Source organism: Malus sylvestris, chromosome 10 (genome assembly GCF_916048215.2).
Source record: "Malus sylvestris chromosome 10, drMalSylv7.2, whole genome shotgun sequence".
NCBI lineage: Eukaryota > Viridiplantae > Streptophyta > Magnoliopsida > Rosales > Rosaceae > Malus > Malus sylvestris.
The window spans coordinates 32,292,188-32,353,727 of NC_062269.1; the positions used below are offsets into that span (position 1 = coordinate 32,292,188).

Genomic DNA, 61,540 nt, shown 5'->3' on the forward strand with positions numbered 1-61,540 from the left:
TGTGTTGTAGCATCAATTAGATTTATTCGATAGCGACTAACCACCATGTGAAACCTTTGATTCAATATTTTTAATCATTAGGATTATAAAATGGTATTATCTAGGGGATAATTGGGGTTGTCAAAGCCAAATTAATTACTTATTAATTTTTGTCAAAAGGGCACATCTCATGGCCATGATTCGTGAAGTGTTTTGCTTTTGGTTGAGTGCTGAAAATGCACATTGGACCAAAACCTTGATTTTTTAAACCAATATTTGTTTTAATTTAAAAAATGGTATATGGCTCGTATTCTACATAATACGTATTGGATTCGATTTCTAGAGCTGATGAAGTGCCTATGGAGAGTCTGAAATATTTCTGTGAGTCTTTTCGGCCCTAAAAAAGGTGAACTGTCATAGTGAAGCTACCAACTAATCACATTTAAAAAAAAAAAACAAAATTTGTAATGTAATGTATCAATTAGATTAGATTAATGGGTGTTACCTGTATTAGAAGGAAGTGCTCCACAATTTAATACAGATAATTTGATTACCCAAATGATCAACTAGGTGACTGGTAGGGCATATATATTTTATATATGACAAAGGACACATATTTCTCCTTCAAATGAAAAAGATTTGGGAAAAAAAATAAACCTAAACATTTGGTTGGTCCACAATTCCTATAGAATCACACATCAATTCCATGTGGGTCATGATCCATCCCATCCCTACCTTGTTCTTCTCCCCTCTATTATTCATTGATGTAAATGCGTACCTGATTGTTGCATACTTCTATTTGTGTAGGAATTGAAAATCAAATATGGAGGGCATGCTTAACCAAAACTCATGGTCACGTACACACTACCCACAAAGCCATCGAATATGCCGACGATGAGGACAATGACACTTGACCCAATGGAATTGAATTCTTTTCTGAGGACTTCAAATTTTGAAAAATCACAATCGCTCCCAGCGGGGGAAGGTAGGCTGTTGAAGCAAATCGACGACCGAGTTCTAAAGACTGATTCGACTCGCTTAATCCTTGATGACCTATGTCGTTTCACTTTTACCCCAAGAAAGAACTAAAAGTTCTTATGAGTTATGTGAGCAGTAGTTCTTAAGCTTATGAGAAAAAGTAAATTCGACAAAAGTAATTTTTATGCTTATATGCAGATGTAGTTCGGACATAAGTAGTTTCGGCAGAAGCACTGGCAAAGATCTAACAAGAATCTACTGGACCCATGTTTTGTGCTTGTTTTTTAAATCTTTTACGTTGTTAGGAGTGAGACTTGATGTAAAGGAGATGGAGATGTGTGTGTCTCACATAAGTTGCCCACTTTAGTGATATAAACTATATTCCAAGTTCAAGTTGATGAGGATTGAGGAGGGGTGGGGCTGCTGAGTAATGGACGGCATAGCATATGGATCCAATTAAGAGAGGGGGCATGGGGGCCATGATGCAACCCCAAAACTTTCGTCCCTCGTGAAAAGGGACACTCATCATGTATGTAAATTGTACCACACCACTCCATCATCTTGGAATTACGTTGCTTCGCTATTTCCTTTCTTCTGTTGTTTCATTCTAACATATATATTTTTGATATTAACTTGGCTTTTCAGTTGTTGATGAGGAATTCCTACTCAATTTCCTTCGTGATCGATTAATGAAACTTTAGGCTTACGATCAAAATAATTAATATTATAAATTACTTTGAAAAAATCAATAAAATAAGAGATCATTTAGTCATCAAACTGTAAAAAAATAAATTTATGAACGGTCTATTTATTTTCTACCATTGATTGATTAAACGACCTTAGTTTTAATTAACTTTTTTTAGAGATGATCTTTGCAAATTGATTTGTAATATAAACGATTCCGATTATAATGTCGAATACTAAGTAATTAAGAAGAAACTCCTCTTCAATCTTAAGGAGCCAACCTCCTCTCTATAGTTTTTTTTCAAGCTTAGGACAATTAGGGACCCCACAGGGTCACTCACATATCACAATCACTTAAGAAATTTGATAGGACCTTGGAGTCAAATTAGAATTTAAGGTGCATGGTCCCAATTTAGCATTTATTAATAAACATGGAACACAAGTCTAAAAGAGGAACCGAACCCTAATGAACCCCCCATCCCAAATACAAAAGTCTTCAGATTAAAGTGTACATTTAATTATTTACTCAAATGGGGGCAAGATTTGAAAACTGCAAAGGGACATTGGTAAAAAAAGAAGCATTTGCCTAAATGCGTGACTGGCTTGTTCTGAATTTTACCATGCAAAGAGTAATGGGTTAAACGTTATGTTTTGAAAGGTGGGGTGTTTAAAGAGAAAAGGCATGCATAAAACAGTGACCTAGAAATCATATATTTCTTTTTATGTGGGGAATATCATTGATCTGCCAACGGCATGGCCCATGAGTCTACTTTAATTTGCAAGGTTTGATGGATGGGTGGATGGATGGAGTAAATCTAAAGACAGAGACATTATTTATTGCATATTTGAATCCAGAAAAGAAAACCCCACTATGAAAAAAAACAAGTTAAAAAGCAAGAAAAAAGAGCAAATAGTTGCAAAAACTATTCTTTTCTTTTTCTTTTTGTTTACAGAGTTGGATTTTGACATGACAGAGAGGGTTGGTGCCTGTGTGCAATTGTAAACAAACATCAACTTCTTCCACTAGCTAGCATAACATGTATCCATGACAGACAGACTTACTTAGGACCCAGTCTTCTTTTCTCACCCCCGGCCCCATGGATGATATAATATATCTAGGTCATGGAGATTATGGTTGCAAACCAAACCCTAGCTCCCCAATCCCCATCTTCGGTTAAATCATTATGTCCTCTCTCTCTCTCTCTCTCTCTCTCTCAGAGTGTTAGTGTTGGTGTGTGCCCACTCAGTACTCACATCAAGCAAAATCATGGATCATTTTACTGGTGAGAACTTTTGCAGTGGTGCCCTAGTTTGGACAAGAAGGATTACATGCCTACTTTAGACAAAGTACCCACTAATGTATCATGGAGATTATGGTTGCAAACCAAACCCTAGCTCCCCAATCCCCATCTTCGGTTAAATCATTATGTCCTCTCTCTCTCTCTCTCTCAGAGTGTTAGTGTTGGTGTGTGCCCACTCAGTACTCACATCAAGCAAAATCATGGATCGTTTTACTGGTGAGAACTTTTGCAGTGGTGCCCTAGTTTGGACAAGAAGGATTACATGCCTACTTTAGACAAAGTACCCACTAATGTATAGAAAGAGAGAGAGAGAGAGAGAGAGAGAGAGAGAGAGAGAGAGAGAGAGAGATGAATTTTCAATGTGAAAGGACATAATGGAGGCAGGGGATATAATAGGTTGGTTTTGGAGTCTTCGGAGGACTAAATGTAGATAAAGTGATTCTACAGAAGTATGATCGCTATCATGAACCAAAAGAAAGATATCAATGTACTATGATTTTATCATCTTTCTTTTTTCATTCTCACTTTTTCCTATACATCAATCTCGTTCTCTTGAACTTTACAGTTTAATAAAATTGTGGTAACTCACCGTTTAATTTTAATATAATAATTATTGACTACTTATTTTTTGTAGTTGTATTTTCTCATTTACTACTGAATTAAAATTAAACGATGAATTATCATAATTTTTCTTTATCATGAGTTCTAACCAATATATATATTGATATATAGATAGATATACTTCCCCTCTCCTGCTTTATGAAAGTTGCAGAACTAACAGTATTGAAGTAAGCATGAAACTTGGAGTTGAAGGTGACAATTCGAGAAGAATACCAATAAGTGGACTGGAGAGGATAGAGAGAGGGAGAGAGATTTGGTATTATTGTCACCAATGTGGTAGTGCATGCACAGCAGAGCCATCGACTTGTCGACACCTTATGGGGTGCATGACATCCGGGGATAATATATTTGGGCCCATTCATCATGGAGCTGGCTAGCAGTAGCAGCCTAGCACAATAACATTGGTTTTTCAAGGGAATTCAAAGCTCTCCAATTGGATCATCACCATTTGTCCTTTTCCACCTAAATCACATTCTTTGGTTTATATTAGTATACAGTTAAAATGCACTAAAACTTGCCAAGTAATGTAGATCAATGTGAGTGTAAGCACTTTTCTGGCATATTATATGGTTCCCAAGAGCCTTAAGGAAAAAACGAAGCAATGGTGTATTGTTAATCGATTTCAAATTGTAAATATAAAAATGTTTTGACACTTGTTAATGAATATCATATTGACGGGAGAATGGACCTTAAGTGAGTTTATAAGTAAGTTGGGCTACTCCTTATATTGTCAATTAATTTTAAGGAAAACTAATGAAAAGAACTTGAAAACTTTGAGTTTTAACGATTAGGACAAAATAAAGGGTAAAGTGAATAGTACCAGGTTTGACTTTTTAGTGTAAAAATATGGTTTTTCGTTAAAGTGAACAGTACCACGTCTTTTTGTTAAAACTCTCTTGATTTTATGAAGGAATCTCAATATTTTTCTTGGCATTAAAGCAAGTTGTTCCATATGTGAATTCCAACGGCCACACGTGCTCCACGTCACTAAATTTGTGTTGTCCACATGTTTGGCTTGAAAAAATTTGCCAAACGTGAGAAAGCGTGTTGAGAATGACTACCACAATTATGAGAGAAGAAACATTCCATGAACTTATCAGTAAGTTGAGATACCCCCCACTACCAATTCATTTTATAGTAGAAGCTCAACTTTCTTCATTAAGGTTTCAAGTATTATGGTTCCAGGATACCGCCCGGGATTTAAATTTTGGAGTTGGGGAAATATCATTAGCATCAAGGAGTGCGTAGTTGCTTGTTAATCAAATATTTTATGGCGGCAAAAACATCATTAGCATCAAGGAGTGCGTAGTTTTACTTCAGTATTTTACTTTTCATTCTTTGCGATTTAACTCATGTAGTTTACTAATACGATGAACTTCTAAAAGTACACACATGACCTTGTAGGTCTATTTATTTTTCCTTTTCAAAAAGAAAGAAGCAAATAAATTATTCTCTTTAAATTAATACTATTAGTCTATCATAAGGGTAAATAGCGACAATTAAAATTACATAGACGTAGGTGAAAGGGATGTGCTTTAATTTTCTGTTAATTTATGTCCTTTGATTTTCTTTAATTCAGTCGATCCGATAATCGCAAATAAAAGGAGTGTGCGAGAAGTAAAAAAAAAATAGGCCTAATCGGATAAATGGTCTCCGTGGTCATAAGGTATTCGGATGATAGCCCCTGTGGTAAAAAAATTCGGATTTAAACCCTTGTGGTCTAAGTCTGTTAGGATTTATGCCCTTCTGTTAAATAATGCTGACGTGGCTGCCAAATGTCTGCCACGTGGCAAAAATAATAATTTTTAATTTTTTTAAAAAAAAAACCTGAATTTTTACAAAAAAAAAAAGAAAAACCCCGCCCTCCCATGATATATATATATATATATATATATATTTTTTTGGTAAAAATTCAGGTTTTTTTTTTAAAAAATAAAATAAAAAATATTATTTTTGCCATGTGGCAGGCATTTGGCAGCCACGTGGCATATATGTGGCAGCCACGTCAGCATTATTTAACAGAAGGGCATAAATCCTAACAGACTTAGACCACAGGGGTTTAAATCCTAACAGACTTAGACCACAGGGGTTTAAATCAGAATTTTTTTACCACAGGGGCTATCATCCGAATACCTTATGACCACGGGGACCATTTATCTAATTAGGCCAAAAAAATATGAAGATAGCACATCGCTAAGTGAAATTGAACCGAACTAGGGGACCAAAATCATTATTTCGACTCATTTCAAGTTACACGCAGTGCCAGTGCACCGTAAGTACCATAAATAACAATTGATTGTCAGCTACAAAACCTTTTTGGTGGGTTGGAACTGGAAGCTTTGCCTTATTTAACAAAACAAATATGGGCCCATAAGAAACAACAGATCCAGACTATGAGTTAAGATGTTGGGCCTATTGTTGGGCTCCACAATGAACCCTACCGCAAGCAATCAACAATCGAAAGAAAATGATTAAAAAAAAAAAAAAATCTGGCTTTCCACGTTTAAAATAAATGGAAAGTGACTTGACAGGAAATACAGGTCACACCACACGAATGATCTCTGCATAATGCATTTGACACTCTGGTGGTCGACACAGATATTTCAGTCGAGCATCATATATTATTAACAGCAAAATATACAAAATGTTGTAAACATTCCTAGTTTAAGTATGATTGTGTAAATCCTAGATAAGATTTGATTCTAGTTATCCTTTCCTATTACAACTTGTATTACTTGGAGAAGAAGGAATATCTTCTCTCCCTTTACTACTATAAATAAAGGCACAATGTAGGAGGGATAACAACACACACATTCCCCTACAATTCTACAAACACACATCTCTCTCCTCTCTCTCTCTGCCGCCGGCCCTAGTCCCTCTGTCAGATAAAATAGACCACAACACGTTATCAGCACGCTCCTACCGCTGCGCTTAGGAATCTGACGTTGGAGATATTTTTTTCTGCATCAAACCAGTTCATCCATATCATCACGCAATCAGGTTCTTTCCAAACAACGGCTTTTAACTCGATATTTTGCAAGCCCTGATAGCATGAACATTCACCATGATGCATGACCCAACTTTACGTTTTACGTATTTTAGATTCTACGTAAATTGTGTATGCTTCATAATCAAAATTGCTACAATTATGTGAATTTGATATTTGTCATGAATTGAATCCTACATATGTACATGCATTGAAACTATTATTTGCATATGCATCAACGTAAATATGTGATTCATTGAATTTTACATGCATATAATTATAATTGAATTGAAAAAAAAAAACAAAAACAAAAAACATTTTTTTGCGATTGGGATATGAGTTCTTTCGAACCCGTGACCACCATCCTGCAGATGGGGTATCACACGCAAATCAGAGAGCATTCAGCTCTCCTTGTTCCCAGAAACCCACGGAGCCAAGCCCCAAAAACCCAAAATCCCGACACCCTTCATGGTGTCCCCCGATCATGGAGTGGCCTACAACCACAACCACGAACCTATTGGTTCTTGCTATAAACGACCTGAAGTCGTCCCATGTCGGTAATTGAACCGAGATTCACCGGAATCTCGTCGGAATTTTTTTTTTTTTTTTTTTGAAAAATTCGATTTCAATTTTTTTTAGGGTTTTATAGTTGTTGAAACGTTGAGATTTTCTTATCTCCGTGATTGTCCACGACAACCATGACTCACCCTAAGTCCCAACAACCCCGACGCCGTCAAAATTTTCCGGCTTTCTTCTTCGGCATCGCACACCCAGCACGGCTGGGATTTCTTTTGGGTCTCTTTCCCGAACCCTACTCGGGCTCTGTCTCTCGGCCCGTGTAACAAAAGAAAAAAAAAACAATTTTTTTTTTTGCTGGGCTCACTTGCAGCGGCCCAGCCCACAAAGAAAACAATTTTTTTATTTTCTTGGGCTCGCCTGCAGCGGCCCATACCGAAAAAAAGAGAAATTTTTTTTTAGGGCTGCACACAGCAGCACATTCCCTTCTCACCCCGTGGGCCTGCAGCCTACACCCGAGGGTCCTCGGCCTATATTTTTAGGCCCCGAGATTTTATTATTTAATTTTTTTTTAAAATAATATGGGTTTTTATATTTTCACCCACACTTTAATTTGGCCCCGAAGACCAAAAATAAATTAATTCACTTATCATTATACAATATTTCTGCATATATTCTTTGCATATTTGTTTGCATATATATTTGTGTTTGCCTGCAGGAATATATGAACCTGAAGTTCATAATTACTTTGAAACCCGAAGTTTCTTATACACATGCCTTGTTTGAAAACCCGAAGTTTTCACTTAAATATATCACCCATGAAAACCCGAAGTTTTTCATGCAAAATTAAACTAATACATGTCTATTAGAACCTGTATGTTCTACTCCTATGTGAATGGATTGATTTTTCTCCATTACACTAACCACATCTTGTTCATCCATTTTGTGATAGGAACATGTCGAATTTGAACAAACTCGACTTCACCGCTTTGGAGGTTTCTGGAAGGAACTACCTCAAGTGGGTTCAAGATGTGAAGCTCCACCTCACTGCAAAGAACTTACGTCCTGCTATTGAAGAAGCAACAGATAAACCTGTTGGCGAGGCTGAAAAAGCCACTGCTATGATCTTCATTCGAAGACATATCCATGACGCTCTACAAACTGAGTACCTTGCTGAGGAGGATCCACGTGCATTATGGGTCGCTTTGGCTGATCGTTTCGATCACCAAAAGGACATATTCTTGCCTGAAGCAAGACACGACTGGCAGCACTTGCGCTTCCAAGACTTTAAGTCTGTGAATGAATATAATTCTGAAGTTTGTCGAATCCGATCACTTCTCAAGTTTTGCAATGAAACTTTGACTGAAGAGGATCTCCTGGAGAAGACCTACTCGACCTTCTCTGCTTCTAATATTGTCCTGCAGCAACAATATAGAGCTCAGAAGTTCACTAAGTTCTCGGATTTGATCTCTGTTTTACTTCTTGCTGAAAAGCAGAACTAGCTGTTGATGAAGAATCATCAAGCTCGACCTACTGGGGCTACTGCTGTGCCTGAAGCACATTATAGCACTAATCAGCACCCAAAACGCCAAAAGATGCGTGGTAAGGGCGGCCAGAAGCCATCCCACCAAGGTCAACAGAGCCAAGGCCCATCTAAGGGAGGAAACAAAGCCCAGAAGCGCCCAAACCTCGCTCCCAAGGCCCCGAACTTCAAGAATAAGGGCAAAGCACCTGCCACAATGAATGACGATATGTGCTATCGTTGTGGTTCCAAGAACCATTGGTCCCGTATTTGCCGTGCTCCCAAGAAGGTTGTGGATGCATATCATTCTCGTCGTACGAAGTTTGAATCAAACTTCCTACAAGTGGACGAACCGGAGACTACAAAGATGGAGGTTTCTGATTTTCAGGAGGATACCACTCCTATGGAAGATTAGAATCTTAGACATAGACTTATTTTTCAGTTAAAATAAGACAATTGGGGCCAAATTCCACCTTGTGGCCGAACCCCACCTTGTTTTTTGGTTGATTTTTGAACAATTTTCCTTTATGTTTTGGATTATTAGTTGGCGATTTATTTTGGATATTAAGTTTTTAATCCTTGAATAAATGAAATTATTTTGAATTGATACTTGTTTTTATAAACTTTTATGCATGTGACCGATTCAAATTAATTTTTCATTCTAGGTATGACTAGTGGGAAAGTTAGTTGTCTGGCAGATAGTGCAACCACGCATACTGTTTTGCGTGAACGCATCTATTTCACTAACTTCGTACCTAAGAATGCACCTCTGACAACCCTCTCAGGCCCATCCAACCTGATCGAAGGATACGGTAAGGCACGTATAATGTTGTCCAATGGTACAATTTTGACCATTGCTGAGGCACTCTATTCTCCACGTTCCGGAAGAACGTTACTAAGTTTCAAGGACATTAGCGATAACAATTACCACGCTGAAACCCACGTAGAAAACGGAGTTGAATTTCTGTGCGTAACTTCCTACGAATATGGCCAGAAGCGTATTCTAGAGAAGATGGAGCGTAACCCGAGTGGTCTGTATACTACGACCATACGCCCCATAGAATGCCACTATGTGGCCGGCCCTACCACAGGGACCGCGCACGAAATTACACTTTGGCATGATCGTTTGGGACATCCTGGACGAATAGCGATACGCCGTATCCTCAAAACTTCACACGGGCATCCACTAACCCGAAGCTTAGGTTCGATCCATGAAATTGCATGTCAAACATGTTCTATGGGAAAGCTTATTACTAAGCCTTCTTATGACAAGATTCGTTCGAATCCTCCCATTTTTCTACAACGGATTCAGGGGGACATTTGTGGACCGATTCAACCTCCCTGCGGACCATTTAGATATTTTATGGTTTTGGTTGACGCTTCTACACGTTGGTCACACGTGTGATTGTTGTCCACAAGGAACGCTGCATTCTCCAAACTGTTGGCTCAGGTTATCAAGCTCAGGGCTCACCACCCTGATTATCCGATCAAATCTATTCGATTGGATAATGCTGGAGAATTCACATCTAAAACTTTTGATAACTATTGCATGTCGGTTGGGGTTGAAGTTGAACATCCTGTACCCCATGTTCACACCCAGAACGGCCTGGCAGAGGCTTTCATTAAGCGTTTACAAATGATTGCTCGATCGTTGGTCATACGTACCAAGCTCCCGATCGCTGCTTGGGGCCATGCAATATTGCACGCAGCAAAGTTGGTCCGCCTGAGGCCTGTTGCGACACAACCATTTAGTGCCCTTCAGTTGGTCACCGGATGCGAACCCGACATATCGCATCTGCGCGTTTTTGGTTGTGCGGTCTATGTGCCGATCTCGCCGCCCTTACGTACAAAAATGGGGCCTCAGCGAAGGATGGGAATCTATGTCGGATATGATTCTCCTTCGATTTCCACGTACATTAGCGGCTAGCCAATCATCTGCCCCTACACAAAAGCGTGGCAGACCCCTTGGTTCAAAGGATTCACACCCCCGGAAGAGGAAAACCACGGCACAAGGTCCTGAAGAGCCTACCGTGAATCCGACTATCGCTTACTCATTTTACCCAACTCATGAGGAAATTCTAGATTATGGAAGCGTCCTTGAAGAGACGAATCCTCCTCCCGAGAATCGTGAGATTTCGGTCTATTATGCTAGCTTAGATGATGTGTGGCGTAGAAATGAGATGATTGTCGACGATGCATTAGCATTTGCAGTAGCTACTGAGATCATGTTGAGCGATGACATTGAACCGCGTTCCGTTGATGAATGTCAACGTAGAGCTGATTGGTCAAACTGGAAACAAGCAATCCAAGTCGAACTTGATTCACTTGCGAAACGTAAGGTGTTTGGACCTGTAGTTCCTACTCCTCCACATGTGAAGCCCGTTGGCTACAAGTGGGTTTTCGTTCGGAAGCGTAATGAGAAGAACGAAATTGTGCGTTACAAAGCTCGTCTTGTAGCACAAGGTTTCTCACAACGCCCCGGGATTGACTATGACGAAACTTACTCACCCGTTATGGATGTGATTACTTTTCGATACCTTATCAGTTTGGTAGTTTCCGAAAAACTGGATATGCAGCTGATGGACATAGTAACCGCGTATCTCTATGGGGATCTTGATACGGAAATTTATATGAAAGTTCCCGAAGGACTTACATTGACTGGTTCAAATATTTCCAAACCCCGGAACACGCTCTCAATTCGGCTGAGGCGTTCACTATACGGTTTGAAACAATCCGGAAGAATGTGGTATAACCATTTAAGTGAGTATTTGACTAGTCAGGGATATGTGAATAACGAACTATGCCCTTGTGTGTTCATTAAGAAGTCACATTCCGGATTTGCGATTGTTGCAGTATATGTCGATGACATGAATCTCATCGGAACTCCTGAAGAGCTCGCGAGAACTGCTTCGCACCTGAAGTCGGAATTTGAGATGAAAGATCTAGGTAAGACTCGATACTGTCTCGGTCTCGAGATAGAGCATTGTTCGGATGGAATCCTAGTACATCAATCGAACTACACCCAGAAGGTGTTGCGCCGTTTTAATGAGGATAAAGCGAAGCCTTCGAGTACTCCTATGGTCGTTCGTACGCTAGATGCAAAGCGAGATCCCTTCCGTCCGAAGGACGATGATGAAGAGATTTTGGAGCCTGAAGTTCCTTATCTAAGTGCGATAGGCGCTTTATTGTACTTAGCTCAATGCACTAGACCCGACATCTCCTTCGCTGTTAATCTTTTGGCAAGATACAGCAATGCACCAACACGCAGACATTGGACTGGCGTGAAAGACATCTTCCGTTACCTTAAGGGTACTACGGATTTGGGCTTATTCTATCCCTACGAATCCTCGAGTGATGCCGCACCCTATGCTCATCGGGTTGATTCTCGCCTTGTTGGTTATGCCGACGCTGGATACTTATCTGATCCGCACAAGGCGCGTTCTCAAACGGGTTATGTCTTTACCGTTGGAGGCACCGCAATATCTTGGAGGTCAACTAAACAGACCTTAGTTGCCACTTCGTCTAACCATGCTGAAATTCTCGCCTTACATGAAGCAACTCGGGAATGCGTTTGGTTGAGAGCAGTAGTGGGCCATATTTGAAGCTCCTATGATCTTCATCCCGCCGTTAATGCCCCGACGACGAGTTTTGAAGACAACGCAGCTTGCATCGAACAGCTCAAGAAGGGTTACATCAAAGGAGACAACACCAAGCATATTGCGCCGAAGTTCTTCTTTACACATCAACAACAAGAGCATCAGAAGATTGAAGTCACGCAAATCCGATCACAAGACAATCTGGCCGACCTCTTCACCAAATCACTACCGAAGGCGACGTTTCAGAAGCTTGTTCATGGAATTGGTATGCGTAAACTTTCTGAGTTGTAACTTTGCTATTTCTCTTTGGAATTATGTCAAACTCAGGGGGAGTATCTTCTAGATACTTGCTTGATCTTAATGTACTCTTTTTCCCTACGATTAGGAGCATTTTTCCCACTGGGTTTTTGCTACCTAACTAGGTTTTAACGAGGCACCCACCTTGGGCTGGTCATATCCCTGATGACGTCCTGTAGACGTTTCTTTTGACTTTGCATTTCTCACGCATTTTTCCTTAGACTATGGATTTTGTCCCTACTTGGGTTTTTGCCATAGCCTTAGGGTTTTTAGTGAGACTTACTACTTATGCAAGTTCCTACCTTATTGAGAATAAGCGTTGTTCCTTGGAATCAATGCCGACGAGTCGACTTCCTCAACTTCTGCATGATGCTGAATCTACCTTGAGTATTTACCCACTCAAGGGGGAGTGTTGTAAACATTCCTAGTTTAAGTATGATTGTGTAAATCCTAGATAAGATTTGATTCTAGTTATCCTTTCTTATTACAACTTGTATTACTTGGAGAAGAAGGAATATCTTCTCTCCCTTTACTACTATAAATAAAGGCACAATGTAGGAGGGATAACAACACACACATTCCCCTACAATTCTACAAACACACATCTCTCTCCTCTCTCTCTCTGCCGCCGGCCCTAGTCCCTCTGTCAGATAAAATAGACCACAACACAAAATACTTTTTGGTTTTTTTGTTTTTAACTTTTTAACATTTTACAATTGATGATGATGAACAGACACAAATGAGTAAACAGAAAAACAAAAACAAAAAGAAAAATTTAAATCAAGCTTCCCATGTGTCGGTACACTTTCTGTGTTATTGAATTTCAATTGAAGAATTTTCTACCAATGTCATTTTCATGATTTAGATCATGCGAAAGATACACAATTTGCTTGTAGGAACTAAAATCATATAATTATCGTTGCTAGTCATAAATTTGAAATTGTCAAGAACAAGATATGCTGACAATTTATATAGGTTTTTATAACTTAAATGAGATTTTGGAGGAAACTTAAACGTAAATTGAAAGAAGCTCGATGGTAATTAGTTTGAGAATATATAAGAGTTTGAAGAGTTCTTTTGATCCTCAAAACACCAACTTATACAAAATGCACTCGTTACACATGAAAACAAACTTACTTTGAAGATATATGACATCTCTGCAAACATCTAAACGGCATAAACAACATTAACATACTTTTAACAAAATGCAAACTGATTATTTCGGGCGTTTGAATAGAATTAGCACAGATCCATCAGTATCAATTATCAAAGTACCCAACACCAACATCAAAGAACGACCCAGCATGCTATATTGGTATACATGAATTCTTTTGTTCTGAAACAGAAAACAACTGGAAGGAAATACACTCACGTTTTTTAGGAAAAGATATATAACAAGTTTGCTTAGACAATCTAAGGATCACTACACAGATGATTAAATGTTGTCATCTGATTCGTCAGGTATCTTAAAAAGAAAAAAAAAATCATCAGCTGAAATCTATATCCTTGCGAGTTGATGGGACCATAGCCATCCTGAGCCTGGACATAACATTTGTGATGATTTTACTGAAATCTAATAGAGCAGAACTAATATTAGCTTATTAAAAATAGTCACAGCCACAGGCTAAAATTTCAGAGATAAGGAACTTGGTTGCTACTACTTTTTTCTAAGTTTTACTTCTATAGTTCAATCTTTAACATAACATATGTTAAATTTGCAGTATGAAGAAAACTTACGCAAAGTTTTGTACTCTGAGGGCCTTAGTTGTAGGGGTTTCAAAGATTCACATACACGAACTCTCATTTGAGATGTACTTATCCAATGTCTACTAGTTATGTCCATCATTCAAAACACAACCAACTAGAAAGGGTATTTGATATTTCAAAGCACTCTAATTTGTTCTATAGTGCAAACCAACTACTTAACCTGGAAGGACATTGTGAGGATCGAGAGGTGATATGATTAAAATGATTCTGGATCAACAAACTTTGTAGCTTGACTAGGACAAAATCCAAACAGTTTTGTAAGTAACAAGTAGGTGTCTAATGAATTCAGATTTTCAGTCATTGTAGAACCATGCTGTGAACTATACACTTCTGCAATAATTTCATTTTGTTGTTCTCTTAAATGTAGAGATACCGTGCATGAAATTTTCAGTCACATATATAACGTAAGAATCCAAATTTACATTTAAAAAATCAATCTATGAAGAATGCATAACGTTACATGGATTGGTCTCTCTCCTACCGCTAAGCGCGACGAATTTATCATAAAATGACAACAGGGGACATTTGTTTATCAAATTCAATCCATCATAAGCTTCTTTAAGAAAAACAGTGCTCCTTGCACCCTTATTAGTTATGTAAAAGATACCAGGATGCTTTATCAGACAAAGGAGCAATTTAGAGGGTAAGAAATACTCTGAATGAAATGCTTCCAGTTGAGCAGATGTCATCCTCTTCTGCATTGTCAAGCTGAGTAGCTCATGAAGCACCGCCACCACCCGCTTCCTCGATTTGGGATCAGCAATGTCAAATCTCCTGGCATTCAAATATGGAGAAGGGAATTCCATTTTCTGCCACCTTTCAAGTTGCTCAAGATAACTAGTGTTTGGCCTAAAACCAGCAGGAAAATTCATTTGAAACGCATGTGGACCTAGAAAATTACCATCTTTGGATATCCTAACCTTCTTCCCCAATCCATAAGCCGCAGAAATTCCTTCATTGGCTAAATTTTCCTCACGAGCCGTGACTGCTAGTGAAGAATCCCAATTCTCCAAATGCAGAAAATCTTTTTCATAGACATCCTTAACCGAAAAGAATTCAGGGTACTTCGGAATCAATGATTTCTTGAAATCATTCGGCAAACCCAATTCGGATTCGATGAATTCAATGTTTTCGAGTGGAACGCGGCAATCAACTGACAACATCAACAACTTCCTCAAGTTTTTAACCAACATGGGTTCCAGCAGATCCTTGGCTGAAGCTTCTTCACCAGCAACTTTCTCAGCTTTCTCAGTGAGTGCAACAAAAGGAGGCGTTCTGTTGCCGCCGCCGACATAGAATATTGCAGGGTATTTTTCTATGACGGCCATGAAGTTCCACTTCTGAACAAACCCAACTTCTTTCTCGAGGTCCCTGAGAAGGAGAGACTGGTGTTTCTGCGACTGAATAATTGATTTCAGCTGTAAAATCAAGGCGGGCTTTTTCTGCAAGTCCATGACTTTGTCGAGTTCGTGGACTCTGTGGTATACCTTCTTCTTGGGTCTTCTTCCTCCGCTGGATTTGTGCTTCACCGGGACCCACATAGAACCTAATCTCTGACATGGGATTGGAGAAGGGGATGCGTATGCGTCCGTTTCGCACAGATGAGAGGTTTTGGGAAGCTGGTGAAAGCGCGGTAACGTGGTTCTCCTATGCATTTTGCGGGAACCGGTGAGCGTCTTTGGCGCAAAACATCGAACAGTTGGCGTGCAATGGCTGCCCAACGGTCACTTAGAAGTGCTCTGGATTTGTAGGGGATGGAAAGAGTAACGAGGTCTGGTAGCAGGCCTGGCAATGAAATGGCCTTTTGAGATAAATTCACAGGACTAAGAAATTGGGCCATGAAAAATCAGCCCTTTCGGCCCACATCAATATGGTAGCCATCCAAATATGTAATTGAATAACCCAAATTGTATTTCTACGATTCGAAACCTTCCTTCAAAGATCGTCGCCTATCCAAAAAAACAACAAAAAAATCACCAAAATCGGAAAACAAATGACAGTTATATTTGTGGTCATTTTCGTGTATATTCGGAGCACCGTATTTGTTTATCTTCTTCACTTAAATTGAAATTTTTAATGGTTTTATATTTGTCAACTATTTACAAGGGTGTTTTATGAATGATGAGATTATATAAACAATTGGGATCGTTAATAAATGTTACGGAGTGGTAAGGTACCCTCAAAAAATTAGTTTAAGAAAAAAAAATACCAAGCTCAATTACGTATTCACAAACTCACAAACTTTATTGCAAGGTGGGCCAATTACTATTAATGAATATCATACTTTTTCTCCAAAAATAAAAAAATAAAAAAAAATGGTTCCTCAATTCAATCATAACTGTCCATTTCCTGTTAATATTAAGTAGTCCGGACTAATGAAGAAAATTTGCATAACAATAAAACAATGTACAATATTCGGACATAGAAACTGAACATGAGCATGGTTAGTACTTCATCGATTGCATGGGAAATTAACCTTATATAGCCGCTTGCAGACCACGTTCCAATCTGTGCAACTGCTAACTCATTTTCAAACTCATATTCCAGCCTAACCAAACACTTGTTTCTCTCACAAACACCGATAATTGTTAAAACTGTTCATTCTTAAACTAATGTTGAGCAGCTACCAACTAGCTCTTCAGTTTAGTGTTACTTCTCGTCCTACCCGGCTGCACACAAACACCAATCCCCTTAGCTAACCACCTCCAGCTTGCTCTACAGTGTTGTGCTTCTCATCCACCCTTCATCTTCCACAAGCTTTCTACATCGGTACTCTGTAATCTCATCCTAATTGGATAACAAATACCAATAGTAAACACTAACTTATTGTGGTTTATATACTAAATGCAGCAAGCAAGCAAGATTTACTTTTCGAGCAGCATGTTCAGGGGACATGTATCGTATTTTTCATGTAAAATCAAGACAAAATAAAACATGAATTTTCTATCACATTGAAGGACTTAAAAAGTAAATTAGGTAAGGCCAATACCAGCTAAACATACGTGCATGCATGCATAGGAACAATTGTATTCCCCTTTCAAGCCCTTGGTTCAGATAAACTTGGATGTTCCAAATATAACTGCACAGATAGAGGTTGGCTACTCATTGACTTAATAGGGGTTATTAACGGAGGTTGTTGCCACTGCTTTGTATCTGTTGGAATCCACGACTCTGCATCCTTACTTGTACAAGCCTGAGGGAGTGATCGAAAGTAAGCAGTTATCTCCCACCTGCAATCTGTTAAAGACGAAAAGCTTACGTAGCTAGCCGTGATCGATCACTAAAGGAAACGAGACGTTAAACCAAACCATAGTTCATGATCCCAGAAACAATGTAAGCATCTGGTCAATAATTAACCAATTAAACCAAATCATTTGATAGAAAGCTTAAGGACTTACTCTGGGGAAGAGCCTTGGTAAGGGGTTCTGAGATAGGAAGCTTGATAAAAAATGACCTTAGTGAGAACTCCAGGTCAGATTCTTCCACCCTCGAGCCATACGATTGATTCACATTGAGCTTAAACATAAATCTTTCCACAGGGATGTTGTCACCGTTAAAGAAAATAACAGCTACTCTCTCCACGAGACCCTAGTTTGTAAGATGTATTTCTCCATCTCAGTGAAAATGTTCTTTAGTGGAAAAACAAAAGAAAAACATACAGAAAAAGTGGCAGAACTTTGGTTCAATTAGAAACGCAATCTTCAAACTTTTCACCCAATTTGGTTACAAATCATTTCTAAGCAAAGATGATAAGCTCATGTATAGAAAAAGTTTTAAAAGAAATAAATAAGTAAAGGGGCAACCTTTTGGATAAAAGGAAGAAGTCCCGAGACAGCGGAATGGATGTAATCTCTGAGTTCAGGGTGACGAGCTCTATGAACCACCAAATTCATATATTTCCTTCTTTCAAAAGTACCTTTACCAAAACACACCAACTATCAGAGTCTATCAGTAAATATCAGTTCAAACTGTAAAAATAATACAATTATCCATTATTCCAATAAGCCTCGTATGCAACTTGTGTAAGGGTTTAGTTAAGAAAATGGGGTTTTGCTTTCTGGGTAGGGTAATAAAGAAAAACAGAACCCAATACCATGAATTTCTCAGCAACCAAACAAGAAATTGGGGGGTGGGTGGGATAGGATTGAATGGAGGATTAGAAGAACAAACCTGGAGGGTAAATTCCTTTGAGGAAAACGACTGAAGTGATTGCAACCTCCAGGAATTCTACCAGAATCCGAGCTATCTCACCTGCACGATTTCAATTCGAATCAAGGAAACTGATTTATCAAAACCGAAAATTGAAACCGTTTGACAAGTAAAGAGAGAAGAATGTAAACCTTGAGGAGACTGACTGTCTTTGCGCTCCATCTCGATTTACCGTGTCTGCAGGTGCAAGGGTAAGTGCGTTCACAAAACTCAAGGCTCCCGCCATTTGGTGGGCTTTTGCTTGACGGACTTGGGTAATTTAATTTCAACCCACCAATTACACTTATTTAAAAGGGGATTTTGCACAAATCCAACTGAACTTGTAAACATGATTACCAATACCACATGAATGTTCGATTCTTAGTTTTTACCATCTGAATTCTCTTAATGTTGAAATCTACCACTTATGTTACTTTCTTTCTATTTTATCGTTAAAACATGTCACGCACCCCTCACATGAAGGGATATCTTTGTCAATTCACTTTCTAGAGCTCGCTGGAATTATTACGTACGAAGGCAAAATGCATTTCTTTTTGCAGCGACATTGGAGTCAGGTCATGAAGAGAAACAGAGAAGTTGATTTCGAGTCTGATTTTGCCAAGATTTGTTGAAGAATTAAAGTGAAAATTATGCAAAACTATAGTCTTTCATTTACAATTCAAGATTTTTTTTAGGTCAGCAAGTGGGTGTCTAATTCATCTTAGTTTATTCAATTATTAATTTTTCAATCTCTTATGGAGGGAATTGTCAAACTGGGGTTGTACAAAACCTTAATTTTGGCGCCATATTGACTCATGCAGTATTATTTTGGAGCAAATTTGATTCTAGCTGGCTTCGAGAAGTAATTGACGAATATATCCCTACAAGTGATATGTTTTAACAGCAAAATTGATGGAAAGTAACTTAGATGGTAAATTCCAACGGTTAAGAGAGTCTAGACGGTAAAAAGTAAAAATTAAAGTTTAGATGATATGATCGCACGTGTTTACATGTTTAGGTGGTACTTGCGCAAAAAAAAAAAAAAAAATACATATTTAAAAAGTGATTTTCGATTTCCTTCGTGAACTTTTTTTCTCCTCTTTCTGAAAAATAGTATCGTAGCAAATTGAAAAATTTTAAACCAATATTACCCCTATTTTGGAGGCAATTTCAATTCCAACAATTAATAGAGCTCAGGTGCATGATTCCAAGAGAGTCCAGATGCAACATTGATCTCCCAAATTGTTATATTTCTCAAACCATGAGTAGAAAATAATATAAGACTAATAAAATTGTTGACGAAAGCAACATTGATCTCCCAAATGACATAATCAATACCAGAAAACCGAATACCAAACAATTAAAATAGCTTGAGACCAAAAAATATTGTTCCGCAATCTAGTCCGGTGATGCTATATCCATCCCTAATCGAGCAAATTGGCAAGACACCGAATATATAGTAAATTGTTTATAGCTTGTCCTCGAACTCAGAGAGCGGGGTCATCTGCTCCTTCAAACCCTTCCTCTTACGGATGTCGGTGACAAGTGTTGCAGCCTGGGATCCAGCTTCCAATGGATCAGACGACATCATCTCCCAATGATCAAACACGCATTGTGGGAAGGCCTGCCCGGAAGTTGCAGCCCTCAGTTGACCAGAGAATCCAAAGGACTCAACGACGGGGAGGTATGCCTTGATGTTGTAAAGTGGAGTTCCTGGCCTCTGCATCTCCTCAAACACGTGTCCACGTTTCTGATTCAGAACACTGTAGATACCGCCAAGTGCCCCCTCTGGAGCTTGAATTTCAACGAGATACACTGGTTCGAGAAGCCTTGGCTTGGCTGTGAGCTGAGAGGCATAGATGACCCTCCGAGCAGTTGGAATGACCTGACCTCCCCCTCTGTGGATAGCATCAGCGTGAAGAACCACATCACAAACTTCAAAGCAAATACCTCTCATGTTTTCTTCTGCCAATGCACCTTCCTTTGAGGCCCACTGGAACCCAGCAACAACGGAATCCTTGATTTCATTAAGGTACTGAACTCCCTTACACATGTCGACCACCATGTTGGGACCAGTGGTCTCGGGACCAAAACACCAGATTTTCTTAGCAAGATCCTTGTCCCAACCAAACTCCTCAGCCAAGATCTTGGAACGAATCTTGGGATCATCTCTTGGGCCAATGCGACCTTCATCAATAGCCTCGGGAAGACCTTCCTCAAGGGGCCTTGCTTCCATGTACAGACGGTTATGCTTGTTTGGAGACTTACTCATCACTGTACGGCAGGACTTATCAAGGACAGTCTCACGGAAGGACACAACGGGGTCAGACTTTATAATCTCAGCACCACCCATAAAATCATCTTGTAGATCCTTCAAACAGATCTCAAGATGCAGTTCACCAGCACCAGCAATGATGTGCTCTCCAGACTCCTCAATGGAGCAGACAACCATAGGATCAGACTTGGCCAAACGTTTGAGACCTTCAACAAGTTTGGGAAGGTCAGATGCAACCTTGCACTGGACAGCAACACGCACGACAGGTGAAACGGAGAACTTCATAGCACGGATTGGGTGAGCATCCACTTCCTTCTCATTAGTTAAAGTTGCATTCTTGGTAATAAACTGATCCAGACCGACCAATGCCACAGTGTTACCGCAAGGAACATCCTCAACAGTTTCTTGTCTCTTTCCCATCCAAATAACAGTCCTCTGTACGTTCTTAACATACAAATCCTTCTTCTCTCCAGGAACAAAATTTGGACCCATGATTCTAACCTTCAATCCTGTCTGAACTCTACCAGCAAAGACACGGCCAAAGGCAAAGAATCTACCCTTATCAGAAGCGGGAATCATCTTGGACACATAGAGCATAAGAGGTCCATCGGGGTCACAGTTCCTGATGGCATTGGCATATTGATCATCAAGAGGACCCTCGTACAAATTCTCAACACGGTACTTTTGAGCTGTTGACGGAGATGGAAGGTGAAAAATCATCATTTCCAATAAAGCAGTGCTAGCTGGTAACCAGGTCTGCATAACACGCTTCATCAGAGCCTTCCCCATCAGGTCCTTCTCATCACTCTTCATGGTGACACCAAGCTTTGTCAACATGGGCCACAACTTATCCTTCTGATCATTCATGCAGGTGTTGATGATCTGCTTGATGGGTTCGTAACAGAACTGAACAAAACCACGCTTGCAGGTAGCAGTGCCGGTGCTCTTGCTGGTCCATTTCTTCGTAGCTGGGTCAAAAAAGTTCTCACCCCAGAGCCTTTCCATCATCTTTGACTCATCAACTCCAAACTTGGAAGCATACATCTTAGCGAAGTTGGTCAGAGTGAAAGCCCAACCGTGCAAACCAGCTGAGAAGGCGACTGTTCCTTTCTCTGGGTACACTTGGACATCACCAAGAAGTGGATCTTCATATGTAGCCATAATGACATTAGCATTCTCAATAACCCTTTGGAATGTCTGGTAAGCTTCCTCTCCATCAACCTGGAGCTCAAGGAAGCATCTGTCCATCTTGTTAACGGTCAAAACAGGCCTGATCCTCTCTCCCAATGCTTGACGGAGCACAGTCTCAGTCTGGACACACACACCCTCAATACAATCCACCACCACAAGTGCTCCATCAGTAATACGCAGAGCAGCTGTGACTTCAGAAGAAAAGTCAACGTGCCCGGGGGAATCAATGAGATTGATGAGGTACTCATTTCCGTTCCTCTCTCCCTTGTACCTCTGCAAAGACTCATCAGTCATCTCATAGTACAGAGAGATACCGGTAGATTTAATTGTGATACCACGCTCTGCCTCATCTGCGCGAGTATCAGTCATCCGAACATCACCAGCAACTTCTTGTGCAATGATACCCGCAGCAGCAACAAGCGAGTCTGTAAGAGTTGACTTCCCTGCATATCAAATTTCAAAAACATTATATGTTTTGAGGAAACACCATAGGACATAAACAAATAAATGGATAAAACGCAACTATACATATTAACTGGTGAAATATTTCAAATTATAACCAATAGAGAAAAGTTCAAAATACTGAAAAAAAAAATACACTTGACCAAATATTACAACATTAAAAATTTTCTTTAACCAGGTTAATAAAAACACCTTGTTACGAAGACAAGAATTATCAAGAGAAAATAAAAAAGATCTATACCGTGATCAACATGAGCAATAACAGACATATTGCGAATGTTGTGCTTGTAGTCCATAATCCTACGGAGTTCTTCTGCTGTAAACTTCACCTGCAATATCAAGAATATCACACCATTGTGAATTAAGGAATCAATGGAGCAGCTCAGGAATCACTATGTAACCATGTTCAGATTGATAGTCAGTGTTTACCATCTTGACTAGTCTTTAAGAACAACCGGCAATTAGTTTTTATAAGAAGCTGATTAACCGACAAGGAAACACCTGCAAATTTAAACAACAAAAAAATGAACTGGAATTCAACTTTGAATATAAACATTTAAAATGACTAGAAAATGACACACCAATACATTTCTATGTTTACAAAATCACCAGAAAAAAAAAATAGCAATTTGTATTCCACCAAAAGACTATTGAATTCCGGTAAAAGGAATACATAATTTTTACTGTATCAAGCAATCTTAATAATCAAGACAAGTTATTCGGTAAACGGTCTTGACAAAAGAAAAGGTATTCACAAATCATTCCTTATCAATTAGGATGATCCTATTAATTTAGGGTCACCAATAACAACAAAATAGAAAACAAGTACGCATAATAATTCTATCTTACAAATTAGTATATTTTAGAACGAAAATTATTCTGGAAAATATTTTTATATTATTTCTTTGACATGAATAGGAAACAAAATGTTCTGAAAAAATTACTCATAAATTCAAACGAAACCATAATTTTCGAAAATCTTTCCACCTAAAAAATTGCTCAACGAAACTATTTTCCAGCAAAACAACAGAGTATTAGTACGATCAAAGTAGAAAACAAGATCTAGCAAATACAAAACATCTAGGGTAGTGCTAACCACACACCCACTTTACTTTTCACACACACTCAACTTTCTGCTGTAGGATCAAATGAATTGAAAAAGATCAATGGCTAAAAACTAAAAATGGATGTGTGAACAATTTACAAATACTAGCGAAATTATCATATATCAGGTAAAAATTATCAACAGTTAAAGAAAAACGTCAGAAAATTATTCCACAGCAAAAAAAATTTCACGTAAAAATTTTCCGATGAACCAAACAGAGCCTGAGAGAGTGATCTGTACGGAAAACAAGGATCTAATACAAACACATTTCACACAAACATATATATACACACAATGCATCCGTAAAATCTGAGCAACGATCGAAACGATAAACGAGCAAAGACATAATACCAAACCAAAAGCATGCATAACAATAATATATTTCCAACAATACAAAATGCATGCAGATCACAGATTTTTCAGAACAACAAAATGCATGATTAACGACGATAATCAAGAAATCACGAGGATAATCGGGGGGATTAAATCAAAGGAAGCGACTGATTCGAATAGCATAGAATTAGAGGAACGAACCTGAAGGATCGGGAGATGGAGAGCGAGGGAGGGATGGAGAGAGGAGTGACTCTCCGCAGCCTAGAGCTAGTGGTGCAAATGGGACTGAGAGAATGTGTGGAGCCCGGAGGAGGGTGTGGGTGTTATATAAGGTTAGGGTTTTCGTTTCTTGGGTTGGGCTCCGCTTTCATAGTTTATACTATTTTCTAGGCCCACCAAAATATCCATCGGCCTTTTTTTATTCTAAAATCATGGGCCTTAGGGCTTTTTATTTATTTTTTATTTTTAACAACATTATATAATTATGGATAATGATGGGAAGATCAAATTTGAAAATCAAATAAATAGAAAATAAGCACGTTAATTAACACTTCAATAATAATTCAATTACATTTCATAATCATAAAAGTTGACTAAGTGCAAAAAGACGGCCACACACGACCTTTGCCAATCGACCTATTCCACAGTTGCATGACCTAGGTTAAGAAGGTCAAAGCTTCTTGTTAGACACTCAAAACTTCAAATTCTTGTTTATTAATTAAACAAAAAATATTGAGAAAAGTTATTAGCATTTTAGTATGGCATGTTTTTCTTTGATTGTAAGTGAGAGAAAAGTGAGAATAAGTGGAAATGAATACAACTACACTGTAGTGCTAAGCAGCCTCCAATATTCGTAAGGCATGCATAAACTTCTTCGTCTAATAAACGTTTTCTAAATATGAGCCTAGGGTTTATTTACAAGATATACATATATTCTAACCAATTCGCTTAACCCAACCCACACTTGCAAAGATAGCCTAGATTTAAAAAGCCTTAGCTCCCCCAAACTTCTACTTTGGACACCAAACCCCAACTCTTTTTTTCATTTTTGTAGCCAAAACTATAGTATCTACATGTAACAACATTGATATAAAGTCGATGAATTGTATAGCATGAATTTTAGAGGGTGTTTGTTTGCCCTCACTAAGCTTCACTAGATTCGATTGGCTTAGCTAGGATTTCTAATTCGTGTTTGGTTGGAACAAGGATTAAGTTTAGGGAACTTTAACGAAAAGCACCCGGTACTGTTCACTTTAACGAAAAACCACATTTTTACATTAAAAAGTCAATATTGGTACTATTCACTTTACCCTTTATTTTGTTCTTATCATTAAAACTCAAAATTTTCAAGCCATTTTCATTAGTTTTCCTTTAAGTTAAATGGGACTAAGTCGGATTCGTGCCAACTAAGTCCTTCACTACCAGTTCTTAGCTAGGTTGCCCGAAACATATGGGATTGCTAATCCCGTCTCTAAAGCTGTGTACAAAGTCTGCACGCTGCATCATCTGCACGTTGCAAGTCGTCTGCAATCATGCTTCTTTGCAACTCTGTTTGGCCACCTATGCCCAGATCTGAAACCCACCACACCCACCGCCTAATTCTCAACATCCAACTAGCAAAATTCAAAAAGAAAAAAAGTCAATTTGATAACAACAAACTCAATAGAAAAATTCTTCATTTTTCCTAGAAAATTAAGAGAATTTTTGAGACAATCAAAGGAGTGGCGAGAAATAGAGTGGTCGTGAAATCCATGACGCAGCAGAGGGGAGCCTCTGCACGATTTCAATTCTCCGTGGGATATGAAGTTGGGAAACCAGAATCTGTGGTGCCAAAAATAGTTTAGAGGAATCACAACAGCAAAGAAAAGGAAAGGGAAAAAAAGAGAACAAAACGGGGGTGATGAATGACGTTAAGTGAGGAGAGTGGAAAGGAAAAGAAAAAGACGAAGAGAGTGGAAAGGAAAAATAAGAAAAAAATGTGGAAAGAAAAAAATGTGAAAAGAAAAAAATGAGGAGTGGAAAAGAAAAGAAAAAGACGAAGAGAGTGGAAAGGAAAAATAAGAAAAAAATGTGGAAAGAAAAAAATGTGAAAAGAAAAAAATGACAGAATTATTTGATTTTCCAAAATAATGTAGTCCGTAAATTAGTTCGATATTGCATCAACCGCTCCATTATTCTTATCCTACTTAGTCCATACCTAGCCAATCCAACTTAATCTCTAAAGCTAATCTAGTCCGAAATAATCCGATACAACAAACGCACCCAATCCCTGATGCAGGCCAACCAAATTCATAAACTAGCACAATTAAGAATACAAAGCCGCTGGTTCCACAACTTACAAAACCTGAATCAAACACGAGCTAGAGCGGTTTTCGGCACCTGTGCAGCCACTCGTAATGGCGGCACGCGAGTCGAGCATTGCAACCACCACCTTCGAGGCGTTTTCCCATCTCTAATGAAATAGTAGCAGAAGAAGCTGTTGCAGGTCTTCAAGTTAGAAAGAACAAACATCAATCAAATCCATGAAACAAAGTAGAAGACAAAAGTATAGTAAATTCAAAAAGCGTGTAGCAACAATGGCAGAAATTGTTCCACAAGCAACAAGGTAAAAGCGGAACATTATAAAGGTCTCTGTTCTGAGCACGCACAAAACATTTAACTACTGGCACCCAGATGCTGACTACAACAACAATGTTAACAACATTAAACAAAAACGATTAAACTGGAAACAAAAAATTAACGCAGTGCATCGAAAACAAATTATTACTCAAAGCTTGTCCTCAAACTCGGATAGTGGGGTCATCTGCTCCTTCAATCCCTTCCTCTTACGGATGTCAGTAACAAGTGCTGCAGCCTGGGATCCAGCTTCCAATGGATCAGACGACATCATCTCCCAATGATCAAACACACATTGTGGGAAAGCCTGTCCAGAAGTTGCAGCCCTCAGTTGACCAGAGAATCCAAAGGACTCGACGACGGGGAGGTATGCCTTGATGTTGTAAAGTGGAGTTCCTGGCCTCTGCATCTCCTCAAACACGTGTCCACGTTTCTGATTCAGAACACTGTAGATACCTCCAAGAGCCCCCTCTGGAGCTTGAATTTCAACGAGATACACAGGTTCGAGAAGCCTTGGCTTGGCTGTGAGCTGAGAGGCATAGATGACCCTCCGAGCAGTTGGAATGACCTGACCTCCCCCTCTGTGGATGGCATCAGCGTGAAGAACCACATCACAAACTTCAAAGCAAATACCTCTCATGTTTTCTTCTGCCAATGCACCTTCCTTTGAGGCCCACTGGAACCCAGCAACAACTGAATCCTTGATTTCATTAAGGTACTGGACTCCCTTACACATGTCGACCACCATGTTAGGACCAGTGGTCTCGGGACCAAAACACCAGATTTTCTTAGCAAGATCCTTGTCCCAACCAAACTCCTCAGCCAAGATCTTGGAACGAATCTTGGGATCATCTCTTGGGCCAATGCGACCTTCATCAATAGCCTCAGGAAGCCCTTCCTCAAGGGGCCTTGCTTCCATGTACAGACGGTTATGCTTGTTTGGAGACTTGCTCATCACTGTACGGCAGGACTTATCAAGGACAGTCTCACGGAAGGACACAACAGGGTCAGACTTTATAATCTCAGCACCACCCATAAAATCATCTTGCAGATCCTTCAAACAGATCTCAAGATGCAGTTCACCAGCACCAGCAATAATGTGCTCTCCCGACTCCTCAATGGAGCAGACAACCATAGGATCAGACTTGGCCAAACGCTTGAGACCTTCAACAAGTTTGGGAAGGTCAGATGCAACCTTGCACTGGACAGCAACACGCACGACGGGTGAAACTGAGAACTTCATAGCACGAATAGGGTGAGCATCCACTTCCTTCTCATTTGTTAAAGTAGCATTCTTGGTGATAAACTGATCCAAACCGACCAAGGCAACAGTGTTACCGCAAGGAACATCCTCAACAGTTTCTTGTCTCTTTCCCATCCAAATAACAGTCCTCTGTACATTCTTGACATACAAATCCTTCTTCTCTCCAGGAACAAAATTTGGACCCATGATTCTAACCTTCAAACCTGTCTGAACTTTACCAGCAAAGACACGGCCAAAGGCAAAGAATCTACCCTTATCAGAAGCGGGAATCATCTTAGACACATAGAGCATAAGAGGTCCTTCGGGGTCACAGTTCCTGATGGCATTAGCATATTGATCATCAAGGGGACCCTCATACAAATTCTCAACACGGTACCTTTGAGCCGTGGAAGGAGATGGAAGGTGAAAGATCATCATTTCCAATAGAGCAGTGCTAGCTGGTAGCCAGGTCTGCATAACACGCTTCATCAATGCCTTCCCCATCAGGTCCTTCTCATCACTCTTCATGGTGACACCAAGCTTTGTCAACATGGGCCACAACTTATCCTTCTGATCATTCATGCACGTGTTGATGATCTGCTTGATGGGCTCATAACAGAACTGAACGAAACCACGCTTGCAGGTTGCAGTTCCGGTGTTCTTGCTGGTCCATTTCTTCGTAGCTGGGTCAAAAAAGTTCTCACCCCAGAGTCTTTCCATCATCTTTGACTCATCAACTCCAAACTTGGAAGCATACATCTTAGCGAAGTTGGTCAGAGTGAAAGCCCAACCGTGCAAACCAGCTGAGAAGGCGACTGTTCCTTTCTCTGGGTAGACCTGAACATCACCAAGAAGTGGATCTTCATATGTAGCCATAATGACATTGGCATTCTCAATAACCCTTTGGAATGTCTGGTAAGCCTCCTCTCCATCAACCTGGAGCTCGAGGAAGCACCTGTCCATCTTGTTAACCGTCAAAACAGGCCTGATCCTCTCTCCCAAGGCTTGACGGAGCACAGTCTCAGTCTGAACACACACACCCTCAATACAATCCACCACCACAAGTGCACCATCAGTAATACGCAGAGCAGCTGTGACCTCAGATGAAAAGTCAACGTGCCCAGGGGAATCAATGAGATTGATGAGGTACTCATTTCCGTTTCTCTCTCCCTTGAACCTCTGCAAAGACTCATCAGTCATCTCATAGTACAGAGAGATACCGGTAGATTTAATTGTGATACCACGCTCAGCTTCATCGGCACGGGTATCCGTCATACGGACATCACCGGCGACTTCTTGTGCAATGATACCAGCAGCAGCAACAAGAGAGTCTGTAAGGGTTGACTTCCCTGCAAGAAGGAAAAATTAACATTATTGCTTTATCACGCATCCACAGATACAACATAACAAGAAACAAGAAAATCAAACAAGCTGCAAATTACAATGGACACCACGAAAAAAAAATTAAATTGCATAAACATCCCTATTTAAGACAAAAAGATATTAGGAAAACTATCCGGCTTGGATGAGAAAAATATAAAAGCATTTAAATATGCATACAAATCTGTTCTAAACAACATTATGTGAGTAAAATAAGTGCATATTAATACGTACCATGGTCGACGTGCGCAATAACAGACATATTACGGATGTTATGTTTGTAGTCCATAATCCTACGGAGCTCCTCTGCTGTGAACTTCACCTGCATATACGGAAACATATATCTCGATTAAGAATAAGCAGATAATGAAATTTTAAGCAACACACTAAACCAAAATAATGGAAGGAGCAACTTACCATCTTGTCTTTTCTTCAAATGTCACCTTCAAAATTACTATTAATACCTTCAGACACAACAGTAAAAATACCACGATTAGATAAATAAACAAGAAAAAAATTAACAAGATCCAAAAGACTTCATCAGATATTCGAACAATTACACACACAAAAAAAAAAAAAAAAATCCAAAAGCATATGATGAAAGTAAATTTACAGAACCTTGAAGATTTACAAGATTTTCTACGAAAGAATTTTGTTACATACAATATGTAGATTGAACATACAAGATATCCGTTTAAATCTGTTATGCGATTAATCAAGTAAATTCATATAATATTCACTTAAGTTTCATGTGAGGTATAAAATAGCAAGCTCAAAAGCACTTTTATTCATCCAAATAAGCTCAAAAGCACTTCTGTTCATCCAAACAAGCAAATAAGCAGAAAAAATTCAATCGAATCCATTTGAAGACATAAAAATCGAAAATAATACTAATTTCACAACCTAATTACAGATCTTGAGCAAGAAAAATCGAAAAAAATGAACAGAAAATCAAATAATTGAACTAAATGAGCATGTTAATTACTTCAAAACAAGTAACGCTGGGAAATATCAGATCTAAATATAGTAGAGAGAGAAAGAGAGAGAGAGGGAACCAGGTGACAAGGTGCGAGAGAGGCGGCAGGCGAAGGAAATGGAGCTAGAACGTTAGACCTCTCCTTTAAAAGGGCAGGAGGGTTTGAGGTGAGAGAATAAAATAAAAGCGTGACTGAAGGTATATGCGGTTGTGAAATAGAGTCTTCGTTATCTAGGGTTTTACGATGAGCTGGGCTGGGCTTTCATTTTGTAACTGGGCCTGTGGTTTGGTTTTGTATGATGGAAGACCCAATGAGTTTTAAAAAGAGTGTTGTCCCCTCAATTTTCAACACTCCCTCCTCGCAAGATATTTTAGAGAACGTCCTAGGTTTGGGTACTTGGATCATGTGTTCGGACGGACTTTAGATTCACATTTTTATGGTCCACCACCTTCTGTTTTGAAACTCACCGCTACCCCATATGATGACTTTATCTTCTCTTACACTACCTATATAGCCTACTACCTTCGATTTCTCACGCAAGAATCTCTTCAACTTTTGACACAATATGACAACACGACTTGAAACTGACACAAAAGTCGTAAAAAGGAACTCAACTTGTATGATTGAAGCATTGAATTCATCTACTTTTCAAGGGGGTAAGAAGACATTCAAAACTCCAAAAAGGGAAAGGTTTCACATTCAAATACAATTACAAGTTGGTGTGACAATATCATTACGTTGTAGTCATACATAGTGTTATGAGTTCATCCAAATCATATTACTTGTATCTAAACTTTGGTCCCTGAACCCTAGGCGTAAGACATGTGTTTATGCTATAGTTGGTGTGAACTTATAACATACATTGCGTCAACATTGCCAAGTGAGATTATCATCAACACTGATGCAATAGTTTTTTAACCTTAATTATATTGTGTATTGTTTTCTTGGAATCGGCTACGTATATTTAGTTATTACATTCATCGCATAACAGTCAGATATGCAATTAAAAAGAGAGTATTATTGGTATGGAGGGTCATCTTGTGTTATTTGTATGATGGGCCTCGATCTGGATCAAATGATCAGTACCTAGCCATGTTCACCCGATTTTCATGCAGGTTGCGTTGTCTAGTGGCTGTTGATCAGTCACTGGTGTGGTGTCTCTTGTGCCGATACCAAATGGCAACCGTCGAAGAGGGGAGCCATCAATACCCATAATTGAGGAGATTATTGTTGGGGCCTTGTGTTTATTTAAAAACTAGTTATAATTTTATTCAGAAATTAGCTCTCCTATTTTTATGGATGACCACATCTTTTCTATTAAACAGATTTTGTTTTGAAGATAAAAGTAAAGATCTAGTCTTCCTCAACCAGGTGATCACTTCCAGATTTTTTGGCCTGATTCTTAGGCTACATTTTCTTCAACATCTTCAATGTTAACTTTGGGTTTTCTGTATAAATATAAGGACCTCTCTTTAGTCGAAGTATAAGAGACAAAAAGCAAAAAAAAAGCCCTTAGCTAAAAACACTGAGCATTCTGAGCAGTTTAAGGGTGATAGTTTTCGGACTTTCCTCAGTGCAAGGGAGAGTCTAGACATAAGGATTATGGTTGTTATATCCTGAGGACGGTGTGGTGTTGTTTGAACTGCTTGCACACATTGAGCCAAGCTGTGAAACTTCTTAAAGAAAGCGACATTGTCTGCGACTCAACCCAAGACAAATTTTCATTTTTATGTTCTTCATTCTCTGGTAATATTGTTCCTGTTTTTATAATGCAGCATCTTTAATAATTTTAAGATGATTTGTTTCTGCAATGGAGAATGAAAACAGCACATTCACTAATGATCTGACCAAACCTATCAAGTTTGAAGGACTTCATTTCAAATGTTGGATGCAAAAGATGTTGTTTTTCTTAACTACCAAGAAACTTGCCACTCATTGCACATCTGAAATGCCATCACTTCCTAATCAACCCATTGTTGAACAATTCAAGTTGTTTCAATAATGGACTGACAATGATTTTCTCTACAAGACAACTAAAGAACTATGGGATGCTCTTCAGAAGAAGTATGATACCAAAGAAGTAGAAGCAAAAAAATTTGCTGTCAGCCGTTACATGAAGTTTCAAATAGTGGATGACAAGTCGGTGGAAGTGCAATCACACGAGTTGCAGAAGATTGCTCATGAGATTATCATTGCAGGCATGAATCTGGATGAACAATTCCAGGTTGCAGTGATCATAGACAAGCTTCCACCAAGTTGGAAGGAGTTCAAGAAAGATATGCGACACAAAACAAAGGAATTCTCATTGGAAAGTCTAAAAGAAAGATCCGCGACACAAAACAAAGGAATTCTCATTGGAAAGTCTAATCATTCGCCTTTGAATCGAGGAAAAAGCTAGGAAATAAGATATGAGGGAGGAAGTGCTGGTTGTTTCAAACAACAACAATCTTAGGAAGGCTCATACAAGGACTCATGCAGCAGTAGTGCTCAAGCCTATGGGTAAGAATATGAAGAATTCCACCAATCGCAGCAACAACAAAAACACTTCAAACTTCCAGAATCCTTAGCGAAATTAGAATATGATGGTACCCCCTTATGAGATGAAGTTGTTGTACCATTTTTGTGTTACAACTGTGACAAACCTGGGCACTTGGCTAGGAACTGTCGCAACAAACGTCGGGTTATTCCTCAAGCCAATCTGACTGAGGATCAACTTATTGCCATGATATCAGAAGTCAACCAAGTTGACGGATTCGATGGGTGGTGGGTAAACACTAGAGCTTCGCACCATGTCTGCTATGATCACAGCCTTTTTAAGTCCTATACTGAAGCTGAGGACATAAAGGTTTTGTTGGGTGATTCTCACTCAAGGAATGTTGCTGAAACTGGTGAAGTGGAGCTGAAGTTCACCTCGGGGAAGACTGTGATTCTGAAGGATGTAATTCATGTTCCAAAAATAGGGAAAAACCTGGTCTCAGGTTATTTGTTCAACAAGGCAAGTTTCACTTTGTTACGTCCCGATCCCGACATACGTCCAGGATCGACACATGACATCATCAAATAACCATATATCTAGCATACCCGTCTTTGGGATATGTACCAAACACATCTCATACCTCGAATTGCGTAGTAATTTAATTTTTTTAATTTACACTTTATGGCTGCATTTAACCTCCCGTTAGACTGCCTACGTACCCTTAATAGGGATCAAGTCATTCGTAGTTCGTCGTTCGCTACAACTCGACTTATATCACAACCCGTTCAAGCCGAAAGGTATACCATTCCTCATCAAACATATGGACTTGACAAGCATGAATTATTCGAATCAAGCTACATAACAAACCCACATGACAATCAAGGTTTCTATTTCATCCATCATATAAACCATTATGTTTCAACATAAAATCGCAATTCATAGCATGTAATATATCAAAGAATCAACAAAGCACAATAGTATCCTCTAGTCCCATTGGTCACTAATCTAATCGTATTAATAACAATCATATTCAACATCATTCCACAATCACCTCAAGTAACCCATTCCATGAATCAAGGAGACACGATATTAACATTTAATTACGTTAATCAATCAACCATATCACATATCAGTGCATGAAATTTAATAAAGGAATTCTACATAATTCCCTGCCTGATTCCAAGTAATAACCTGGTAATTCTAATTTATATTCACAAGGTTTGTTGTGGGTAATTCTTTATCACTTGAATCCAGGGTTTTAGACTAACCTTATGGAAATGAGCAAGAGCAAGGATTCCGGACCACTCAACGAAATCCAAAATATCAAGCGGTTTCTCGTAATCTATCCGATCTGTCACATGTAAAATCAATGCTTACATCATGGAAATGGTACATTGGGCCAATCAGACACTTGGATAAACTGCGAGGCTCGGGTGAGTGACAATAATACAAGTATGTAATATTTAGTAAAAACAGACCATCGATCATAATCTATAAACATCGAGTATAGAATCATGCTTTATGAAATCATAATCAAGTCGTTGCAAACTTCGAATGAGTTACCCAAACATCCAACTGCTTTTCTAATTCTGTTGATGCACAAAATCAGTGGGGACTTTGGTACAACAGAAAATGTTAAGTTTGTGACCTTCGCTAGATTGCTTCGGTCACTAGTGTGGATAAGTATGTAAATGGATAGAGATAGGGAAGCAAACACAAGATGTACGTGGTTTACCCAGATTGGCTACGTCCACGTAGTAGAGGAGTTCTCATTAATTGTGAAGGGTTTACACAAGTACATAGGTTCAAGCTTTCCTTTAGTGAGTACTAGTGAATGATTTAGTACAAATGACATTAGGAAATATTGTGAGAGAATGATCTCTATTTATATAAGAGAGTTTCTAGTTTCATTTTGACATTAACACATGTCGTGTTGTGATTGGCTTCTGATGTTGACATGTGTCGCGCTATGATTGGCTTCTGATGTCGACACGTGTCGCGCTGTGATTGGCCTCCTGGTTGGAGGGAAACTCTTTTGGGTTCTTGACGGTATAACGTTGACCGGTGCTCAGTAGTTTCGGGATTGGTTAAGTATGGTATAAACAGTGCTTCCCTAAGTTCCCGAGTGAGGGAAGCTCCTCGGTTAGGGACTTGCAAGATCCAAGCCATTGAGTAATCACGAAACTTCTAAGTACCGAAGTGTGGTATCATTTTCACTTGCCTTATCTGTCTCATATGTAAATGTGGCATCTTTTCTGGAAGTACTTTTCCTTCATCCAAGGGTGGTATCTTTAACCGATGAAGATGCACAAGGTAATGTATCAATTTCACTTGAAGCTTACTTGTAGTTTCGGCTTGGTCAAGTGCGATACAAATCCTATAGTAGGAGTCCCCCAAGTCGCCGAGTTAGGAGATTTGCCGAAGGAGGTAACAGACAAGGTAAGCAATCAGACTTCCAAGCAAGCAACCTGGATCAGAGGTTCAACTTCGGCTTTCGGTTGATTATTCTTCTTTTCCTTGTGTCGTAAACATCAACAAGGATAAGGAGAAGCAAATGGAGAAGATATGATATGAGATATGGGTGGTTTGGGAGTGAGGTGCTTAAAAAAAAACACCTATGAAAAAAAGCTGTGAGGGTTTTAGGTGTTTGGTAAATTGAAAAAAAAGGGCTTATTCTGGAAGCTGCTGTGAGAATAAGCTGAAATCAAAGGAAAAAGCTGAAGCTGCTATTTGCAGCTTTTGAAAACTGGTTTTTTTTTCAAAGTACACGGAGCTACAGTGCTCATTTAATGAAAAGACCCACCATCAGACTGCTTTTTTTTTTCCAAAAGCACTTTTACAAAAAAGTTTACCAAACACTCTGCTGATTTATTTCACAATCGCTTATTCTCACAGCACAACCACTTATTCTCACAACAGTTTTTTTTCAAAGCACAGCAATACCAAACCAGCCCATACTTTTTCTTTTGAAGAAGTAACTTTCCACAGGCTTATTCTTGAACTAGGCTGGAGGGTTTTCTGGTTTCCTCTAGAGTATAAGGCTGACTCAAGAATTTGAGGGTCAAAACAAGTCCATCAAATCTAGAGTACGTTCGACTTTGATGATATGAGATACTTTTGCTGTTGACAAAGTAGTGGATGTATCGGCACGTGTTCTGTTACGTTTGTCTCCACATGCTTCCTTGTATCATTCTTACTTGCCCTATCTGTTCTTCAGGTAGATGTGGTATCTTCTCTGAAAGTATAAGATGTTGAAGATGAGTACTTGAGAGCAATGCCAAGTAAGTAATCAGGCAAAGGGTTCCAGGCAGTCAGTTCCTGACTGGAAGCTTGATTCCAAGTGCTGACTGATTGTTCTCTTTCTCCTTGTCTTGCAGGTAAGAACAAGGCCAAAGGAAAAGACAGGAAAAAAGCATGATATATGATACACTTGCTTTTAACCGTGATGATATAAGATACTTTTGCTCTAGTGTGGCTTGTTTGCAGAGGTATTATCGGGGGGGGGGGAATAAGTTGAGTATTTCGAGAGACTTTGCTGAGAGTGATATCTCGAATGTGAAGAAAAGTTGAGCATTTTTTTATTTATTTGCAGGTCTGCCTGGCTGTGGAGAATGGAGGTTGACATATATAGGAGTCTCCCTAACAACAAGTAGTAGTGTTATTCCTTTACCCTTCTTGGTCATAGCAATGTAGTGGGAGCTGCAAGCTTCACATGTTTTAACATTGTCAGAACACTTTGAAAAAGTGGTCTGTGGTATCTGGAAAGCTGATGTTGCGTGTGAAGATTGCAGACAAGCTTTATCCAAGGAAATCTGGCTCTCGAAGTTTGGAAAGCGGTGCCTCTTCGATTTTCGAACAAGCAATCCTGTCGGGGATCTGGCTCTCGAGATTCAGAGAACGGTGCCTCTTCGATTTTTGAGAAAGCAATCTGGTTGGGAGTCTGACTCTTGAGATTCGAAGAGCAATGTCTTTTCAATTTTTGAGAAAGTAATCCTATTGGGAGTCTGGCTCTCGAGATTCGAAGAGCGGTCCCTTTTCGATTTTTGAGCAAGCAATCTTGTTGGGAGTGTTTTCTCGAATGAGAGTAAAGGTTGGGCATTTTTGCCAGTCTGCCTTGCCACGGAGCACGGAGGTTGACACACATTAAGACTTTCTAGTTATCAAGCAGTGGTGCTGTTCCTTTACCCTTGTGGGTAATAGTAGGGTAGCTGGACCTTCAAAATTTATGTGTCTAAACTTTGTCAGAGATCTTTGGCAAAGTTATTTGTGGTACCCGATGAGCTGATGTTGCATGTGGAAAATGGTGCCTCTTTGGAATCCAGAGAGTGGTGCCTCTTCGATTTTTGAACCAACGACCCTGTTGCCTTTTCTTTTATAAGGGCACCAATTGTGTGCAAGAAGTACATTCAGAGAGTTATTGCTTGTAGGAATTTTCCCTTTACTTCAGAGATTTATTGCACCTCATTTCTCCTTTATCATTTCTGAGAATGTCTGGCCCATTCGACCGTCGTTTTGACTTGAACTTTGGTGAAGAGGCAGCCATGCCTTCTCAAGACAACATATGGCGCCCATCATTCTTATCCCATACTGGTCCTCTTACCGTTAGGGACTCTGTGATGAAGAACGATATGACCGCTGCGGTGGTGGCCAAGAACCTTCTCACTCCTCAAGATAACAGATGATAAGCTCATATTTATATATATTTTACATCAAATTCACTTGTCTTTTCTTAGTTAGTTCCTTATATTTTTGAGCTATTTACTTTGTTTTTGTGTTTTATGGGATTTGTCAAGCAAATAAAAGAAAAATAGCACAAGTAGGATTTTTAGTAACAAATTCGTCAAAACTGCCTGTGCAGATCAGCTGACTTTGGAAGCAAGTTGTGAATACCTCAGAATGAATTAGAGAATGACCCTTATATTCTTGGAAAGCTACGGATGTCTATTTTCTGGAGCATTTCGCGGATTGTTAATATCATTTTTCTAGAAGAAGTTATGGCCGTTTTAACACTGAAATGTTTCCAAGACGCTGAGCAGTTTGTAACTGCAATGAAAGCAATAAACCCAATAAATCTAGCAGCCAAAACTGATGTAGCCAAGAACAAGTCAGCTGACACATATTCAAATATCAGAAGAAATGGAATTAAAAATGAGGATTAAGAGGGAGTAATTGGCATAAAGGCTACTTAAAGTGTTACAATTGTTCTACCACATTTCCTCTCATTTATTGTCATCACTAAATGGCTATTAGTGGGTGAGTTAATGAGAAGAAAATGATGTAGCAAGAATGGGTTTAAAAGCAGCATTGGGGAAGGAAGGGAGGAGGAGGCCTCGGTCGATTTCTTTCAGTTCTATCTTCTCAAACTCATGTCTATCTTTTGTTTTAACTTAAGGATTGTGTGTAACTAAAATTTTTAGTAGTTAGGGGCTGTTTTGAAGCCCCGAATATGATTACAAGTTTGTTATGACATTTCGTTTGAATTACTTTTATAAATGGATGAAAATTGGTTCACTACTTGTCTCATTGATGAATTCTTTATTTGCTTTCTATGGATGCATACGTAGTAAGCATATCTAGGATTCTAACACTATGAATATGTGTGTGCCTGCCCTTGTTGAATGAGGACCTACATATGTTCCAGAGTAGTACTTGTTAATTGCGATTAACATGTGAACCAATTTCTAGGATAAGTAAGACAACGCCAGTACTTACGATGTCTTGTGATGACTCAAACTCTTTTTGTTCTTAATGATTCCTACTTGTTAAATCTATGAACATGCCATTCTAGATTGCATGCTAGGGACTAAGTTAAGTTGAAAACGCCATTCTCTTAACATACTACGTAAGAAAGAGTAATAGGTTGAGTTCTAACATTGAGCCAACTTGAGCATCTTCATCTGGAAATAAAAGAAATTTGAATGAAACATAATATGTTTGCATGATTATTTGGTGGTGGATAGCAATACCCCTAACTCGTTTTTCTTAATTTATGAACTATTTAAAATTTGTTTCTGTCATGTTTTTGTTCGATTTAATTTAAATAGCAAATCAATTCCAAAAATCCCAAATATTTGTAGAAGTGTAACTCTGTGCGTCTAGTGTTTGCTTATAAAATTTCGTAGACTTTAGATTAGTGTAAGTCAGTCTAATAATTATTTTTCGGTGGCTGGTCAGTAGGGACAGCAACCAGTTTTTGTGACATTTTAAGTAGTTAGATAAAACAATCTTCTGCGAGAAATCTTATTTTCATATGCTACAATTGACAAATCTTAGCTTTAATAAGGAAAATCAATAGGATATTTGTGTGCTACTTTATGGTGTGCTTTTAATCCTATCAACAGACTACTTTCCAAACGGTCTGATGAGTTGGCTGTTAAGGATTTTTTGGCTCTCAGTGTTCAGTGCGTAGGTTCTGTGTCTAATATGGCCCAACGTCTATTTGCTCGAACCCGCCAAGTTGAATCATTGGCGGCTGAAGTGATAAGTTTCAAACAGGAGATCAGAGGGCTCAAGTATGAGAATAAACAGTTGTACAGGCTCGTACATGACTATGCTACAAACATGAAGAGGAAGCTCGACCAGCTGCAGGAATCTGATGGTCAGATTTTACTTAATCATCATATGTTTGTGGGTTTGTTCCAAAGGCATTTATTGCCTTCGTCTTCTGGGGATGTACCGCATAATGAAGCTCCAAATGATCAACCTTCGGTGCCTCCTCCTTCTAGGGTTCTGCCTAGTACTGAGGCTCCGAATAATCACCCTCTAGTGCCTCCTTTTTCTGGGGCTCTACCCACTGCTGAGACTTTTCCTGAGCAACCTTTGTGAAGGTTCCCTCTTGTTTATTTATTTTGATTCATGTATATGTACATATTTGTAAATTATCGGAGATATCAATAAACAAACTTTACTTCATTTCAACGTATTGTGTTAAATAAACCAAGGCATTCTTCACTAAGTTCTTTGAATTTTTCCTTTTGTTGAAGCTTGTATGTTGAAGCTTTGTGAGTGAAGCATGTAGATTGAGGTAGTGCTCCCTTAATTTCCCGAGTGAGGAAAACTTCTCGGTTGGAGACTTGAAAAAATCCAAGTCACTGAGTGGTCGTGAGACTTCCGAGTATCAAGGTGCAGTAGCATATGGTAGGAGTCCTCTAAGTCTCCGGTCGAGGGAGTTGACGAATGAAGTGTCTTGTTAGTAGCCAAGTTTAACAAAATTTCACCATTTTCCTTTCTAAGTGGTAGCCCAAAACTTCTTATTCATATATATTTGTTATGAAAGTTGTTAGGAGTAAAGAAGAGGAGACATAGGCATTTTTTTTATTTTTATTTTTTATTTTTTCGAATTTTTGAATTTTTGAATTTTTGAATTTTTGAATTTTTGAATTTTTGAATTTTTGAATTTTTGAATTTTTGAATTTTTGAATTTATGAATATATATATATATATATATATATATATATATTTTAAGCTTTATGGGTGAAGCTTTGTAGGTGAAATTTTGAGGTTGAAGTTTTGTTGGGTACCATGAATTGATTTTGCTTCACACTATCTTGATCAAGATAGTGTGAAGCTTTTGTAGGTGAAGCTTTTGTGTTGAAGCTTTGTAGGTGAAGCTTTTGTGGGTGAAGCTTTTGTTGGGGAAGCTTTTGTTGGGGAAGTTTTTGTGGTGGATGAAGCTTTTGTTGGGGAAGCTTTTGTGGGTGAAGCTTTTGTGGTGGGTGAAACTTTTGTTGGTGAAGCTTTTATGGGTGAAGGTTTTTGTAGGTGAAGCTTTTGTGGTGGGTGAAGCTTTTGTGGGTGAAGCTTTTGTAGGTGAAGCTTTTGTGGTGGGTGAAGCTTTTTTGGATGAAGCTTTTGTGGTGGGTGAAGCTTTTGTTGGTGAAGCTTTTGTAGGTGAAGGTATTGTGGGTGAAGCTTTTGTAGGTGAAGCTTTGGAGTTGAAGCTTTTGTTGAGTACCATGAATTGATTTTGCTTCACACTATCTTGATCAAGATAGTGTGAAGCTTTTGAGAATTTGTAGTTGTCCTCCATTGATGAAGCTTTTGTGGTGAAGCTTTGTTGAATTTCCCAATTTCCTTTTTTTTTTCTTTTTTTTTTGGGAAAATTAGAAATTAGAAAATGTGGGAGAGGCAACATATACAAATTTTGCTTCCACACTATTGAGCAAGAGATTGTGATGCAAGCCACACCTTGTTAGTAGTCGAAGGTTTGGATGAACCATATAAATTGAATTTGATTCGAACAGTCTTGATCAAGAGTGTGTGAAGCTTTCTACGAGTTGTAATTGCCCTTCATTGATGAAGCTTTTGTTGGCACCATAAATTGGTTTTGCTTCACACTGTCTCAATCAAGAGTGTGTGAAGCTTTTGAGAATTGTGGTTGAACTCCTTTGATGAGGCTTTTGTTGGCACCATAAATTGGTTTTGTTTCACACTGTCTTGATCAAGAGTGTGTGAAGCTTTTGAGAATTGTGGTTGCCCTCTATTGATGAAGCTCTTGTTGGCACCATAAGTTGATTTTGCTTCACACTGTCTTGATCAAGAGTGTGTGAAGATTTTGAGAATTATGGTTGCCCTCCATTGATAAAGCTCTTGTTGGTACCATAAATTGGTTTTGCTTCACACTGTTTTGATCAAGAGTGTGTGAAGCTTTTGAGAATTGTGGTTACCCTCCATTGATGAAGCTCTTGTTGGCACCATAAATTGGTTTTGCTTCACACTGTCTTGATCAAGAGTGTGTTAAGCTTTTGAGAATTGTGGTTGCCCTCCATTGATGAAGCTCTTGTTGGCACCATAAATTGGTTTTGCTTCACACTATCTTGATCAAGAGTGTGTGAAGCTTTGAGAATTGTGGTTGAACTCTTTTGATGAAGTTTTTGTTGGCACCATAAATTAGTTTTGCTTTACACTGTCTTGATCAAGAGTGTGTGAAGCTTTCTACGAGTTGTAATGTTTGCATTGTTATAGAGGGGAAATGTCTGAAGCAGATGCAAGAGGGCTGAATAGCTTGATCTTCGTATGCCATGCACTGAGGTTGTTGTTGGCTTGCAATAAGACTTTGTTGGTGACTATAACTCTTGTTGGGCATAAGTGCTCCCTTAGTTGAGTTGTCAAGCTTGAGGGTTTTTGATTATTTGTGAATGCTAGGAGTTCACGTGTACAAGTTGCACCACTCGTCTTTTGGTAGGTGGAATGAATGGTGAGTTGCTTTCATCACTTGGTTGGTGGTACGAAGGTGAGTTCCTTCATCATCTTTCATCACATTTCATCACCTGGTTGGTGGCACGAGGATGAGTTCGTTCTTCACATGGTTAGTGGCATGAATGGTAAGTTGCCAAATGATATTAGAGTACGGGTTGTATATTTCATCACCTAGTTGGTGGCATGAAGAAAAGTACGGGTTGTACATTTCATCACCTGGTTGGTGGTATGAATGGCAAGTTGCCAAATGATATTAGAGTACGGGTTGTACATTTCATCAGCTGGTTGGTGGCATGAAGATGAGTTCCTTCTTCACCTGGTTGGTGGCATGAAGAGGAGTACAGGTTGTACATTTCATCACCTGGTTGGTGAGAATAAAGGCAAGGTGTCTAGGCACATTATAGTAAGTGTCGAATGACACAAAGTATGTTGAACCCTTTCAAAGCACAGTTGACTTATGTATGAATGTGGTGGAATGTATGATTGAACGAATATACTGTGAAGCTGTTTGTTTATTTGTATAGCCTTGTTGACATATACTTAGACTTTGTTTCATGTTGGAAGCATTCATGTTGAAGCTTTGAACCCGAGTGTTTCATTTCTAGGAATGTAAGAGGATTATGACCAAGTTGTCTAAATCACCTCTTTATTGAATTCATGCCAAATAGTCTTCGTTACATAGGATGCCGAATGGCTGAAGCTTAACACTTGTACTATGTGAGTTTACTTGTAATAGTACTTCAAGTGATCAACGTTCCATGGATGGCCAATGGTCTTACCATCGAAGCTTCTAAGCTTGTAGGAGCCAGGGCGACTGATGTTAGCAACTTCAAACGGTCCATCTCAGTTTGGACTAAGTGTTTCTTCACTCGGGACTCTGTCGTAGAGTAATCTTTTCTTCAATGCCCAGTCCCCCACTTTGAAAGAACAAGGTTTGACCATTGAGTCATAGTAGTTGGAGATGCATTGCTTGTAGGTGACATTCCTCAAGTGAGCCTGGTTTCTATGTTCCTTGACTAGATCTAAGTTGAGGGTAAGTTGTTTGTCATTTTCGCTTTGCACGTAGTTCTAGACTCGGAACGTTGCTTGCTCAAGCTCAACTAGGACAACTGCCTCTATATCAAAAGCAAGTGAGAATGGGGTTTCTCCTGTTGATGTCCGATATGAAGTGCGGTATGACCAAAGAACTTGGGGTACAAATTCTGGCCAACAACCTTTAGCCTTGTCCAAGCTGGTTTTCAAAGTTCGCTTGATTATTTTGTTGATGGCTTCAACTTGTCCATTAGACTGAGGATAAGTGATAGGATTAAAAGCACATCACAAAGTAGCACATCACAAAGTAGCACACAAATGTCCTATTGATTTTCCTTATTAAAGCTAAGATTTGTCAATTGTAGCATATGAAAATAAGGGTCTTTCCTGTAGAAAATTGTTTTATCTAACTACTTAAAACGTCACAAAAACTGATCTGTTGTTCATACTAACCAGCCACCAAAAAATAATTATTAGTCTGACTTACGCTTATCTAAAGTCTACGAAATTTTATATGACAACACTAGACACGCAGAGCTACACTCATAAATATTTTTGGGATTTTTGGAGTTGATTTGCTATTTAAATTAAATTGAACAAAAACAGGACAGAAACAAATTTTAAATAGTTCACAAATTAAGAAAAACAAATTAGGGGAATTGCTATCCACCACCAAATAATCATGCAAACATGTTCTGTTTCATTCAAATTCCTTTTATTTCAGGATGAAGATGCTCAAGTTAGCTCAATGTTAGAACTCAACCTATTACTCTTTCTTATGTAGTATGTTAAGAGAATGACGTTTTCAACTTAACTTAGTCCCTAGCATGCAATCTAGAATGACGTGTTTATAGATTTAACAAGTAGAAATCATTAAGAACGAAAAAAGTTTGAGTCATCACAAGGTATCGTAAGTACTGGCGTTGTCTTACTTATCCTAGAAATTGGTTCACATGTTAATCGCAATTAACAAGTACTACTCTAAAACATATGTAGGTCCTCATTCGACAAGGGCAGACACACACATATTCATAGTATTAGAATCCTAGATATGTTTACTACGTATGCATCCATAGAAAACAAATAAAGAATTCATCAATGAGACAAGTAGTGAACCAATTTTCATCTATTCATAAAAGTAATTCAAACGAAATGTTATAACAAACTTGCAATCATATTCGGGGCTTCAAAACAACCCCTAACTACTAAAAATTTAGTTACACACAATCCTTAAGTCAAAACAAAAGATAGACATGAGTTTGAGAAGATAAAACCGAAAGAAATGGACCGAGGCCTCCTCCACTCTTCCTTCCTTCCCCAATGCTGCTTTTAAACCAATTCTTGCTGCATCATTTTCTTCTCCTTAACTCACCCACTAATAGCCATTAAGTGATGACAATAAGTGAGAGGAAATGTGGTAAAACAATTGTAACAATTTAGGTAGCCTTTATGCCAATTACTCCCTCTTAATCCTCATTTTTAATTCCATTCCCTTTTATATTTGAATAAGTGTCAGTTGACTTGTTCTTGGCTGCATCAGTTTTGGCTGCTAGATTTATTGGGTTTATTACTTCCATTGCAGTTACAACTGCTCAGCCTCTTGGTAACCTTTCAGTATTAAAACGGCCATAACTGTTTCTAGACAAATGATATTAACAATCCGCGAAATGCTCCAGAAAATAGACATCCGTAGCTTTCCAAACATATAAGGTTCATTCTGAGCTGTTCGCAACTTGCTTCCAAAGTCAGCTGATCTGCTCAGGCAGTTTTGATGAATTTGTCACTTAAAATCCCACTTGTGCTATTTTTCTTTTCTTTGCTTGACAAATCCCACAAAACACAAAAACAAAGTAAATAGCTCAAAAATATAAGGAACTAACTATGAAAAGACAAGTGAATTTGGTGTAAAATATATATAAATATGAGCTTATCAAATACCCCCACACTTAGCTTTTGCTAGTCTTCCAGCAAAACAAAGAAAACATGAAAAACATTAGCTTCCCCCTTTGTGACCCTCATAGAATTTCATTCAAGAAAACAAATCATTAAGAATCTTAGCTAGCACCAAACAAGCTAATCCAAATTCATCTTCCTTATTCAAATGTTAGCCGTAACCTTTTAATTATCCATGAAGTGTAGTGTGTGTAATAGCCATGCTAATACAATTTCAAGTTTTTTTTTTTTAAAACAGCACACGCAAACTAGTGACCTTCTCACGGGACATACACTCAATCACACATATATTTAGTTTAACAGATTTCGCTCAAAGAATCAAATGTGAAAGATCTACCATAAGCTTGCATAAATATCTCATCTCCACAATCATAATTGCAAAACTTAAATCAAGAGGACTTTTATTGGATGTAATGAGGCTTAGGGAGAGGGTTATAGAAATGAAATGATAGGTAAACACAAGTTCCAAGCTACATTGTAAGCAATTCTCTTGTTGAGATTTATAAGAACTCAAGCTCTCCAACCACTCTGCTAATACCTCCAACCACACCCTTATACTGAAACTTAGAAAGAAAAAAACTTTTTATTTGCTTTGTATACAATTTTGTTTTTTTTTTCTTTTTTCTTCTTCTTCTTCTTCTTCTTCTTCTTCTTGAACCAATTTTGCATATAACTAAATACAAACATGAAATACCCCCATACTTATTCTTTTACCAAACTCCTTCGAAGTACTTCACAAACATTTCTCATAAGACAATCTCACATTGCTCACTAGCCAGCTCAGAAAGGGTAAGGAAAAATGTTTAAGGTATAAGGGTAGACATATCTGGTGATAAGAAATAAAAGGATCAATATATACGGCTCAAATTGGCAATCTAATGATATCATTTCTCTTTAGAAAATATGCTTATTTGGGCCATGGTGATAAACCTAATGCCTCTATCCTTTTCAAGTTCATGCAATCAAATGACAAACATTTCGAAAGATCGTTACGCAAGTTCTAGAGATGTAAGTCACATAAGTTTATCACACATGAAAGAATATGAGTGTATGAAAAATGCACACACTTTCAATTGGCTCAAAAACTCACATAGGCTGTATATGGTCATTATGTTCACATATGAAGCTTTAAGTCATGCTTTAGTTTCACATCAATAAGGCTATGTGCTTTTGGTTTTTCAAAGATGATTAAAACATGTACAAGGCTAACAAGAGAATAAGGAATTTCACACAACACATGCTTACTAGTTCTTGATCACTGTGGTTCAAATTCAATCCAATTATATCATTGGGTCGGGAAACTAACAAAAATCTAATTCAAAGCAATAAATAAAACAAGACAATATTTTTTGAATTTTCAAATCTTCTGAATTTTTTTTAGTGTAAACAGAACTAATTAAGAAAACAAAAAGAAACAACACGGAAACAAATCAAACCAGTTCTTAGTCGAAGGTATGAAAATTTTCAATTTTGTCAGTTTTTCAATCCTTACCCCCAAACCTAAACTAGACATTGTCCCCAATGTCAGAAACACAATAATGCATAAAAGAAAATATTAAGAAACAAAATAAAGCATTCGGACTGAAAACTTCCCCAATTTGTAGTAAAATCAAGCGATGACCCCCAAACTCCAATTTTACAATCAACTTCAAGGGTGGATATGATCAAACTTTCCGAGAGTAATCATCCAAGGGGATATGGTTCTTGGATCTTCGAGTATGCATATACTACGAAGAGTACCTGACATAAAAACAAAAACAAAAACACTAATTAGACAAGAAAAGAAAACAATAGAGAAATAAGTAATTAGAAATAACAATCCCCGGCAACGGCGCCAAAAAATTGATAGGATTAAAAACACACCACAAAGTAGCACACAAATGTGCTATTGATTTTCCTTATTAAAGCTAAGATTTGTCTATTGTAGCATATGAAAATAAGGGTTTTTCCCGTAGAAGATTGTTTTATCTAACTACTTAAAACGTCACAAAAACTGAGTTGTTGTCCATATTGACCAGCCACCCAAAAATAATGCAAACATGTTATGTTTCATTCAAATTCCTATCCACCACCAAATAATCATGCAAACATGTTATGTTTCATTCAAATTCCTTTTATTTCAGGATGAAGATGCTCAAGTTGGCTCAATGTTAGAACTTAACCTATTACTCTTTCTTATGTAGTATGTTAAGAGAACGGTGTTTTCAACTTAACTTAGTCCCTAGCATGCAATCTAGAATGGCGTGTTTATAGATTTAACAAGTAGAAATCATTAAGAACGAAAAGAGTTTGAGTCATCACAAGGCATCGTAAGTACTGGCATTGTCTTACTTATCTTAGAAATTGGTTCACATGTTAATCGCAATTAACAAGTACTACTCTAAAACATATGTAGGTCCTCATTCGACAAGGGCAAGCACACACATATTCATGGTATTAGAATCCTAGATATGCTTACTACGTATGCATCCATAGAAAACAAATAAAGAATTCATCAATGAGACAAGTAGTGAACCAATTTTCATCCATTCATAAAAGTAATTCAAACGAAATGTTATAACAAACTTGCAATCATATTCGGGGCTTCAAAACAACCCCTAACTACTAAAAATTTAGTTACACACAATCCTTAAGTCAAAACAAAAGATAGACATGAGTTTGAGAAGATAGAACCGAAAGAAATGGACCGAGGCTTCCTCATCTCTTCTTTCCTTCCCCAATGCTGCTTTTAAACCAATTCTTGCTGCATCATTTTCTTCTCCTTAACTCACCCACTAATAGCCGTTTAGTGATGACAATAAGTGAGAGGAAATGTGGTAAAACAATTGTAACACTTTAGGTAGCCTTTATGCCAATTACTCCCTCTTAATCCTCATTTTTAATTCCATTCCCTTTTATATTTGAATAAGTGTCAGCTGACTTGTTCTTGGCTGCATCAGTTTTGGCTGCTAGATTTATTGGGTTTATTGCTTCCATTGCAGTTACAAACTGCTCAGCCTCTTGGTAACCTTTCAGTATTAAAACGGCCATAACTTTTTCTAGACAAATGATATTAACAATCAGTGAAATGCTCCAGAAAATAGACATCCGTAGTTTTCCAAGCATATAAGGTTCATTCTCTAATTCATTCTGAGCTGTTCGAAACTTGCTTCCAAAGTCAGATGATCTGCACATGCAGTTTTGACGAATTTGTCACTTAAAATCCCACTTGTGCTATTTTTCTTTTTTTTGCTTGAAAAATCCCACAAAACACAAAAAAAAAGTAAATAGCTCAAAAATATAAGGAACTAACTATGAAAAGACAAGTGAATTTGGTGTAAAATATATATAAATATATGCTTATCAATAACCTGGGGAGGCAAAACATCAGTTGATGTTGAACTTAGAGCAGAACATCCTGAACTTATTGTTGTCGAACTGTCGCCCGTTGTCAGTGATTATCGCATTGGGAATGCCAAATCTGCAAAGGATGTTCTTCCATACGAAGTCTTCTATTTTTGCCTCAGTAATGGTTTCCAAGGGTTATACTTCGGCCCACTTTGTGAAGTAGTCAACTGCAACGATTGCATAGCGAACCTTGCCCTTTCCTGCAGGCATTGGGCCGATCAAATCAAGTACCCATTGGGTGAAGGGCCAAGGGCTGATTATAGGAGTTGGCAGCTTGAGAGGGGAGTGAGGAATAGTTGCGTAGCGTTGACACTTATCACATGAGCGGGATATTCTAATGGCATCTTGGTGGAGTGTTGGCCAGTAATATCCTTAGCGAAAAACCTTGTGTGCTAGGGATCGAGTTCCAGCATGATCTCCGCAGACTCATTCATGTATTTCTCGAATGATAGTTTCCGTCTCTGTGGGCGTAAGGCATCTTAGGTATGGTAGGTTAAAACCCCGCTTGTAGAGTTGGTCATTAATGATCAAGTAACGGATAGCCTTGTATCGAATCTGCTTAGCTTGGACTTTGTTATTTGGAAGGGTGTTATGAGCAAGGAATCTATAAATCGGGGTAATCTAACTATCTCTTTGTTGTAAGTTGCACACTTCCGCAGCCATGGTGCTTGGTGCTACCAACAATTCGACCTGAATTTTTCTCCCAATCTTGTCTTCCACCACTGAGGTGAGGTGAGCCAAAGCATCTGCATGACTGTTTGCCGCTCGAGGAATTTGGGTGATCTGGTAATGGAAGTGCTTGAGCAACAATTATGTTTGTGCTAGATATGCTGCCATGAAGCTATCCTTAGCGTCAAAGTTGTTGGTGACCTGGTTAACCACCAATTGAGAGTCACTAAAGATATCAATTCGTTTAACCCCAAGCTGTTTGGCCAAACGTAAGCCTGCTATGAGGGCTTCATATTTGGCCTCATTGTTTGACGCCTTAAATTTGAAACGAAGAGCATACTCCATCGCCACTTTGTCAGGGGTCGTAAGGACCAGTCCTGCTCCACAACCCTGTTGGTTGGATGAGCCATCAACATATAGACTCCATGCTGGGGCTGTTAGTTCTATTTTCTGAGCTTCCGAGGGTAATGAAACCACTTCTTTAGGTGTAGAAACAATGTCAACAGGATATGTGAAGTTGGCGATGAAGTCTGCCACTGCTTGGCCCTTCTCAACTGGCTTTGGTTGGTAGGAGATGTCAAACTCACCTAATGCTATCGTCCATTTGATCATTCGCCCAGAAATGTCAGGACTTTGGAGTATCTGTCGAAGATGATGATTGGTAAGCACGATGATGGAGTGTGCTTGAAAGTAAGGGCAAAGTTTTAGAGCAGACATGACCAATGCTAGAGCCAATTTCTCAATGTTGGAGTATCATGTCTCCGCATCTTGTAAGGCCTTGCTAGTGTAGTAGACATGCCGTTCGACATTACCATCATTTCGAATGAGAATGAAACTTACTGCTGAAACAGATGCCGACAGATAGATAATGAGAGTGTCACCAACCTCAGGTTTGGAGAACAGATGGGCTTTACTCATGTAGTCTTTGAGCTTCTTGAATGCCTCAGCATATTCATCAGTCCATGTAATGTACTTCTTACTTCCCTTAAGTGCTTTGAAGAAAAGAGCACATCTGTTTGTGGCCTTAGAGATGAACCTAGTTAAGGCTGCCACCTTGCCAATAAGGCTCTAGATGTCTTTTGAAGTTGCCGGTTCCTTCATGTCGATGATTGCTTTGATCTTCTCGGGATTAGCCTCAATGCCTCGTTGGCTTATCATGAAGCCTAAGAATTTGCTAGAGCTTACGTTGAAGGCACATTTGTTGGGGTTCAACTTCATTCGATACCTCTTCAGAATGGTGAAAGTTTCAGATAGGTTGGTGATGTGTTGGTCAACATGTTTGCTCTTGACTAGCATATCATCAATGTAAACTTCCATGCTCTTCCCAATCTGTTCGGCGAACATTGAATTGACTAGTCTCTGATAAGTCGCTCCTGCATTCTTTAGGCCGAAAGGCATGACTTTATAACAATATAGTCCCCTGTCAGTAGTGAAGGCTGTGTGTTCTTGGTCCGAAGGGTTCATGAAGATTTGGTTGTATCCTGAGTAAGCATCCATGAAGCTCAGGAGTTCACACCCTGCCGTAGAGTCTATTAGTCTGTCTGTGAGAGGAAGAGGAAAGCTATCATTCGGGCATCCTTTGTTTAAGTCGGTGTAATCGACACACATTCTCCACAAGACCTTTTGGAGCAGGAGACTTTCCAAGGTTGAATTCTTCTTAACAAGGACAACATTTGTTACCCACGTTGGATAATTGACTTCTCGGATGAAGCTTATGCCTTTGAGTTTTTCAATTTCTGCCTTCATTACCTCGTACCGTTTAGCGTCATAAGATCTTTGCTTCTGTCTCACTAGCTTGGTCTTGGGGTCAATATTTAAGCGATGACAGATGATATCGGGAGAGATGCTTGACATGTCCTCGTATGACTAGGCGAAGACCTCAGTGTTCTCTTGCAAAAACGAGATCAATGCCAACCGAATGGGTGGTGACAAGGTGGTACCAATCTTCACCATGCGATCCGGATAATCTTTTGAGATAGAGACCTTCTTTAACTCTAGCGGGTTGTGCTTGCTAGGTGAAAGAGTCATCTCGAAGATCGTCGGGTTGATTGTTGCCACTGTGAAGATCCAAGTTGGCTTCGTCTGGGCTGGTCTTTATGACTTGGTCATGTATAGAAAGGGTTTCCATGGGCACAGGCAGGTGATGTTGCTTGACCGAAGTGTTGTAACATGATCGTGCACTAAGTTGATCTCCTCCGATATAACTATTGCCATAGGGGGTTGGAAATTTCATCAACAACATATGTGTAGATACCATGCCTTGAGATCATTGATGCATGTGCGTCCGAAGATGACATTGTATGTCGTTGGGCAATCAACCACCAGGAAGTTAGTGGTAATGATAGCTATGTAAGGGCCTGTACCAATGGTGAAAGGTAAGTGTATGCTCCCCAAAGGTTGCACGATATCACCGGAGAAGCTTATCAGAGGGGAAATCGAGCGATCGAGCAAGTGTTCAGCTACATTAAGTGCCCTGAAAGCTTCAGCAAACATGATATTGACCGAAGCCCCCGTGTCTACCATGATTCGTCGTACTTCAAAGTTGGCTATGTGAGCTTCCACAATCAGTGGGTCGTTGTGAGGATAGATGATACCTCTTTCTTCCTCAGGGTAGAAACATATTGGATCTTAGTTAGGCTTTTGATACTTACCTCCCCTGATGTCTTCCATGTGAAACACTTGGTGGCCAGACCTTAAAGCTCGTTCATTATTTTTCATGGCCTTGTTGGAAGATTTAGATATGGGTCTGCCACCACTTATGGAATATATCACATTCACCTGGCGTTGGTTACGGTTACCCCTTGGAGGGTGAAGGAGGAATTGATCAATTTTTCCTTCACGTGCCAAAGCTTCAATATGATCACGAATGGTGATACACTTCTCGCTGTCATGGCCGTTATACTCGTGGTAGTAGTAAAATGTGCCCGTGTTCTTCGTGGGCTTGTAATCCGGGTGCCTCGGCTTTGGCTTCGGTATCAAGTGCGCTATGCTGGGGTAAATGGCCATGCATGTGGCGTTCAAAGGTGTGTATGCCTCATACCTCGGGGTAGGGGCTGTCCTGACAAGTGTTTGACCCACTGTGCTGACTGCTTGGGGTCGGGGATTATCATGGTGATACCATTGGTTATCGCGGTAGTGTCCCTTACTCTTTTTACTAAAATGAGGCTGGTGAAGATGGAAATCTTCCATTTTGCCCTGAGATTGATATGTCTATTGACTTGGCACAGTATTAAGTAAGGCAGGGGGAGGCACCGCTGCTGTTTGGAAGGTCGATGTCTTTTCATTTGGTTGGATCTAGCTTCCACTCCCTACTTGCTGATAAGGGGTGGTTGTGGGGGGTTTCCCTTGATATGTCCTTGCCTTGGTGGAGGCATGGTTGTAAGCTTGTGCCATCACCTCAGAGTAAGTCTTCCAAGTGTTGGCATTTATCATGTACTTGAAGAAACAGTCACGTAGGCCTGCCATGAAGGCTTTGAGGGCAGTTTGTCATCTGCCTTGGCACATCGAGAATACTCATGGCTGAAGCGGCCAACATACATACATAATGACTCGTCTAGCTTCTGGCGAATAGTGTACAAGTCATCCGCAGAGTGCAAGCGATCGGTCTGGAAAATGTGTTGAGAAACAAACAGTTTCCTCAATTCCTCAAATGAGTCTATTGTCTCAGGTGAAAGACAACAATACCAGTTTAGAGCTCCACCAGAGAGGGTAGAGGGGAAGAGAAGACATCCCTATTCGTCGGTGTGCATCCGGTATGCCATGGTGGACTTAAAAAGGTTAAGGTGTTCAATCGGGTCCTTATTTCCAGTATAGAGTTGCAAGCCAAGCTTCTGCTTTGTCTTTGCTTGGATGGGGGTTTCGAGGATCCTCCTTGTAAGAGGGCCAGGCCTAGGTTGGTTCCAATCAGGTATCTCAGCTTGTCGTTCGGCCTTCAACTTGTTTACTTTCTTAAGAAGTTGTAGGACAAGAGAGTCTTGAGTGGAGTCATGTACCACTGGAGATTTCCTTCGTAAATCTCCATCTTCTCTTAGAAGTATGAAGGTTTGATCAAGAGCATGTGATTTTTCCCTGGACTCGCCGTACTGACTTCCAAGGTATGTCTGTCAGAACATCTCTGAGTCCCTTATACCTTCGTGTTTCTCTGGGACTTGTTGCCCCTTCCCCAAATTGGTAGTCGGCCTTGGACATGGGAGGGGACCGAGTCTTTCAGAGACCCTTGGGTCATTGATCTTCGAGCTTACTTGGATGGGATTGTCTCGACGTTGCTTTAGGAAATCTCGACAGTCACGAAAGACGACTTTCGATCCTTCCACTCTTTCTGTAAGGAGGTGTCTTCCTCCACTTCTCCTACTTTAGGTCGAAGTAGCTGGGTTGAGAGAAGTCTCATGTTGATCAAGGTTTTGATGATTAGCTCGCTCCTCATCAGGGATACCCATGTCGAATGAAGGTGACCCTTCATGTTGGGGGCACCCAGATGATGATTGATGTGAACAAGGGTAATGAGCTCGCGTGTTTGAGTACGCCTAGTTTCGTGGAGCGTCTCAAAGAGCTTCTCATACTGCTTCTGGAGGACCTTATTCTTCATTGCTATCTTGTTGTTCTGAGCTTTTAGCTCATCGACTTTAGCTTGAAGAGCAACCCTCTTTCCTTCATTGTTTCGTTGCCTCGCACCAAGTGCAAGATAGTTATCATTCTGCATGTTGTGGCTTCCTTCGCTCCCCATGTTAGAGAGGGATGCCTGGTCAAAAGAGAATGTACGAATGGTGGAAACCAGCTTAACAAAGCTGAATAGAGTGGGAATAACTGTCGTTCCCACAGACGGTGCCAAATGTTGTTGCACAAAATCAGTGGGGACTTTGGTATAACAGAAAGTGTTAAGTTTGTGACCTTCGCTAGATTGCTTCGGTCACTAGTGTGGATAAGTATGTAAATGGATAAAGATAGGGAAGCAAACACAAAATATACGTGGTTCACCCAGATTGGCTACGTCCACGGAGTAGAGGAGTTCTCATTAATTGTGAAGGGTTTACACAAGTACATAGGTTCAAGCTTTCCTTTAGTGAGTACTAGTGAATGATTTAGTACAAATGACATTAGGAAATATTGTGAGAGAATGATCTCTATTTATAGAAGAGAGTTTCTAGTTTCATTCTGACATTGACACGTGTCGTGTTGTGATTGGCTTCTGATGTTAACATGTGTCGTGTTATGATTGACTTCTGATGTCGACACGTGTCGCACTGTGATTGGCCTCTTGGTTGGAGGGAAACTCTTCTGGATCCTTGACGGTATAACGTTGACCGGTGCTCAGTAGTTTCGGGATTGGTCAAGTATGGTATAAACAAATTCAAACCATAAGATTCTCAAAACCATCATTCATATGTGCATTAAAAACTAGGGCTAGAGGGACGCAGTTCGGTCGAAGCCTACATAAATAACCAAACAGGAAGTGGCTCCCCAAAGCGGATTAACCAAGTAGAGCCACCCCTGAAAAAGTAACCAAGTAGGCAGTGACCTTCCAATGCGGATTAACCAAGCAGAGTCACTCATACAGCTGTTAGGAAGTGATCACCCAATGCCGATTAACCAAGCATGATCACCCATAAGTATAAATGGCCATAAGGATCGGCCAACGCGGATTAACCAAGCACGATCCATGATGAGTAGATTTTATATTATATATTTTACCCTAATCTTAGTATATTTTGGTTAATATATTGGAAGAATTTTGATACTTTGAATTGTATTTTCAATATAGGACTTTCGACTTCCTCTGGAGCAAAACAGAACCAAATGGATGAATTTTGGAGTAATTCTAGTTGGAGGACGTTCGTGAGTCACTTAGATTGATCATATCAAAATTTGGAATTTTTCCACCAAGCGGTTATTGTATGGAAATAAAATAAAGAAGCAGTGCGCAGTGTTGGAAAATGACATTTTTGGGCTTAAATTGCATTTTTGGAGCCCAAGATGACCTCGGATGGGTTCGTGGCCTTCTGAAGAAGTGTTCAGAATAGTCAAAACATTAAATCCAGCTATATTGGGCCAGTTTTGGAGCAGCTTATGGGTCCAAAACGTGGCTTTTCAGATTTTAGGCGAATTTTACCATTTAATTTAGGGTTATGTTTCCTATTTTATTGGAATTAATTTTAGTTTCCTAGGGTTGTGTGGTGGCTAAGCAGTTATATTGCTTGGCCGTCTACCATTTTTAAAAAACTCTCTATTTTATGCAATTTATGGAGACAGAGAGAAGTGCTAGGGTTTTGGAGATTTTCTACTTGAAGGTGTTTTCAATCATTTTCTTAATAATATTTTCTATGATTTCAATTATGAGTATGCAGAACTAATTTCTTTTGCTAGGGCGAAGCCTTGAGCCTTAGCATGAATATGTGATTTTTATTTAATTGCTTGTGATTGATTGCATGCATACTTTGAATTGTTAATCACCAGGATAAAAACTATCTAATTGTCTTAATGCCTGATTACCATTAGGATATTTAGAAAAGTAATTTGATGCAATTTTGGTTGGAAGGTTCCCTGAAATTGACGCTGGCTTCTTGTGATTAATAATTGTAATTTCACTTAGGATGAATATCACGTCTTAAGGATTGCATGGTTTTTCAAATGATTTTCATAAAGCATAATGAGTCTTTCATGTTCAGATTTGATCCGAACGTCCGGACGGGTTGCATGTTAGATATATGTTCTATGTTGGAGGTTCCAAGTAGAATATGAATTAGGAAAATCTAACCTTCAAAGTGGCATGTGTAGATCATAAGTAATTGATAAAAATTCATAGGATTGCTAGGTGATGGTGGAACCCTAGTGCTTTCTTAATTTGATTCTCCCAACATTGTTTTCTTTTCTTTCTAGTTCTAATATTGCATATTGTTTATTTTAAGTCATTAATTTCGTTTTATTTTAATTAGGTTATAAAATCAATCACCTCAATTTCTACTTTACAATAATTAAATGGAATCTGATTAGTTTCAAATTATTTAATAATCCCTGTGGAGACGACCTTACGAGATCCGTTTATACTACAATAACCTTGTGATTCTTGCAAGTAAAATAGGAGATTTAAGCCCGTTCACATAGTAAAAATCCTAGCAATCCACATATAGTATGGTCCCCTAATGCGGATTAACCAAGCAGGGTCAAGATAATCAGGTAGGTAGTGACCCCCCAACGTGGATTAACCAAGTAGAGTCACACCTATAGAACTGTTAGGCAGTGATCGCCTAACGCGGATTAACCAAGCATGATTACCCCTAAGTATAAATGGCCATAAGGATAGCCCAACGCGGATTAACCAAGCGCAATCTACATATAGTATGGTCCCCCAATGCAGATTAACCAAGCAGGACCATCCATGTACCATTGCTACATGGTGCAGGAAATTCAACACACAACCTACCCACAACTCAACCCCTATGGTTTACAACGTAGTCACTACACCATCAACTTCTCATGGCCACCAACTAATACATCACACAATCATATAAATTCTACAGAATACTTCTAATAGGATTCTAAGATCACATAGTCATAGCATTTATCATACTTATCATTCACATTGCTAAAAAGAGATAATTAAACACACATATATCACAACCATCATCAGTACACAAACCAAATCATGTTTCATAAACATAGGTCTATGGCTAAATATATAAAAATCACATTTCAATAGAATTCACACTTATAAAACCAATTCATATTCACAACGGATACTAATATAAGAATTTAAGGTAATAACCCTACCCCATATATTTAAGTCACTCTTTAAACAATGTGGGTCCACTAGACTTCACTTAGTCTTCCGTAATACCAATTTTAGTATCTAGAACGTTTTGGGACATGTTGACCAAGAGTCAACTCTCGGTTAACAGTAGGGTTCGCAACTCCACGTAATTCAATCTGAAAGATCTGCCCATCGGATTTTGGATCCGTAACTTCTTAAGGTCCTCATTATTCTCATAGAACAACATACTAAATTCTCATCGAGATTTGACAGTTGGATCTTCGCCAATTGCTAGAATTAGGTGGCGGTTAATAATTAATTTTACTAACTTAGAAATCCAATTTAGGAAGATCTGTAAGTCGGATTCCCGATCCATCAGTTCCAGCTATCTTCAAATATTACATTCTATAATGCATTAAAGTTTGGTGACGATCCAACGGTCGGATCGTCGATTCAAATTTTGATCAAATGATGTATCATAATGAAACTAAGTTCCAACACTCAAACAACTTCATACGGATATCAATTATGAATTCAAGGCATCTAATTAGACGTAAAAAGACATCATCGGTCCACTGCTGCACACGCTGCCGAACGCGCAGCCGCACACGGCAACCGGCCGCCACAACTTACCGGAAAATTCAACTATTTTTACAAATTACCAAATTTTACAGACATGTAGATCTCAGTGAGTAGAGCAAACTTTATACATGTGGCCAAGTCCAATTTGGCCAGGAAAAGCCCTAATTTAGCTCAAACCCGCCGGAAACCCTAAGGTGAGTGTTGTTCAATTCTCCTTCCTCAGTGTTCCAACGCCCCTACCACTGGTTGGGTCTTGTTCTTGGGTCCAAGGGGAGTTGATTGAGGGTGGTGATGGGTGGTGAAACTCACCGAAATGGCGAATCACCGTCGAGAACCTCCGAGTTCTCCAGTACGGTTCTACTCGAAATTGGCTTTAAAAACCCTTGAATTTGAGCAAATATGGTAGATGAGAGGTTGTTGAATAAGTTGCAGGCGGTGGAGGGGTGAGAATGGCTTGAAAAATGGTGGAGAATGGCCGGAATTCATTCGGGTTGAAGTCGGGTCTGTGGGTGCACGGGTTGACCAAATGGAAGGGGGAAAAATCCCCCCCCCTTTTTTTTTCTTTTTTCTTTCTTTTTCTCTTCCTCCTCATTGGTTGCTTCCCTCTCCCTTTTTATTTTATTTTTTCAATTTTGATGGTCCATTTAACTCCATATCGATCTGGGCCTCTTACCCACAAAGTGGGATATAATTAGTTCCTAAAATCTATAGTATCAGAACTTCAAACGTCTGTAACTATACAGTTATAATCCGGACTCGCAAACAGCTTTGCCTATGCGTTCGTGGGATCGAGCTTTATTCAGAGATATAAATTGTGACCTCAAAAGATCTACGGATTTTAAATAATTAATTTGCAAACTTCGTAACTGGTTTAATTAAAATCTAAATTCAAATAAATTAATATAAATTACCGAAAGTAAGATAAAATTTCAATAATAACAATGCGTAGATTATAACAGTGAAATTCGGGAACGGGATTTCACACACTTAAACTATTGGGGCTAATATGTATGCTCTCACAAACAATGGTGTCTTTGTGGGGAAGGGATATGCCATTGATGGAATGTTCAAATTGAATATTGATGCTATGAATAAAGTTGTTTCTTCTGCTTACATGTTGTGTTCATTTAATGTTTGGCATGCAAGACTTTTTCACGTAAATAAAAGCCTAGTAAAACAAATGAACAACTTAGGTTTTTAACTAGAACTTTCACTTAATAATTTTGAGAAATGTGAGTTTTGCAGTCAAGCTAAAATAACAAAAGCTCCACATAGGTCAATTCCTAGAGAAACCGAATTACTAGACCCAATACATTCTGATATTTGTGAATTCGATAGTGTAGTAACTAGAAATGGAAAATGATACTTCATAACTTTTATAGATGATCATTCAAACTACTGTTTTGTCTACTAATGAAACATAAAAGTGAAGCACTAGACATATTTAAATCTTTCTTATGCGAAGTAGAAAACCAGTTCAACCGAAAAATTAAAAGGCTACAAAGTGATAGAGGACAAGAGTATAAATATGGAGCTTTCACTGAATTTGTAAGAAACTAGGAATTTTACATGAGATTACTGCTCCCTATTCCCCAGAAATGAACGACAAAGCTGAGAGAAAAAATAGGACACTTTGTGAACTAACTGTGGCTGTTTTACTTAACTCAGGGAGTGCTTCATATTGGTGGGGTGAATCAAACTATACTCTGACCAATATTTTTCAAACTTCAAATTCATATAACTCCCCATCCGTCTCATGAAATCATCACAATCTTCCATAACATCTTGAATACAATAATGGACCTTGAACACTTTTGGGAAAAACAAGTTTGATGTAGGGTAATTTGTTCCGGAAAATAAGCAAGTAACTTCATAAAAATACCCCAAGAAATTAGAAATCTTCTCTATTTTATCCCACTCTTCCAATGAAGGACATGAACTAAAATTAGAATCAACAAGTGCCAAATTGAGAAAAGCACGACGATAGAAAATAACACTATCCAACATTGTATATGTTGAATTCCATCTAGTAGGCACATTTTGTCTCAACCCTCTTTTACTACATGTCAATCCTACTTGTGCAACGCAAGTAAAAAACTTATTTTTTCTCTCTTTTGAAAACTTTATATATTTGATGCACTCAAGAACTTTCGTCATTGATCCATCAATTTCCTTTAGTCCATCTGCGACTATCAAGTTTAGGATGTGAGCACAACAACGAACATGGAAGAACTTTCCATCCGTTAATAGCAAACTTCTAAAATTTAATTGTTTCTTCAATAGCTCAACAGAACAATCATTTGCAGAGGCATTATCCAAAGTAATGGAAAACAATTTCTTTTCAATCCCCCACTCAACTAATAAGGCGTTAATTTTTTCAGACAAAGCAACCCCGGTATGTGGAGGAGGCATATGACAAAAATTTAAAATTCTTTTGTGCCTTTTCTATTCTTTGTCAACAAAGTGAGTTGTGAGTGTGAGATATCCATCAGTTGTAGCAGAACACCATAAATCCGATGTCAAACAAATTCTTCCCTTAATTGTATTTAACCAATCTCAAAGTCTTATCTTTTCATCTTCAAACATCCTCAACACATGTTTCTTAACGGTATTTCTATAGGGCAATTTGATATCAGGAGATATGTATTTAAACAAAGTTCTAATGCCCTCATATTCAACAAACCTAAAAGGCAAATCATGCTTAACTATAGCCTCAATCAATAGCTCACAAAAACTAATATGGTTAAATTGAGGAGAACGCAATCCAACTTGAGATTTCTTCATCAATGGGATGTTTTTTACTACACGAATCCATATGATTCAATAAGTTTTTCGTCCCACAATTACTGTCACATACGTAAACTATCCCACAGTTTTTACATTTCACATGTTGTTTATTATTAGGACCAACAGGCAATTCTTCAAACAAAGTCCAAACCCGGGATCTCTTTTGACGTATCTTACCTACTCGTATACCTTTCTTCAAACAAAGTCCAAACCCGAGGATCTCTTTTGACGTATCTTACCTACTCGTATACCTTTCTTCAAACAAAGTCCAAACCCGGGGATCTCTTTTGACGTATCTTACCTACTCGTATACCTTTAGCCTTTCTCTTTGAAGGACTTGGTGCACTTGTTGTACCTTGTGTATCACTTAGATTGACTGTTGATATTTCCATAGCCTCAGTGTTCTCTTCATCAATATCCATCTGCACTAACCATAAACATAAGATGAATCAGATACCAAAGAAGTTGAGACAACGAAAATGCAACAGTTAACTTAATAAAAAGCAGATTTCTAAAACAATTTCAAGTATCTCAAACAAACCGCAAGGACAAATTCTGTACTCAGTTCCCAGATTAAACTTGTTGAAGTACCATTTAGTGTGAGAAAAGATTAAAAAAAAACCCCGAGAACTCATCTAGTTAAAAGAAATCGAAAGCAATGACTACTATAACTTAATGCAATCCAAATTAGAAATCGAAATGGACCCCGAATTCCCTAAAATCAAAAGAACTAATCTTTCTAAACTACATTGTAACCATCTACCAAATCCCAGTACTCCAATTTCACACAACCCCATTTCAGAAAACAACCCAAAACCCATAATTTTGCAAACAATTCCAACCCTAAATTCATTCCAAGCATCAAACCCATGAAGCAATTTTAATTTTGAACACCCACAAAAAAGAGACAACGAAAGCAGCATGAAACAAAACCCCAAATTGATGACATGGGTAAGCATTAATTTCATTCCAAATTCCAATCAATAAAAATCCACACTTCAGAAGAACCTAGAAACGAAAACATAAGAAATTGGATCCAAAATAAAAAAAACCCCATATTTGAGAGAGATAGAGAATTGCGAGTAGCAATCTTGAGGAGGGACAAAAGAGAAGTTGCAAGAAGATGATAATGGAGATAACCGGAGGTCCGGTGCCAGAAGGGAAGAAGCACGGCGTGTGCGAGAATGGAGATGGACTGAGGTCTGAGGGTTTTCTATTAAGATTATTGAAATTACACAAAAGTTCTCAACAAAGGGGTGAAACGGGTTCACCCAAAATGACCCGTTATTTAACGGGTGATTAACGGGTTAACCCGTTAACCACCCAACCAGTTTATCACTCACCCAAAAACTAATTTTAACGGGTCAGGTTAACGGGTCGGGTTGAAAATGCCATGTCTACTTTTGACTGTCTGTTATGTACTTAATAGGGTTCATTATTCGAAAACCAAAATTCCACCCTATGAAATTTGGAAAATATAAGAAACCAAATGTATCCTGCTTGAGAACTTGGGGCTGTTTGGCATATGTGAGAAAACCTGATCCTAAAAGATCAAAGCTAGCTAGTAGAGCTTTTGAATGTGTGTTAATTGTTTATGCATATAATAGCAAAGCATATAGGTTTTATGATTTGAAAAACCATGTTGTTATTGAATCTAATGATGCTGATTTCATTGAAGATAAGTTCCCTTTCAAG

The 61,540-nt window shown here is 38.8% G+C and overlaps 4 protein-coding genes and 1 long non-coding RNA gene across 8 annotated transcripts; 1 reads left to right on the forward strand and 4 right to left on the reverse strand.

Annotated features, from left to right (window-relative positions):
* Positions 1-14,622: 14,622 nt before the first annotated feature.
* LOC126587826 (protein WHAT'S THIS FACTOR 1 homolog, chloroplastic-like) lies at positions 14,623-16,032 on the reverse strand. The gene has a single exon (XM_050252900.1). It carries the CDS (start codon positions 15,900-15,902, stop codon positions 14,685-14,687), a length of 1,218 nt encoding a protein of 405 aa, XP_050108857.1. The 5' UTR covers positions 15,903-16,032; the 3' UTR covers positions 14,623-14,684.
* Positions 16,033-16,574: 542 nt separating this feature from the next.
* Positions 16,575-18,727, reverse strand: LOC126587827 (DNA polymerase zeta processivity subunit). Its single transcript, XM_050252902.1, has 6 exons — positions 18,588-18,727; positions 18,418-18,498; positions 18,051-18,163; positions 17,646-17,835; positions 17,237-17,484; positions 16,575-17,034 (listed from the first exon to the last, which is right to left on the reverse strand). Exons 1-5 carry the CDS (start codon positions 18,616-18,618, stop codon positions 17,285-17,287), a joined length of 615 nt encoding a protein of 204 aa, XP_050108859.1. The 5' UTR covers positions 18,619-18,727; the 3' UTR covers positions 16,575-17,034; positions 17,237-17,284.
* A 910-nt stretch (positions 18,728-19,637) lies between these two features.
* LOC126584136 (elongation factor 2-like) lies at positions 19,638-24,132 on the reverse strand. Its single transcript, XM_050248604.1, has 4 exons — positions 24,003-24,132; positions 22,793-22,864; positions 22,605-22,692; positions 19,638-22,344 (listed from the first exon to the last, which is right to left on the reverse strand). The coding sequence occupies exons 2-4, from the start codon at positions 22,793-22,795 to the stop codon at positions 19,904-19,906; spliced, it is 2,532 nt and encodes an 843-aa protein (XP_050104561.1). The 5' UTR covers positions 22,796-22,864; positions 24,003-24,132; the 3' UTR covers positions 19,638-19,903.
* LOC126584137 (uncharacterized) lies at positions 20,113-27,101 on the forward strand. Its single transcript, XR_007609999.1, has 2 exons — positions 20,113-20,253; positions 26,919-27,101. It is a non-coding gene; the product is annotated as an uncharacterized LOC126584137 (long non-coding RNA).
* Positions 25,894-30,250, reverse strand: LOC126584135 (elongation factor 2-like). Of its 4 annotated transcripts, XM_050248602.1 has the most exons (4): positions 30,096-30,250; positions 29,458-29,504; positions 29,275-29,362; positions 26,335-29,009 (listed from the first exon to the last, which is right to left on the reverse strand). In XM_050248602.1, exons 2-4 carry the CDS (start codon positions 29,458-29,460, stop codon positions 26,569-26,571), a joined length of 2,532 nt encoding a protein of 843 aa, XP_050104559.1. In that variant the 5' UTR covers positions 29,461-29,504; positions 30,096-30,250; the 3' UTR covers positions 26,335-26,568. The 4 variants fall into 4 exon arrangements, with proteins under 4 accessions (XP_050104558.1, XP_050104557.1, XP_050104559.1 ...); XM_050248601.1 differs by lacking the exons at positions 29,458-29,504; positions 30,096-30,250 and adding an exon at positions 25,894-26,277 and having other exon boundaries at positions 26,569-29,009; positions 29,275-29,368; XM_050248600.1 differs by lacking the exons at positions 29,458-29,504; positions 30,096-30,250 and adding an exon at positions 25,894-26,288 and having other exon boundaries at positions 26,569-29,009; positions 29,275-29,368.
* Positions 30,251-61,540: the final 31,290 nt, after the last annotated feature.

What these genes read in the sequence shown, in the direction of transcription:
- LOC126587827 (XM_050252902.1), bottom strand. Translation starts at nt 18,618, where the DNA reads ATGGAGCGCAAAGACAGTCAGTCTCCTCAAG. An exon ending in TTCTTCCTTTTATCCAAAAG is followed by an intron (nt 17,836 to 18,050) that starts GTTGCCCCTTTA and finishes CTTACAAACTAG; the next exon opens with GGTCTCGTGGAGAGAGTAGC. An exon ending in TACCAAGGCTCTTCCCCAGA is followed by an intron (nt 17,485 to 17,645) that starts GTAAGTCCTTAA and finishes CGTCTTTAACAG; the next exon opens with ATTGCAGGTGGGAGATAACT.
- LOC126584136 (XM_050248604.1), bottom strand. An exon ending in TATTGCTCATGTTGATCACG is followed by an intron (nt 22,345 to 22,604) that starts GTATAGATCTTT and finishes TTTGATATGCAG; the next exon opens with GGAAGTCAACTCTTACAGAC.
- LOC126584135 (XM_050248601.1), bottom strand. Translation starts at nt 29,368, where the DNA reads ATGCAGGTGAAGTTCACAGCAGAGGAGCTCCGTAGGATTATGGACTAC. An exon ending in TATTGCGCACGTCGACCATG is followed by an intron (nt 29,010 to 29,274) that starts GTACGTATTAAT and finishes TCCTTCTTGCAG; the next exon opens with GGAAGTCAACCCTTACAGAC.
- LOC126587826 (XM_050252900.1), bottom strand. Translation starts at nt 15,902, where the DNA reads ATGCATAGGAGAACCACGTTACCGCGCTTTCACCAGCTTCCCAAAACC.